The sequence below is a fragment of the Chiroxiphia lanceolata genome, chromosome 1 (assembly GCF_009829145.1).
Source record: "Chiroxiphia lanceolata isolate bChiLan1 chromosome 1, bChiLan1.pri, whole genome shotgun sequence".
Taxonomy (NCBI): Eukaryota; Metazoa; Chordata; class Aves; order Passeriformes; family Pipridae; genus Chiroxiphia; species Chiroxiphia lanceolata.
In genome coordinates this window covers 70329236-70401324 of record NC_045637.1, presented here as the reverse complement: position 1 = coordinate 70401324, position 72089 = coordinate 70329236, and the positions used below count along the sequence as shown (strand labels likewise).

Sequence of the window (72089 nt, the reverse complement as noted above, 5' to 3'; positions counted from 1 at the left end):
AGGGTGGATCAGGGCAATGATGCCATGGAATGTTGATGATAAAAAAATAATTCAGAAGCAGTTAATTAGGGGTGAGATAAGGAAAGGGTTTAATTGTGCCAAGGCAATAGGTGTTACGAGACGCGTGCCCAGCTGTGCCCAAGATGTTATATTTTATGATACTATCTATCCAATCCCAAGTGTGTTCTTTGCTCTGGACCGCCTCTGATCCACTCCCTTAATCTGGGGGCTTTTTGGGACCACCTCTTCATCATCTTCATCATCTTCAGAGCACAAAGGGTATATAGTCACCTAATTCTTGACTCCGTTTTGTTATTCAGGCCCTGATATGGCTGTTCTCTAAACAGCCTAGGCCTTGGCTTGACAAGAGACTAAACATTACCACTGAATTCAGGGGTAGATTTTATATGGGGAGCATAGAATGGTGTAAGAGGGTTAAGGAATGTGTAAACTACTTGTAATACAGGGTAAGGGAGTGAGGGATACTGCTTTTAAAATCTACTTCTACTACTTATAAAACTTATAGGGCTTATAAAAATTAGAAAACTAAAAACTATAATAGGAGCTTAAGGCATCAGCAAAAGCCACACAGTGGAAACATCTGGGATTGGACAGACAATATTATAAATTGTCACATCTGTAACAGAGGGGCACGTGTATGTCTAGTAATCTTATGCCTAGGCACAAATTAAAACCCTTTCCTTATCTTACCTTCAAAACTAAATTGCCTTGGAGTTTTTTTTCTCCCTGAATTTTGTTTTAGGCATCAGGATGATTTCTTATTTTATGTGTTAAATTCTGTTTTTACTAAATACCGAGCTCATTTAAATTAAGGTAAATGGATCTTTTGCATTTTAAAGGCATGTTTTACCAATGTATTAAACACTGGTTATATATATGGTGCTGTTAATTGGATTCAGTCAGTGAAGCAAGGAGAAAAATCGTGCACTGAAACTACTTCATCACCAGTTCACAAGTTCATAATCTGACATGACCATTCAGTGAAGTGCTCTGCCCATCTGTAAATTAATGGAATTTTAACCCGATCTAACAGATGTACCAACATGCCTGGGAGCAGCAGAACCATTTCATGCCCTTCTGTACTTTTAATTTTTCTCATTTGCCTTTATTTTGAAGAAAATTATTTCATCAATCTCAAATCAGCATGAGATTACAAGGTTTCTTCCTTACTAATAAAGTAATAATAAAGTTTTTTTAAATCATGTTTTTCATTGTCATAATGGCAAATCTGGGGTTTATGATTAATTTTATTCTGTATTAATCTACATTTAATAAAGGACACTTTGACCTATTTTTTCATAAAGCTTGTGTGAGATGAATAAAAGTTACCTTAAATGATATATTTGCCTATAAAGTGAAAAAGATAGCTTACAAATAAAACTGTGACAATAACAAGCTGGTGCCTCAAAAAGGTGATTCAAACTGGAATTTCTGCTAAGATAGGCGTTTAAGATATATCCAATTATATAAGCAAAATTTAAGATATATCTACTTTCTAACATTACCTTTTTCTCTCTCTTGGTTAAAAAGGGAGAGTTCAAACTACCTGAAACAGGTTCAAGAACATAAATTTAAGACTTCTCAGTTGAGCTAGATGAAACCTACTTACATGTCTGATATATTTCTTTACAAGGTGGTAATAGTTAAAATCCTTCTGTGTCTTTGTCTTGTCTTACGTAACAAAACTTTAAAATTCCAAGTCTCTCTTAGGGACTCAGTTTCTTTCCATTGACTTTCCTATGTAAAAATGCCAGTTGTTTGAGCTAGATTTACTCTGTGGAGCATAGATAGAAAGGAAACATTTGGTTCCTCAGTTCCACCTGCTGCTACTGCTGGCAGCCTGGGTATATAATCCATTTCCCAAAATGATCAAGTCTAAAACTAGTTCATTATTTTCCCCATACTATTTCTATTGGAAATCTGCTCTAACATATTGTTTTTCTGAGGGCTGAAATGTCCTAATTTTCACCATAAATACTTTCATGGCCTATTTATTACCATTGGTCATTTTGCCGACATTATCTTTTCTACAAATAACTGGTTTGTGTTAACACAGTTCATCCCCTTGTTTTACTCCATAGCTTAAAACTTTGCATCTTGTCTTCTTGAAATCCAACCTGTTTTTCTAATGACATTATTTTTCATAATTCTTTTCTTCATCTATGTTATTCCAGTCTCTTTTATCAAGCTCTTCAATATATTTGACTCTCCTCTTCACAGGTCATTAAACAGTAGCTAAAGAAATACAGAAATGTGTTCACTTTGTTACACTTTCTTTACCATCAGAAATATCCTAATGCTAATGCATCTTCAGGAAGAGCAGTAGAGTAGACGACCACCTGGAGTCTTTGCTGGACATACAGAAAATTCTTCAGTGGAGGTGCTTCACCAGTTTTCTGTTAAAAAAAAAAAGATGATAAACATTTCTTCTTCCTCAAAGCTCAGTTCTTTTAAAATTATTCATCTGATGAATGGTAGTTTATCCCAGTTGGGGATCACTTGTGGTAAATGGGAGAAATCTAGCTGGTATGGCCAGATTCAGAGGAGTTTTGCTGAGGATTGTCAGGAAAGGAACAAAGTTTTTAAAGATTTGGCTAAATCATCCATCTTCACACACCAAAGTGACCACATAGTTCCCACATATATGGTTAGTGTGATCATGAGTATTTTCTTTATCAAGATACTGGGGAAATATTTTGTCTTTGGTTGTCCCCTTCACACCCTCAGAAAAATTACAGGATTTAAGGCAGGGTCTACACACAGTGTACATTGGATTAATGCTTTCTTTTAATCCTATATATCAATAAAGACTGACCCTTGATTCCCATGCTGTTGCATACTCTTGTGATGTATTGAAGGAGTCAGTCTTACACAGATGATTTTCTAAACTGAATATAGCCTTGGATGAAACTTGAATAAGGAGTCAGCACTGGTATAATAGAAGTGTGAGTTGCCATTTGCTTTGGAAAAGGAGTGAGGGGAAACATACTGTTCAGGCTTCTTATAAGACCACCAGGAAGAAAGTGAAAGAAAAAGTTGGGAGCACAGGACAGTTCTACGATTTATGGATGTTTTGCATTTTTATGCAGAGCTTATAAAGAAGAAACGACAAAAAATGTTGAGCCTGCTAGTTTGAGCTGTGGTCTTGGTAATAAGATAAAGACAATTAATTTGAATACAATATTTTATATCATATGGTCAGCTTAGATTTCTGCAAACAGCCATTCTGTTTGGAGAATGCTACTATTTTCTGCCAAATTGGCACTAAATTTTATGGCCTATGAAAAATGCTGTAATTTCACCTTTTCCAAATGTTTTGAAGAAATTTAAACTTAATTTATCTTGTGATTTGGGGGATTGCTTGTTTGTTTGTTTCTGAGGGGACCTTTTTGTCTTCAGCCTCAGTATTTGACTCGCATTGTCAGAAACTGAAATCAGGGTGGTAACATTGACTCCATTGAGAAAATGGCAAATGCTTTAACTGCCTCTATTGATTAGGATTCTGAAAGGTTGATTAGGAAAATTGTGTATGTGTTAAAAAGACTGTTAGCTACAGGGAATTTTTTTGAGACAAAGACTTCTGCTAGCATAAAAGTTGATGATGGAAGCAAAAGATAGAGTTGTCATGCTGGATGTGAACAATATGGGTACCATGTCTCACATTATTATTTCAGTTCTACTTTTTTTTAAAGTTGTGATAAATCAGAAACTTAAATAATTTCTAAACAGTCATTTCATGGCAAACAAACAGATGACAATTTTTGCATCGCATTGGCAAACCCTCATCAGATCTTTCATCTTCTTTAAAAACATTTAGGTTCTACCAGATGATAATCCACCGAAACTAATTTCTGTTCATACCTATGTTGAAACTGATGATGTGCTGATAAATTACTTTTATTAGTTTGCTTTTGTGTGTATAACACTGTAAGAACACCTTGTTGCAGTTTAGAATTTGTGAATAATGTGAAAAGTACTAGAAATTTTTATCTAACAAATGCCTTTTTCCCCCGGTTAAATATTCCTCTGTTCCAAGTCAGGACAATAAAATGTATGGAGCCAAGATTGTTTGAAAAGATGCAAAAGAGACAATCTCAGGTAAATACTAGGTAATACAATAACTGATATTTCAGAACAGATGATAAGGATTTCACCCTTACTCCTCTCCTATTAATTTTATTCCACAGATGGCAAAATTGCCCAAGAAATGTCACTGACCAAAGCAAAGAGAAAAGGCCAAAACTGTGAGTAATTTTTTAAAAGTATTACTCAGCATTTGCCAAGAAGAGCATTAGTTAGGGTGAATGGTTCAAATCATCTGTAACTAAAGATCAGCCATACAACTGGAATAAGAGAAAAGAAGAAGAAAAGAAAAAAGGAAATATGTTTTTAACTGATCCCAACGTAACCTGGAATTGCAAAGCCATTGAATTAAATTCAGAGACTGAGACTGACTAGAATTTTAGAAGTTGAGACAGAGTGAAAGGAGTGAAGCAAAAAATAAGTGGTGTAATTCTTGCTTAGCCTTTCTGCATAAAGGGAGAACTCTTCTCAGTTGAAAATGGCCAAGTTCATAAAACTGAGTGCACAAAGCAGTCACAGGAATAAAAAATGAGTTACCATACAGCTCAGTACAGTAAACAATTGAGTGAATGATGAAAAATTGTCACTCTGAGAAAGCTTTGTTAGCTGCTGTAGTAGTTTAGTCTAGGCCTTCCTTGGTGACCAGTTTGTAACCAAGGAAGAGCCCAGATTTACCCGGTATTCCCTACTATTTTTACGTAAGCCAGGGTATAAGAAGAAAGGAGGAGAGGCCTTTGCCCTCTCTTTCCTTCCAGCGGCTTTGGAGGTGCGGGTTTCTCTGCTGTTGAGTCTGTCATGTTGGGGAGTGAGGCCTGGTAAGGCCTTGCTGACCTTGGCAGACGGAGGTTGCCGGTGATCGTTCCAGAGCAACTTTCTGTTGTCCCAAGGAGAGTAGTTAAGATATTCTTTTGCTAATTCTTTTAGTTGCTAGATCTTGGGCTACTGATCAGGATATATATATATTTTATTTTGGTTTTGTTCCTATTTTTCCCTTCTCCCTTCCCTTTCCCTTGTGAAAATTGTATATATATTTCAATTGCATATAACTGTAGTATGTGTAAATATATTTATATATATTGCTTTAACTGTCTCTCTCGTTTCAATTCTCTTGTTTTTTTTCCCTTCTCCCTTGGTTTGTGATGGGGGGACAGACTTCTTGTGGTGAGGTTTGGAGACTTGGCAGGGAGCCAGCTTCAAACTATATCAGCTGCTGTATGGGATTAGAAAATTTTAATTACATCTACATTGGGTAATGCTCTTGAGACTAACCATTATTCAACAGTGTTGGCAAAGTCCAATCAGATTTGGGAACTGTAAAGCTTTCAACATGAAAATTCCTGCCTGTATGTTAAATTTGGAGGCCAGTGATGCGAAGAATGAGGATGCCAAATGAGGATTGACAGAAATGCATCAATATTAGGAAATGCATGGTGTTGAAAGAGACAGTGGTACACGGAGCAAAGAAATTTTTTTTATTTTTTTTTTAGGGAATGCCATTCTCAGTGTCCTGTGACAATTCTGTGTATAATATTTCGCCGTTTTTTCAAAGAAGGTATATGATGTAAAGTTATTTGTACTTGAAGACGTAAATTTGTCTTTCATTTTGGTCACCAGAACATTGGACTATATTCATGTACCATGTGAAGGAGTTTAAAAAGTATAATCTGTGTTGTTAAATCAAGTCACTACTTGGGAAACCATACCAGGTATCTGGTAAACACAGTGAATAATAGCTAAATACCTCAAAGCAAAAGGCATATTACATATTATTGCTGGTCATTTGCTTAAAAAAAAGGTAAAAACTAAACTGAGAAAGCCTGCATGAATGTCAAAGAGATGAAAGATTTCATTTCAACCACTTGGTCTGCATCAAATGGGCATACTGAGCTCATTACAAGATAAAGAATGAGCTCCTTTTATCACATACTGAAATTTTGACCTTAAAGTAAGTTTTGAAAGCCACATTCTCCTTTGCCTACAGGGAAAAAACATTGGAAGGATATTCTATGCTTAGTATGACCAGACATCTCTACCACTACATGGTAAATTTTTAAGATCTCTCAGAGAGTCACATTTTTGTCAATTTTAATTTATACTGTTTGATGTAAAAGTACATCAGTGCTTGATAATGTAAAAGTTTCAGACTTTGTAAAAGAGTTATTCTTTTCAAGGGTCTGAAAGCCATCTACAGTCAAAATGATAACTAAGGAAAAATCTGGGGAAGACTAAACCATAAAAACCTAGATACATTACAGAGGATTAGTCATTAATGTGCCTTATAAAGGTATTTTCATTGACATACCAAAATAGAGTCATGGTTTGAATACAGAAGGTCAGTTAATTGTTTTCTCTATTTGTTTTACTATAGATTTTTTCTTTGTTTTCATAGACACTCTGTTCTTCTTACCCAGTACACAGGATCTTTGAAGTGATATATTTTTCAGTTTTTTTTACTCAGAACATTCTCTTTTTTACAAATTGGAACCAGAGCTGCTACATTGCTACTGTTAGTAATATTCAGTTTACTCAGTCAACATTTCTTTCACTATGAATCTGTTTGCTGCTGCATACCTATTCCAACACTAAATATTATCATAGAGATAAGTTATTTTAATATGTGTGGAACTGTCAAACTAGAGATATAGGGATAACCTTTACAAGTGATTTCTACTTCTTTAAGTGGCTGCAGATTGCCATTTTACTAATTGCTGACCATTCTGTAATGGGAATTTACGAATTATGCAATGCCCTCATTCCTCTGCCTGTCATAATTCTGATCTTATCATCATAATGGACATTTTATCTTTTTAAACTATGAAATAGGATTACCCAGAAATAGCCTGGACTACCCACTATATAACAATCCCCATTTGATCTTGTATTAGAATCATGTCCCTAAGATTACACACTTGCCTAAATTCACTTTTTACAAAAGTGTTTGTTTTCGTGGATATCTAAAGCAGGAAAATTTCTGATAGTAAAATTAGCCATCTGTTAACGAATTCATATCATAAGAAACCCTGTACATGAAGGTATTTCTGTGTAGAGGGCATGTTTTAGGGATGCTGGAAGGAGCATCCTGGGAAATGAAGTCCCAAATGTACTCCTGCACATGGGCACTGGGGTGCCCCATGGTAACTGGTTAAGAAAATCCCGTGTTGTTTTAAAGTGCATATAGAAGATGCTGTTTGCTTCCAATAAACAGATTTGGTTGTTTGGACCCCCAACCAACTGGGTCGTGTGACTTTATTACATTAATAAATGCCACCTTTCTACAGTAAAAGAGTTGTGCTGTTCCTAAAACTGTGCTGAATACAGGTAAATAATTTGAATGGTCACTGATAAGTAACATAGGTTTTGATCTGTGTTTTTAAGCAGTTTTTAAAGTTACTTTTGGTAAACCATCAGGAGCAATTAAAAGGCAAGGCACATCCATCTTTCCTAATTGTTGAGAGCCATTTGAATGGCTAAAAGACCTTAGTGCAGTATGGTGGTTTGACTCTTGCTGGCTTCCAGTTGCCCATCAAAGCTTTTTGACTCCCCTCCTCAGACAATCAGGGTAGGGAAAATATGATGAAAGGCTCAAGAGTCAAGATAAGGGCAAGGAGAGATCACTCACTGATTACTGTCACAGGCAAAACAGACTCAACTTGGGAAAAATAGTTTAATTTGTCACCAGTCAAGTCAGAGTAGGGTAATGGGAAATAAACCCAAATCTAAAAAACACTATCCCCATCCCCCATCCCTTCTCGGTCTCCACTTCTTATTTTCTCCTCCTGCTCCCTGCCCGTGGCTTAGTGTGATGGGGAATGAGGACTGTGGTCAGTTCATCACAATTTGCCTGTGCCACTCCTTTCTCATCAGGAGGAGGACTCCTCACACTCTTCCCCTCTTCCTGCACGGGGTCCGTCTTGCGGGATAGAAACCTCCAAGAACTTCTGCAGTGTGGGTCCTTCCTGTAGGTTGCAGTTCTTCATGAATTGCTCCAGCATGGGTCCCTTCCATGGGCTACAGTCCTTCAGGAACAGACTGCTCCAGTGTGGGTCCCTCATGGGATCACAAGCCTAATCAATAAACCCGCTCCTGTGGGCTGCTCTCTCCACAGGGCCACAGGGCCAAGACCCTGCTCCAGCATACACCTCCCATGGGGTCACAACCTTCTTCTCCTACCTGGGCTCCTCCAGGGGCTGCAGCTTGTCGGAGAACTCACCCCTGTAGTCCTACCCCTTGATACTGAAACACTGTCACACAAACCCAGTACAGTGCAGCTGTTGCATAGAACACTGATCACTTTTTCCAGCATGTCTCCTTAGCCTCATCTAAACTGAAGATGAGCATAGCAACGGACTAGAGACAGGTTACAAAAGGGTGCTCTGTCCATATAAGATATCCTATTTCAATCACAAAAGTAATGTCTGCACAGAGCACAATGTCCATACACCATAGTCTGCATGGTGTTAACTTATTTTGTGCTTGGCAGAGTTTTCTAGTGCAGATGCATAATGACTGTGGTTTATAGCATCTATTTTCTCCCAGTCTTGATTTTAGTTATACATCTGAGGCAGAGGGGGTATAAGGTTTTCAAAAGCTGTATCTTCCACTATATACTGCCATCGAGAGTACTATAACTATGACAACCCCCAATACAAAGTTTAGCTATACTTTAGTATTTTTAAATTGTTGCTTCTTTTTGATGAGCAAATCTTAAATCTGTTTGTTTCTTATAGTGACGTCCTGTGCTGCAAGCATACAAACTAAAAGTCTGACCTTTTGAGGTGCAGTTTCTTTGCGGTGTCAAACATCTCCAGTTTACATTTTCAGTAGTTATCTCTGTATCTCTCAGGCCAAAGAAACACAGTAGGTGGGATTTATTTGTTTGTGTGTGTTGTAGGGTTTTTTCCCCAAGGTCCTGAGCACATGCATCTTCCCTTTTCAGTTTCATTCAAATTCTGCATTTTATTAAAATTTTTCACCTCTTAAAACATTCAAATGGATTTGAATGTCATTGGCCATCAGAATTATCAGCACATAGAACGAGGTTAACTGCAGATCCCAGTGGCTGTCCCTATTTTCTTAACATGGATGACAAATGATGTGGAAACCGGAAGGAATTCCCTTACCCATAATGGTGCAGCAATAACAAGAGGGACTTCAAAACATTCAAAAGATCCACTGGAACACCCTTCAACAGTGCCCTCGGCAGTCACACATACTTAATATTGCAAATTACTCTGTGTATAATAATAAACATTTATATTCCAAATTGATACATAAAAAACTTTAATATTACAGTTACATTTTAAAGCAAAAACATCCATCCCTGTTTCTTCTTTGATAAACTCACCTTTCCAAAGTTCCTCTGGGTCCCAAGATTGAAGAGTTTGTTTTGATCAGAATTTGGAGAGGTTAGGTGGCATTCTGAGGTCTCCACTGGGAGGAAAGTGACATTAAGGTTGAGGCTTCTTTATCCTCTTTGCCAACACTTACGTGATTCCTCCTTGGCCTTGGATCTGCTTTGGTTGATTTTTATACATTCTGTTAGTTTGGTCTGTCTACATATCCTTTCTTTTCACTGGTTTTCAGTTGTTCAGTTTATTTATTGTCTTTTTTATCTCTAAAAACATGTTTTTACCTGAACAATTCCAAATTGTATTCCTGTAGTGACCTTTGACAATTGAGATTTGTGTTTCCAGTACAGAACCTTTAGTATCACTCTGTGTCTATGCTCTTCCATACCACATTTTATTCTAAAGTCAGTCAATGTACACAGAGTAAACACTTGTTACTGCTGTAAATTAAAGCTAAACTAAAATAAATTTGGACAGTAGTTATCTGATTGCCAGATAAATTGCTATTACAGCTGAACAAAAGAAGCCTAGGTAAGTCTAGAGAACTTGCACTTGTCAGACCAAAAAAAAACTTGTGGTCTCTAAGAAATAGTAGCAAAATTACATTTTCCTGGGCTACAGATTTCCTGTATCAGCTGTTTCTGGACCTTGTCATATCCTCTAAGGCTTTACAGCAAAATTACAACCTTCCTTTTTGTGTTGTGAGCCAATTGTACTGGGAGGCAGAGTGACTTCAGAGACAAATCTGGGTCGTAATACATACTGTATTTTTAAGACACTTGTTTATTCAGAAGGTCTGGAAATATAGGCAATCAATCATCTGTACTAATTACATTTGAAAAAATGAGAGAATTCCATCAACACATTGTCACCTTTTACAGCCCAAAACTATACCCACGTGGACGAATGTGCACATGTGTGATTTCATTGATGTGTCTAAAACTTGGTGCAGTCACAGCTGTCGTGGTCAGTGTCTTTTTGCTCATATTGAACCATAATTGATGGGTGAAATACAAGCATCTCCTCAGCATTTTCCATTAACTTACTTGGTATCTCCCTTTTCAACAGCAGAGCCCTAATGATTCCTATAGTTAAACTGCATAAAGATCACCTGGTATTTTTCACAGAACACAAGCGCAGCTCCTGAGGGCATGAATCCCAGAAAGAAACAAGGCATTGTGAAGCTGAGCCTAAGTTTCACATAGAAATGTAGCTCCATAGAAAGAGTTTTCTGGAACAGTAATTCAGATACAATGTAATAAGGATTAAACAAATCTTATTAACATGAAAAAAATAGAAGCTAAAGGTAACTTCTCCTATTAGATCATCAAATAAAACCTGTGTCCTGGTTCTGGCCAGGACAGGGTTAATTTTTGCTTAGCCAGGAGGGGGCATGGTTGGGACCAGGTGGTTATTCTATACCACCTCAAGACATTGCCACGGAGTGGGGAAAGGGTAGTGTCAGGTCAGGGTAGTGTGGTGGAGGGAAGTGATAGAGTGGCGCATGATTTGGAGTGTTGCACTGGGAACACCAAACTGGGGATTACCATTCCTAAACCACGACAATCTGGAAAAACATGCAAACTTTCAGAAGGTATAACCATATACTACTTATTCTAGTAATCCAGAGGAGGTCACTTAAGAGCATCCTATCTAAATAGTGCTATTGAACACCTCAGAAATTATCCATATAGAAGTTATCACTCAGAGGTGAAATCTGCAGGATTTACTCTGAAATATGACTGCATAAGCAATAATTAATAATTCTTGAACTGAGAGAACTCAGCATAACTAGTAAGATTTTAATTATTTTAATCACATTGTAAATATAATATTTTTATATAAGATATAATATTTTTTAAATAAAGAAAGAATTCGTGAACAGCAAAGTGCTGTATTTAGCTTCCTTTCAGGCACTCTTACCACGTGGAATAAGACAGTGACTTGTAAGAGTTACCAACATTAATATAACAAAGTGCAAATGACAATGCCATTAATAGTTTTATTAACTTATTTCTGTGTCTTTTTGAGTATTATAAACCTATTTATACTGAAACTTAATTACACTTATGACAATGTCATCACTAAAACTGTTTTCTGTGACACTTCTACTTGTAAATACAGGAAGTTTGAGAACAGTTTCCTTTCCCTGCCCTTTCTTGATCACAGATGTTGGATGAGGTTAAGTTTTCAACACTGAGTTGCAGCAAGTTTAACACAACAGTCTTAAGTAGAACATCCCTCAAGCCATACCCCATGCCCTGGGGACAGCAGTGGGTCTGCAATGCCCTTTATACGCCTAAGTGGACTAATTAAACCCCACAGGTTTAAGAGAAAGAAGGAAAGATCACAGCTAGAAAATAAGTGAAGAACTGCACAAAAAAAGAGGGGACCGTGTAGTGGAGAAGAGTGGGAAATCACAAAGAAGAGTAAGTAGAGATTAAAAATTAACATGAAGAGGCAATTGGAGGAGACTATGAGAGGAGTAGCATAACGCTGAGATAATAGACTAGATGTTCAGTAAATCCACTGACATTTTGAATTAAGATAAAATCAATTATTTTATATTTTTCTAAAATGTCAAGATGCACCCTAGTTGATAAAGTCGATTTGTAAAAAGAAAAAAAAAGACTCCAAGTACTTCTGTCTTTATTATGGACATATCTACTGTGCTACCCTTTTTCTAATTTCAAAGAGGAGATTGCTTAGTTCCTTACTTCAGTTTAGGGGTAAGATTTGACCTTGGGCGACAAAAAAAAAAAAAGTGTACATCATGGAAATCCTGCCTATGCTAAGGGACAACTCTACCCTACACTTTTTTCCTGAGAGCTTTCTTTAGTTTACACCTGCTTTTTCTATTATACACATAGAATCTGAGCCTCTGTTGTACCTGAATTTGGTCTTCTGCATCCTGACCTTTCAGAAAGGAGACATCTTCTGAGTCAGTGAACTGTGTAATGTCAAAGCTCATGTGTGGTCTCCATTGCCAGTCTTTCCACAGACTATGAATTCAAGGGCCGCTACCTTTTGCTATTCTGCAGTTTCAAATAAGTTTTTATTTTGAGAAAAAAAATAATATTAGTTACTGATTGTATCAACAGTATTACTGACAGAAAACCAAAACAAAATTCTGGGTATGGCCTTTACAAAATAGATTAACTGCAGAGGACAGCATAAGACAGGCAAATAGATTGTACCACTCTCAGAATAACCACTTTCTGGTCCATTGCTCAGAGTAAGACCACCTTTGCATTTGTTCCATTGGATTAAAAGGAGTGAATTGTGGAAATAAGTCCTTTGCTTCAAAACTAGAGATTTTTTATTCTTATTCTTGCTTAGAACAGGAGGCTGAATTGTACATCAGAATTCCAAGGTTCTGGTTTAAGATCTTCAAGAAGTCTTGAATATTGGCTCTAGATATAGTACCAAAATATGTAGAACTAAATGGACCATGAACGGTGTTTGCAAAATAGCCTCTGTGCTTTAGAATTTTATACATATTTTTATCCTGTGCAATACATAAACAAATATTTAGTGGCTTAAATATGTTCAGCCATGTGTTTCTTTAAAATGTACTGCCATAAATCTTCTGTATCTTTGCTGATATCCAGAGTATGTAATTTTAATTTTCATTTAAGTTGGAGACACCTCACAGCAACTGCTCAAATTATGAAAAATACTTTTTAAATGTTTCTCTGAATTGTTGCATGAGATCTTGGTTATTCCAACAAATGTAGTTGAGACAAGTCAGTAGATCTTGACTGTATTTGTGCTTATTGTCTATGTAGGACTGGAAACTGCGGGAATCTTCAAATTTAAAGAGACATTCTTTGCCTGAGCACACTTGAGTGATACTCGGTGTGAGACTGAGGTTGATTGAGTTATGTTCGTCTTGATGGGGCTCTAGTTCCACTAGAATAATGGTGGAAGAGGAATTTTAAATATGAAAAGGTAGAAGTTAACATCTGAGCTATGCAAAAATAAAGACATCTCATGTTAAATAAATAAAATACATCTCATGGAACAGTTGATCATACTGGTCTAATTAAATAAACATGGTGCCTCATTCTGCCTTGTGAATTTCTCCTGTTCTTCTTGTGAAAGGTCACTGTCCCTCTAATGTACTACTGAGAAATGCAAGGCAGGCATTATCAGGAGGGATCAATGAAGGAAAGAATATTCAAATAGGGAAATATCTACCTTGGATTATATCGTAATTGGATATTACATTAGTTTAAATTTATTTCACTCTCATAATACCTTATTTGAGCCGTTAGAGACTAATGAAAGCTAATATCAATTAGTTAAATTCTTGTTATGTTCAATCTAACAGTTGTCTGTGAACTGCACTGTATAATAAATAGGCACTAACTCATTCCCGAATTAATAAAATAATACTTTGGGAGGAGGGAGGGAAGGGAGATGCCTTTTCAGATTTCCTATAATTCTTTACAATTCAAAAAGTGTGGTTGTTTTCTTGTGAATTTGCAATTATCTTATGTGAAATTATATTCAGTATAGTGCATTCAAGATTCCTTTTTAAAAAAAAAAATAGTTAAGATTTTATTAATAAAAGTAAACAGTGGTAAAGATCTATTGAAACATATCCTCTTGTGAACTGCCAAAAGAGATTCTATCTATCAATCATACTCAGGACAATCCCCTGCTCTTCTTGAATCTAGACATTCAGGTCCTACACTTGCCCTTCCCAGACCATTTCTAAGTTTGTCTTTATTCTAAGTTTGAACTTGACTAAACTACAGTTGACCTGCATACATAGATTTTCTGCCTGTGAAATCTAATAAGTAATAGTACCTATATCAAAAGCATGCCTCTGAAGATATGGAAGAGGTGATAAAAAATAAAACACTTTTAAAATATTTAATATTACAAAAAGCATTCTCATTCTAAGATGCTCTGACGGTCAGTCAGTATGTGCTGAAAATCCAGTTCGCCTTTTAATGCAAGTATTACCACCAGACATTTCTGGCTGACCTTCATGTCCTCTGCAGAGAGGTATGTTGTGATGAATTGGGTTTTCCACCTCCAACAACAAAAGTTCAGGCATAAGTCCAACCCTTTACATGATGAGAGCAAAGGATTGTTCTCTATATATCCTTCTATCCTTAATGCTGGAAGTAGCTAACTGCAGACAAATTTGCTTAAATACACCTGATTAGGCCATAATTTAAATGCCTTTCAAGGATGCAACTGGAATCTGAACACGGCTCCCACTCTGAGGATGACTGCTTGGTGTCTGTGGGGCAGTAGAAAGGCAAACTGTAAACAACAAAGGAGTGTAGCAGGGTGCCTGTCTCAGCAACCTGCCAAGAAATTTTTGAAGGCATTAGGCAGCTGCTGAAATACTTTTAATGGCTGGTATTTTTAACTTTTATTGTTGAGAACTCATCTGTCCCACTGAGTTTCATTTCTTTTGTGACAGAGACTCTTTAAAACTGTAAACGATGAAAGCACAATTATCTTTGAGCTATGAAAGTACTCTTTTCTACAGAATATCAGATGTTCAAGAGCATAAATAATCTTTTCCATAAAATCTAGGTAGAAATATCTTTCTATTGAGTATTTTGTTTACAGTTGTGATAATGAGGAGTAAATTTTCAATGAACCACTTGAGATTTTGCAAGATTCAACTCTCCTTAACTTTGGAAAGGGTTTTATAACTTGTCACTGAGTTCCATACGAAAGCTGTCTTGCACGTGACCCCTGAGTATCTATGCTTTCATAATTTTACCAAAGTATCCAGTATTTGTATCATTATTGACAATACCATAATATTTCTTTTAAAAAAGTCATCAGCAGCATTGAAGAGTACAGCTGTGGATAAGAGAGTGTATGCTTTGTTGAAAACTGCCAGAACAATGCTAAAAAATGAGCTGTGTCCCACAGATATTGGCATTTCCATATGGAAAAGTATTTTTGCTCGAATTTAACAAAATGAAATATAGTCATTGTTCATCATCCTTTATTTAAAGCTCTTTATCCTCCTTGTTGTATATCGGTTCGTCAATGACCCCTTGTGTAAACTGCCACTGCTCTCCCCGTAAGGAATTTTGGGATCTGTTAGTAGGAGACTATGTATAATAGCTAGCATCATTAATAAGATTAACAGTATGATTGCATTGAACAAGATATAAGTTAAGGTAACGTAGCATTAGAGTTTGTTTGTGTCCATTCATTAACATCACTGGCAGCGCTGAGATGCATCATTACATAAAACAGAGGGCATGCTCACTCTGAGCCTTTTCAAGGTCCACCTTCTACACCTGAATTTATTCATATCAATGGAGTTACACTGATATTAAACATAAATTTATTCAGTGGTGGTAACTCAAGCTTAAATTGAGAAAATTGAGAAATTTGGTTGCTGTACAGAGTATTTGCTTTCAGTTCGGTTTTTGTGAGGATGATTCTCTTTCCTCTGAAAACGAAGGCGAAACACAGAGCTTCTGGACTGAACGGCATGCTTTGCTAAGACATAGTGGGTGTCAGAGGAGGGGCTGGGAGGAATCTGGAATATAAGTAAATTGTAACGTTTCCATATTTTGCATCCAACCGGCCTACTGGGAAATGGTTTCATATGCATAAACTAATTTCCAAAGGGCCTCCATGTTATGTTTTAGGGGATTTACAAAATAGAAAAATAGATAGAAAAATGCTCTAAAAATGAAAACTAAGGAAGAAACTTTGTATCTTTATTCAACAGTTGGAAAGAAGATTTGGCACCAAAATGATTAGATAGAAAATTCCGGTTTAGATATTTGCATCTGCAGTTTAAAACTGCAATACTGCCAAACAAACAGAGCTCACCAGGACAGTTGAATGATCAAGTAAAGATTTCCTTTGAAAAAAGCAAAATTTCCTTTTTTCCAAAAAAAAAAATTTCCTTTGAAAAAAAAATGAGCCTCCTTAAATTATGCAATGTTTTCTACTATCTTGTTAGTTTGCATACACAGGCTATAGGTTCATTTTGGGAGCCTTTGCAAGAAATAAGGAATAATCATAGAAATGGCAGCATACTTGTTTAATTAGATTTGAAAGATTTGATTATATAATGGAGTATGCATCACAACGGACTAAATGTTGGCTTTTGTGATTTAACTTCTATGTATACATATGAAGAGGGTATCACAATTGTTCTCTCTTCACCTCTTTCTCCACCTGGCTGTGTTTAAATTACAAGGTTATCACTGTAAAAATCTCTATCAAATATCTGAGAAAAACCTCAACATTTACATTTTTATTCATTTTAGATATTACTCAAGGGAAGCAAATTATAGCATTAAAGTAATTGAAGTGATTGAAAAGTCAAGATGTTATGGTGTAATATCAGCTATTGAACTGAATTAGCCTACCTTTCCCTCCGTTGTTTAAAAAAAACCCAAACAAAATAGGACTTAAAGGTGCTTAACAACAAATTTTAACTACTAAACAAAACCGGATTCTAATTTTGTGATTAATTCCCCGATATTTTTCCATTAATGTGCAAATGGCTCGGACTCCATACATCATATATCAGAAGCACCCATGTTAGAGCGTAGTTGCCTCCAGCCTCATGTAGGCTATAGAGAGTTAAGTATTATTGGAAATGAAGTCAGAGTTGCAGTAGCCTGTTTCCCCTGGAAGTGTCCCTGGTCTTTCCATGGTTCTCGTAGGGAACCTAGGGCTTTGGTGCCCTCAAGCTCAGCATCCGAAGTCAGAAGTGTTAACTGTAAATTATGTCTCTAGAAGTGGAATGACTGTTCACTAAGTGTAGAAAGGGAAGATCAGTTTGCAAATGCCCAGGAGGGAGAAAAGTCCCTTTCACCATTATTTGCTGTTGATTATGTAGAAAAGCTACCTCTTCTTCTCAGAGCAGCACAGGTTGGAGTATGGAACAATCTCATGCTTCATGTAACAACTTCCTTTGCCCACCTGGAGGCAAAGTTAGTGTTGATTAGTCATTTTGTAGAAGTGCTTCTTTAGAGTCTACTGGTAATAGCAACAAGCCTATATCACTCCGAGGTGCGTCTGGTGGTGACAGTAACCCAGGTATGTTACAAGGGGCACCTCGTGAAGAGAGAAACAAACACTATAAGACTCTAAGGGAGTCATCCCTTCAGCACTGTAGGGTTGTGCTGTCATGCAGGAGACACTCAATGTGTTATTCACAATGATGTGCGCCCCAAGTGTCTCTGTCCTGCTCACAGGAATAAGGAACCCCCACAGCCAATTAGCAAACGGTGGTCATATATAAATCTATTTTTGGAGTAGAGTGAGAGGGGAAGAATATGGCTACACTTGAAATTACATCACTGATGACAAAACTCAATTTGATTTTGTGACCATTAAAATCAATTCAAATTGCTAGATTGTCAGACTGAAGTTTCCTTCAAGAGACAATAAAGCAGAGACAATACTACTACAGCTCTTCTCTGACACAGAAAAGTTGTTTTTACATATGCAGGCACCCACATGCTCACTTAAGCACTGTGTGTTGTGGAGGGACTGATTTTTCTAGTTTGTCTTTCTGCTAAATTATGTCTCATGCTGAGACAATCAGAAGTGAAATTGTTACCAACTTAGAACGTAGGGATGGTGATAAAGGTTATGACCCCCTTACATTATAACCACAGACTTGTATGGTATATTCCTCAGATAAATGAAATGAATGGAGACAATGAAGAATATATCTTCAACTCTCAGCAACTTTAAGCCAAGAGTTCCCCTGATTTTTATTTTTTTTAATGTATTTTTGGTCACAGTTTCATATAGATTTGCATAATTACAAAATAAACAACTTTTTTTTTTCAGTTGTTTGGATAGTCCAATGACTTCACTTACACTTGTCTCATTCCAGGAAGTGTTATTCCTGATTTACACTAAATATTTGTGAAACCATGATTGCAACATTCAGTTCTAAATTTCAATTCTTACATTTCTGTTAATCCTATTATGTTGTATTCCCTTTTGCTTCTCCTTCTTTGCTTCTCTTATCAAGCCCCTTGGCTGCTTCTAGTTTCTATTTTTACCAGTTTTGCTGTATTCATAATATACTTTTGACTTTGATATCTGTTTGCTTTTGAGATTAAGATCCAGAAAGACAAAGAGTGTTCAAAAAGTATTCTTGTTCACTAATTTTTTTATGCTTGTCTATACACTGAACAGAGGGAATAAAAGTAAAAATAACACGTACTTTGAGTGAGAGATCACCAAGTAGTACTTCAGGTTTTCTAAAAGGAGTTACACAGCTTTCTGTGTCCATCCTGCAGTAGCATTTGTTGCTTTTTTTTATCCAAACTGAGGCTATTGTATTAGCCACACCATCTAATTGTAGAGTTTCAGATATCCAGTGTCTAAATTTTGGGGCCTGGTTAGGAAGGTAATATTACTGTACTTTCTATATAATAAGTTGCTGACAAGAAGGACAAAATACTAAAAAAGTTAAATATGTTCCAACTGAAGTAAATTCGAAGGTGCAGAGCTCATCCAGAGAATCTTAGTTTAGTATTACTAAGCAATGAATGTTTGGTTACTTGGATATTTCAGCATTTGTCTTTTATACTAACTCGGGACAAAAAAAAACCAAACTATAAATACATCTATCATATCATTGAAAAAGCAATGGCTACAATGAAAAAAAAAAATCAGAAAAAATAATTCAAGAGTATCACAAGTTTTATATATTTTCTTTTTTTTTTAATAACGTGAACTATTTAATTTTGTGTCAATATTAATTTTAGTATATCATTAACCTCTGAGGTATGTAATGACCTCTGCAGTTCTGGCTTTTTCATGTCCTATTTTTCCTTACATATGCATGCTGGATGTGTCTCTGGATGGCCCTAATACAATCTCCCATGATGCACTATGGTCTTTCTGGTTACCATCACTATACAATTCATCGTATCCTCTGTACCCATTGTACCACTTTAGGAACAGGTCCAAAGCTCTGGAGTTTCCTTGGGACTAGTATGAGCGTATATTTTGACATCATTAGGACAAGATCTTTCTGCACTCTCCAAATCTTTATTTATGTAACATAAAACACATTTAATGAAGTTACTAGATTTTTTCCTAAAATAGAGATTTTATATGCTTTCTTAAGCATATGAAAGATCACAGAAGAAAATATAAATATAGAAAACAAAACTTCAATAGTTTTTAATGTTCATTCATAACAACAGGAATTTTCTGGACTATGCTTTCTCGTGCTTTTATCCCAAAAACCTGAGGTCATACATACTTTAAAGAAAGATCTTATTGAACGCACATAACCATGCCAGGGTCAGTTCCCTCCATTTTTTGTAATACAACAAAATAAATGTTACCCAGTTTTAGGCATGACAATTAAAGGTTATTCTTGTACCCTGGGGAAAATAATTTCACTCCCCCAAAATTTTTGATTTGTTGGATACATACCAGGACAGAGTTAAAATTAAGACTCTCAGATTAAATATTTTTTTTTAAAGAGAGGTCTTTTCCCATTAATATGCATTGTAGAATTCCTACCAGTTCAGTGGAAGTGGAGATAAACTAATGCTGAAAATATTTAACCTGAATTCTCTACACACTAAACTTTTGAGAAGAGCCGAGATGGCAGAAGCAAATGAGGATTTTGTGAGAATTTCAACTTGAAATAAAACTTCTAATCCAGTTTCAAGCTACTTCAATGTTGCTTGAAAATTTTAAAAGAGTTTGTTTACTTTTTATTTAAAAATTAATTTTAACAGTTTAAGCAAGACTGTTGGAGATTTAAAGGGCTTTTATTGAAAACAAACAATGAATCAGGTACAATTAGTTTCAGTGGGACTGAGTATCATTTGCTTTAAAAAAAATTGAGGAAAGTGAATTTTGTCAGATTTTAAAAAAGGGTCTTCAGCCTATAATATAATTATTTTAAAATACAAATCAACAAAATAGTAGAACTTCAAACTCATTCTCTTAGGAAAAACAGATATATAATTTATTTAAAAATAGATGTGCTTTCTCTAACAAAAAAAGGGAAAAAAAGTTGTTTGTTCATCAATTTTGTATGTTTTACAACTTTTATTAACAGAGGCTACCTTTACTATATAGTTGAAAATGTGCAAGAGGCATCTTTCATAGTCTCTGAACTCAATGATCTATTACGTAAATGCTTTTACTCTCTGGACAGAGGGAGAGAATATAAATTTTGACAATGTGTTTCAGTCCCAAACCCAGCATATTGCTGACCTACTTCAGATACACAGGAGCGCTCACCCAGAAAGTTCCATCTCCCAAAATGTCAGCCTTGGGGCAAGCTGCTCTCCCACTCACCACAGCTACTTGCTAAGAAGAGAGCAGCAGCTCTGCACCCACCTGTCATCCCAACAAGCAGCTTGTATGAAAATGCAAGGGAAGCTGGAGCAGTTCTTCATTCCTGAATGCAACTATCATAATCCAAGTGCAATCTGATGCAGTGAGAATGTAGGTATGAGGTGGGAAATATTCCAATTCTCTGTGCTAATTTCTGTTTTATTTTGATGAAATTCAGAACACATGTAACAAAAAAATGTCTGTTTCTCATCAAAAAGCTGCTTTTAGGAGGAGCAATTCTCAGTGGGAAAAGGTCCAGTCTTTGTTTCTGTGACAGCTTGACAGGAAGCACTCATAGCTTTTCAAGTCTGCTAAAAGCCACTTGGTAGAATATTAATCTGTTTCAAAAAGTGGAATGTTATACTAAATCAACCAGAAAATTATTCTGGTTCAGATGGTATTTCTATAAAATGCCTGTCCTTTCAGCTCACCTCAAGCTTAAGTTTCATGGAACTTAAGCAACTCCTTACCAGTAGGAACACCATTGGACACATTGCTGAGAAATTGTTTAATTTTAAACATACAGTTTTATGCTTCAGATATTAGTCATAAAGATTACTCTTGTCTCCTCCTTCCCCTGCTTAGCCACAGTCAGGGCAAGAGATTAGCAGGAGATTAGCAGCCAGACAGACCCAGAAGACTTTCTCTCAGTATCATCCTGTCTATTTTGAAGGACTCTCCTGCAGCTCTCCACTGTCTCACGCTGCAGAGGGAACAGGAGTGAAGAATAAATGCTGGTAAAAGAAAGAAAAACTGGAAGAAACAAGTTGGGATCTTCCCACCACTTTCTGTATATTGCAGCTGTATGTCTTTGATCCCTTTCTGAGAGAAGTGCTGGTGGTTCCTCTGAAAATGCTGGCTGGCATGTGAACACTTGAGTGAGAGGGAAGTACAAGGACAGAATGAGCAAGCCCTGCAAGCCAGCCAGCCACAGATGCTTTCCTTTAGTGCATAGTTCCCACTCAACACTCAACATCCATCTTATTAGATGGAAATCTTCTTAGGAGAAAAAAGTTCCTGTGAAACTCTGCTCCAAAGAGCAAAGTCATAAACTTCTGAAAAGTATAGTTGGACAATTATTAGAAAAAAAAAAAGAAAAAAGAAAGGGTTAAAGGGAACAAAAATGGACAGTCAGGTCTGAAAAGGTATGATATAGGGATATACAGGAGTAGAAGGAGAACAAGACAGGACTTGAGCTGTGAAGGAAAAGGAGACGAAAATAAAAAGGTAGTTGTAGAAAATAATAAAGAAGTTTATATAATTACTGCAGTACTTTCCTTTTCTGAACATTAGAGTGAATGCTTGGATCTGTTTTCCTTTACTGTCATAAGCCGCTGTGAAATGCACTAGGAAGGTATAATTTGCATCACGTATAGCAAAATATAGGAATTGTGTGCCTACGGGTAAAAACAAGTGCAGACAGCTGTTTGTTGTCTGTGTTTTTGTATGAAACCAGGTTTAATACAGAAGCTGTAAAGTCAAAGGATATATTACCTATAGGACAACCTTGTACATAGGACAACTTGGCTTCTAGGCTGGGTCAGGCTGATGTGCAGAGGCTGGGAACACAACTGTCCGTCTTATTTATCTAGGTAACATGTCAGTGAGAGAGAGACACAGTGGTCTAGCACAGGACTACATTACCTCTCTCTCCACTGTCTTTTTTATAGGGAGCTATAGCAAAGGGATGACTTGCAAGTACTTTAGTTTAAGTTGCAGAGGCCTGTGTATGTCACTTGGAAAATCAAAAGGGTCACAGGAAATGTTTCTTTGTATTGGAAAAAAAAAAAATCCATCAGGGAGTCTAATGAAAAAATTCATATTTTCTGTGCAGAAAAAAAACAGTTTTCTGACTTGTTCTGGGATCTTGTTGTTAATCAATATGGAAGACAATATACATCCACATACTTTAGTATATTTTTAGGTATTATTTTGATCGCTTGAAAAAAAAAGAAAAAAAAAGAAAAGAACAACCCTAGGCAATTGTATTAAACCAGCAACACTGCTTTGCTATATGAAAGGTAAAATTGTAAAGCCAGCTGCTCAGAGTAAGGAAAAGCTGCAATGAAGATTACCAGTGCTCCTTTTGTACATCTGCATTGGAATTAATTACATAATCATACAGCATTTTTTCACAAAACTCCTGCCTTGTTCAGTGCAGAGCATGAAGGGAGCTCACTGAATGGGTAACTTCAATATTTCAAATACAGGGAGCTTTCAATATTCAAGTGATTGATTCCAAATACTTAAAAATTGATTTGGTTTGCATACAAATTGATCCTGAATTAGGCAATGGTCGTGTCCATGATGAAAACACTTCAGTTAAATGACACATAGAGAAAGCTTAATTGATACTTTATGGTTTCTCAGCAGATGTCTACATTCAAATGGAATTACTGTAAAAGAATTTTCTAGAAAGATGTAGGTACTGTATCTGAATAAATCATTTGCATTTGCTCAAATGAAGTTATATGCAGTAGGAGGTGCTGGTTATACCAGCAAGTCATAAACATACTTTTATTCTTGTCTCTCTTTTTTCAAATTGTGCATTAAAATGAATCCAGAACGGGACTGATTTCCTGTGTATTATGTCAGCTTCATGCTGATGCAACTCTCTTAATTGCACTCTTTTACCACCTAACTGCCAGTTATATCAGTAAAACCCAGTCTGCACACATATATACTGTATTTATTGTCCCATCATTTCTCTTTATAGAAAAAATAAAATCGTATGAAAATTCTGTAGGGCTAAGAATTTGAATTCCAAATAAAAAGTGGGGCACAGTTGAAACCAGTGGCAAAGACCATAAGAGTGAAAATTCGTATGTAGCTTCTAATAAGACTGTGAGCTCCGGTTCATTTTCCCCCTCTGACGGTCCCAGCGTAAGTGAGTCTGCTTTTACTGTGTATCTTTGTAACCCTATTGTCTCCACGTACTAAAGCTCTCACAATGCTATGAAGAACATGATGCAGAAAAAGAAATGCAGATCAGTTATCAGTACGTGAAATAAAATACTGACAGTTCTTTTAAATACTTTCTGCAGTTTGATCCAAATGCTGTGACTAGGTTGCTGTGGTCAAGATTATTAGGTAAAATATTTTCCCACAAGAAACCACTACTTTTCTCCACTTAATTACCAGATGTTAAAAAAACCCAAGTAGTTATTCTTCTGGAAACTCATCTGTGCCTTTTAGCTAATTACAGGAAACTTCTAAGTGATTTCATGCAGCTTTTGCTGTGATGTTGCAGCATTCTTAATGTTAACAATGGTCGGTATCTATAACATAGTCTAGCATGATACCATAACCGATAGTCATTAAGTTAGCCCCCTTCAAACACGAGCTTTGTCAAACAGGTAGAATCTGTATTGTTTCAGAGTCTCTTGATCCCTACTTCTTTCCCATGGCTGGGAACAGGAGACCCAAAGTCCCATATTGTACAACTCAGACCCCTCTCAAACTATGAGGGCAAGTTCATAATTTTAAAGGTTTTAAAAAGTTAAACGTTCTATAAGACAGAACAGTAAACTTTCAAATGCATGGATTAGGGAACACCAAAACTTCTATATTTTACTGGAAAATGGGGAATCTTTTATGGCATTTCTGCACAGCTAGGGCAGCACAAATGAGTCATGCATGGCTAAAATGTCTGTTCATTTTGTGGAGATATAAAGGATTCACAAAACTGAAGACAGTGGAGAGTTGGACTACTGATATTTTAAAGGGAGATGAGTTTCATCCATTGAGATATAGAAAGAGGAGTCTCAAAGATGCTCAATTGATTAATTTCTTGAGGGTAAGAGCAAACTTTCAGTTTCAGTTTGTGACTTATCCTACAGTTTCTACTATTTGAACAATGTGTTTGAAGTTAGTTTTTCATGTTTGATAGATTTCCATCTCCAGTCTGACAGAGGTTAAAGTTGTACAATTGAATTAGCCAGCTAAGCCATTAATTTGCAGCAGAACACACTCCTAATTTATTATTCATCTTACCTGTTGTGAATCCAATCCCGAAATTACAATTTCTTAAAGGACTGTGAATAACTAGAACTACAATTCTTTTATAAACTACTTCTAGGTTTAGCAGATGGAAACAAACTGTGATAGACACTCCAGGTAAGCCACTACAGTTTCAATTCAATCTGTTTTTATGGAAATGTCACAGAAAGTGTTAAAATCCATGCAGGTATTAGTAATTTTAATTTTAATTTTACTTTATTATTTAGTGTTATGATTACAAATATTTTGTTGAAGTTAATACTGTAAGCATGTTATTGCAGTTGTAGCACTATCGGAGTTCTGATTAGCACTACATATGGTAGTAGGTCCTCATGTTTCATAGTCTTCTCCAGCAGCCTTCCTACAGTTATTTATAACTCTGTCAACAATATTAAAATCTTATGGCTTGGGGTTATTGACTTGTAATGATCATCTCTACTTATGTTTACAGTGACAAGTCATGTTATCTACTAAGATCAGAAAAAAGTCAGTGCTGAGAATATAACACCCATACCATGTGTGCTTTGGCTCTTAGTTTTGGACTAGCTCTAGCCTGATTCCACGGGTAGGATTATTAGTAGAAGTGAACATACTCCAAGGGCACATCTTCAGATATAGTTTCATAAAAATTTAATCCAACGTCTTTCCGTGATATGAACCAAAATGGAATTAGTTGGGATGGTCAAAGGAAAACTACAAACACAGTTAATTTTAAAACAGAAAGTGAAGTCAACAAAAATTGTCACTGCCACTACTTTACAAAGTATGCAAAAATGTGTAAACCAGTATGATTTTCATGAAAATAGCAGAAATCATCCAACTGCAAGTCTTTCATCTGCAAATAAAATTGATCACAAATTCAAAGATTCTCTCTGAAATTTTTTTTACTTTTGTATATGTTAGAAAAAATTAGGGAAAATTTTATTCTTGGGGATTTCCTAGTTTCCTTGTTGAGAAACAGTAACAAAAATAAAGAAATAAAAATGGATAGCTTGTCCATTTGAAAATCAACCAATTTTGAATGATATATTGATAAGCAACACTTTTTTTTTATCCAAGAAAATACCTTTTCATTTTATTCTTGTCCTTTTTAAATAAGAGCACATATATAAATTTACAAGCATTATTCCTAACTCCCTTACAGGAGTTATTTCCTGTTACTTCTTGCAAGACTAGGGTTGTGGTTGCTATAAATTCAGTCTGGAAATGTATATATTGGAATTGGGGCCTCCCATATCCATTGTGAATTCAAAAGCTAAGGAAAAGGATTAATTTCCCCTTGGCCTGTGAATGACATGCAAATTTCCCTGACAGTTTTCCAGAAAATTAAATGTTCCCAGTATTTAAAAATTTCAGTATAGTTTCTTGTTTTCAATAATTGGCTGGTGCTATCTCCTAAATTTGATCCAAATTCTCTAACTGGTTTACCTGATGTAAAATGCCTTTCTTGCAAACAAACCATTCAAGAAACTGTTCACAGTCTATCAGGTAAGTTTTTCCCTTTGCTTCTTCAACTTTTTTTTATTGAATCACTGGCATTTTTATTCCAGTAATACGTCTTTCCTCCCACAGAGACAGGTTCCCCTCATAGTAGGCACACAGAATGAGAGACAGTCCTTGGCCCGTATGGTTTATTAATTGGCTGGATAAATGATGGGAGGTGGAGCCCTGCCTAAGGTGATAACAGAGGTCACTCATCAAGCCAGCACTGGAAGCTATTACTTATTACACTGAAATCCAGTGTCACGCTGAAGGACCTCCTAACAGTGTTTAAAATGCGCAGTCATTCAGGCTGGGGAAATATAAATTAAGCATGTTATTTAAACACATCTCCCGCTGCCAATCTTTCTCTATATTTTTTTTTCTTTTTAATCAGAAAAAAATACCCTTTAAGACTTACATAGCAGATATTTCTTTCTGCTCCTTCAACTAATTTCTTTATATTTGTCCTGTTCTGGAAAAACACAGAGAAACCAGGTAAATCATTCTTCCAGCCTGTTATAGACACGCACTTTGAAATGCCAGATAAAATTAAAGAACTAAGAAACAATTCCAGCATCTTCTTAACAAGACTAGAATTACTGGCAGGCCATAAGGCCCTATTACTTGTATTTAATAGGAATTAACCTGTTCTTGTTTGTAGCATGTCACTACTACACAGACCTCCTAAGCTTTGTCACACCTCCTCCTCTAATGCTTAATGAGGTGTTCTCTTTTCTTTTCACAATTTTTTCCCTCACTCTAAAAAAACAGTGTAATCATTACTAACTGTTAACTGACATGCCTGTCAGCAAAGGTGTTCTTGATGTCTCACATACATGCTTACCTAGGCTTTGAATATTGAATTTATCTAACTGAATTTCTCAGACTAGGCATAAGAAACATAGACATATTTCCCCTCTTGCTTAATTATTATTTTGTTTAAAAATCATCAAATATGCTTCTTTACGTCACTCTATATGGAAACAATGGAAGGAGATTAAAAAATTAAGACCTTCTATTCATACTGTTCCTTGTGAAAAAGGAAGCTTTCATTGACTGTATTCTGTGGCAAAATGGATTATCATAAAACATGGCATCATGCTTTGCTGGGAAAATGTGTCATCTGTTTTGCTTTAATCTCATTGTGGAGCAACTGTCACAAGCGTCTTCTGTATGAAATTTTTCTTTATCCCATTTGACTAACTAAGAGTAAATGTCAATGCAAGGGCACCTAAATAAAGCAGAATAGCAGATATTTCTGTAGCTATTACTATTGCTGTCAATGGAGTTTAACATCAGATCAATACAGAGAGGAAAGTGATAAGCATATTGCTTTCCAGGGACTGTAAAATGTCTTTAAAGCAAAGCCAAATATGTTAAACTCTTAAACATCTTACTTGCTGGATAAATGTTGCTCTCTGTGAACTTTTCCTAAAATACCAAAAAGATGGATAAAATAGATCAGTTTTGCAATCTTTGGGCAACATTCTTAGCACTGTGAAGAATCCTGTTCTTCAACTAGCAGAGAACAATTCTGCTTAATATAACAGCATCTTTACAGTGAGTGTTATATTCTGCTCCCCTTCATCTTAGGTGAGCAAGGAGAGCAGAAAGTTATGATGAGATTGCAAATAATAAAATTAATAAAGCTTCATTTTTTAGCTTGTAAAATGGGATTGAACTCACTCATTCCCAAAATTACAAAAAAGGTAGAAGGAAAATACTATTGACCAAGACAATAGCTATGCCCTGAGATTTATCATATTTCTACTTACTTTCTATTCATGATGCACATTTGGATTCTTGTAAATCACTACTAAGTATAAACACATTTCTGTCAGGTTACTGAAATTAAGTTGTCTGGTTTGGAGAAAAATGATTTCTTAGTTTACAGGTCGCCTCGTTCTGTCTGTCTAAATGAGACAGAGATCCAGATATACTGCCTAACACAGAGAGTGACATTTACTCCACATCTAAACTTGTTAAATGAGTTTATAAAAGCATGAATTAAGTTGTTTGTGGGTTGCAGAATATGCTTCCATCTTCTACTGTTTTTACATTCTTAAATTCTGGATTTTCTGTTTAGTTCTGGTGGTCAGTCTGTGGATTTCAAAATAAAGGGTGAATAGGATCTGCTACATGGATGAAAAAAAGGTCTACTCCTTTCCTTTCCTTTCCTTTCCTTTCCTTTCCTTTCCTTTCCTTTCCTTTCCTTTCCTTTCCTTTCCTTTCCTTTCCTTTCCTTTCCTTTCCTTTCCTTTCCTTTCCTTTCCTTTCCTTTCCTTTCCTTTCCTTTCCTTTCCTTTCCTTTCCTTTCCTTTCCTTTCCTTTCCTTTCCTTTCCTTTCCTTCTTTCCTTTCCTTTCCTTTCCTTTCCTTTCCTTTCCTTTCCTTTCCTTTCCTTTCCTTTCCTTTCCTTTCCTTTCCTTTCCTTTCCTTTCCTTTCCTTTCCTTTCCTTTCCTTTCCTTTCCTTTCCTTTCCTTTCCTTTCCTTTCCTTTCCTTTCCTTTCCTTTCCTTTCCTTTCCTTTCCTTTCCTTTCCTTTCCTTTCCTTTCCTTTCCTTTCCTTTCCTTTCCTTTCCTTTCCTTTCCTTTCCTTTCCTTTCCTTTCCTTTCCTTTCCTTTCCTTTCCTTTCCTTTCCTTTCCTTTCCTTTCCTTTCCTTTCCTTTCCTTTCCTTTCCTTTCCTTTCCTTTCCTTTCCTTTCCCAAACCCTCCCTTCACAAACCTTCCCAAACCTTCCCTTCCCAAACCTTCTCTTCCCTTCCCTTTTCTTTTTCCTTTTTTTTTTCTTGACAGTTATAAACTGAAGTAATTATAGTTCACTATTGAGATATAAAACATGGTTTCATTTCTAGTCTTAAATAGTATTTGGACTGCAAGATTCCCTTATGTGTAGGCACTGAGTGACTCATTCAAAACTGAATAGATTTTAAAATAAAACTAAAAATCCATTCTGTGAGAATGTCTTAATAGAAAACCAGTCTGAAAAATAATTTGTTACATAGAAAGAATTCTACATATCCAAAAAAGATAGTTCATTTCCTTAGTGATGTCAAATGTCACTAAAGGTTGGATTCAGTTTTAAAAGTTGTTAAATGACTCAGAGATTTTTATAAAAATTTCAATTTTTTAATTTCTGCACTGATTTTCCCAAAGAATTCACCATAATTTTTAAAAAATTGTATTGATTTTATAGGCAGTGTTATTTTTCTCGATTTCCACTTACTCTACCATGGGATCCAAGTCCTTGTGACTCCAGAACTAGTGTCCAGGTGAAAAATTTAGCTCTAAAGTCACTTATGACAACAAGAGGTGACTAATCAGTAGAAATGGATTATCTCCCTAGCAACAGCACTTCGACTTTTATAGAAGTATCCAAGGAGCTAGCAATAAAGAAACAGGCAAAATGGAATTACCTTTGAATTAATGGCATTTGAGCAGGTAGCAGTGGAAAAGAGAATGACTTTGGTACACCAACCCAGGAAGCCCAGAGCATAGGAAACATAGCTCCTCTCAGCAGCTCAGACACAAAGGTTTTGGCTTCTACCTTCCGTGACAGCATCCTACCAAGCACCAGGTTATGTCTGGCTCTTCACTCATCCAAAACACTCAAAACCTTATGCTCGGATTGCCTAACTGAAGAACTAAGGCACCCAAATATTTAACCAGGTTACTCAATCACAACCACAGATTTCTTTCCCCTAGGAGAAAAGTTTTCTAGAGTAGGGATTTTTCCTTTGTAGGAGGCTGAAAAGGTCTTCTGTAAGAAATAACGACTTTTGCAGCTTCTGTCTTAAGTGCAAGGCACATTTCTTTGATTTTATCTGCTCTGATATCATATACATGGGTAGATGTAGGTGTGTGTATACATCACGTTCGAAGAAAAATCCAGCTTGCTCTAGACACTGGATAGGAGTGAAAAAAGGAGTTCAGTGCCTCTCTTCATACAGTACTGAGGACCATTCAGCTACTACAACGAAAAATGCAGTAAATCAATCAGAGGAGGACGTGAAAGGTTCTCAGACAACCTTCCCACCTGACAAGTTTGCTTGCTCTGAATGACCCCAGAATACAATATATTCTGAAGCGTGTGGGAAAAGAGCAGTGAAATGTATTGACACATAGGTGGGAGAAGGCTGTGTCACGCAAGGTGTTACACAGCCTGCAATTTCTTTCTTTTTATAGAGCAAGAACAAAGAAAAATGGGTCTAGCTTATACATCTTAATAGACTGTAGCTCATGGGCTTCCTGCCAAAGGGTTAAGTGCTGCTGTTTGGCCCTTGGTTTCAAAGACAGAAATGGCCATCTTTCAATAGTAGATGTTCCTATGCTAAAGAAGGAGCAGGTGGCTGAAGGGAGAAAAACAATTGTGAACAAAACAGGGAAATAACAGCTGTGATACAATCTTTCTTCTTAGCTGAACATTTAGTTTGAGGTGGGGTTTCTTTTTTTTTTTTTTCAGTTTTAGTTCTGAGAGGGATTTCTATGGAAGATTGGTTTCAGAGGAATATATTATTCCACTATGATACACATTTAGATGCATTTATCACCAAGCTTTTGAAGGATTCTAGCAGCATTTTATGAAAAAAAAGTTAGCAATTGCTCATGGAAAATATCTGACAGCAAGGTCAAATGAGCCACGAAGGAGGTGACATTTGTCCATTAAGCTCTTGCTACAGCATGAAACTAGTTGACCAAGAAAAGCATATAGCATTTAAGGATTTAGTCATATTTTCTATGGCAATAGTGTACTTTTTTGTGTGCTAAAGAATGGAAATGAATTTTAATGCTTATCAGGCACTTAGTCTATCTTATATGAAACCAGATTTGGCAACTCCTCCTGCAGCTGTTGCAAACAAGTCCAGCCAATCATCAGTACTTGTGTGTTTCATTCATCCCTCTGTAAGAGAAACAGAGAAGCAATAGATTCAGAACATTTTGAAATTCAGTTTTAACAAAGTGGATGATTTTCTTTGCAGAGCCAAGTCTTTTAGTTTGTTGTTGTTGGGTTTTTATAATAATTTCACCAGCGGAATTGGATTGAGATTGCTGCCTTCACAACTACAAAAAGCAAAACAAAACTGTTTTCCAAGCTTCTAACAACTCTGGTCTTCACCAATGTCTTCTAATGGAGAAAAAGTGTGTGTATAGCCCATTTTGAGTTCTGCAACCAAAGCTATCAAAACCACACCTGTATGTTTTTGTCCCATGTGATCTGGTAGTATGTTCTTAACTCCAAGTGCCACATCAAGTAACAGGAGAATTATCTGGTATATAACTACTTATTTGTACCAACATGCGAGCAATTCATGGGGTACTCTAAAACATCGTAATGTAGTGAACAATATTTGTATTAGTTAAAATAATCATGATAATGGATTCTTTATCAGTTTTTTCCAACTTTTGGTAAAATACATTTGGTAAAATCCAGCATTTTGCATCTGCTTCTACTTCATTGAATTGTCAGCTGGATCTATATGAGGCATGTACAGGAAACTTCTATTCTGATAGGCAGTTATTGACATGTTCTTTAGTTGCCACTGATGATGGCACAAGTTTCAGGAGACGTTAATTTTGGGTACTCATTGACCCTTACCACTTTGAAAAAGTGACAAGTGTCTATGTCAAAGTCTACAATCTGATTAACTAGTAGCAATTAAATTGTCAACTGCATGATAGGCCTGTCTAGTCATCTGCACAGCACTTTCAAGTGCATGCTCTCCTGATAATTCCTCTCTTTGTGGTTATTCAGGTACAGACATTCAGATGCTTAAATACTTCCAAAGCTAACCTATAGTCTCTCACTATAACACATTGAGTGTAAACTGAAGTATGAAATAAATTCTTTAAAACCACCAGAATGTCAACTTGATCTATTTTAATTTTTGATGTTTTGATTATTTTACCAAAAATCTGTCTCGCTTGCTGCTGTTGTTTTTGCAGCATTGTTTGCTCATCTTAGTTTGGCTTGGTTTGGTTTGGTTTTCTGGGGAATTGGGCTGAAGACCATATACATGTTTATCAGGTCCTGGGTGTTAGATTGAACAAATCTAGATAATGATACACACATCCCAAAAGCGTGTGCAAAATGTTCACGTTTCTTTTTCTCTGGGAAAACACTGTCCAGGCTTGAATGACCGGATGGCTTCAATGTTTCCTTTATACTATATTCTGGTTTGTGGTCATGTTTTCAAAACAAGATAGAATAGAATAGACTGCAACTTTTTTGCAATAAATTTTTAGTAGCCTTTAGTTCACTTTCCCTTGTTTTTTTTTTTGTTTTGACTTAAGAAATGTAGCAGTTGGGTTTTAGGAAGGATGCTGGATGAAGTATCCTGGGAAATGAAGTCCTGAAGTACTCCCACACGTGGGCAGTGAAGTACCCATGGTGATTGGCTGTTAAGGTCACATGGTGTGATCTGTTAACCCATATATAAGCTGTTGTCTCATTTGAATAAAAAGGATTTGGCCTTGGAACCCCCAAGTTAGCTGGGTCTGTATAATTTATTTTCTTATTATATTAATAAAGTCATAAAGAAAAGGCAAAATATTTGCTGTAAAAGAAAGGGAGCAGACAGAGGTGTGCTTTAGCGTTTTGTTAAAAAAACAAACAAACAAACCAAAGCCTTAATTATCCACTTAAAAAGAGGTTGTCTGCAAAGAAAGCAGTATTCTTTTTCATTTTTACCCAAGTGTTAGGTCTAATTGGGATACTTCAGAGCTGGAGACTAATAAGAACCACTAAGGGCTATATTGTTTAAAAGCATAGGCCAAGAAAACATGCCTGTCTTGGTAAGACATTAAAGATCTTTCAAAATTAGAATTTTATTTAACCTTGGAGTCAAATTTCTCATGGAAAGAGTGAAGTCTTTAAGAGGCTTCTTTGAAAATGGAATTGTTTTCCCCTTCTTTTCCTTTTTATTAATATTAAGGTGTTTTAAATGTGAAAAACCTCTCTTGCATCACTTCCCAACAAAAGGTTGAATCCTTTTCCTGTCTCCAGCCTGGTAAGCACCATCCAGAGAAAATCCCATGCATTGAGGACTGGAAAATTGCTCAGCACTCCTGAGATTTCCTGGTGACATCAGTAGCCACCATCAGCCATGCTGAAAGTGACCCACGTTCCCATTAAGTTGCTTCTGAAAGGCTTCTGGCATCTCTAGAGGTAAGCTTTCAACAAGGGCTACAGGAAGAGCAGGTTGCTGGATTAGTGTGCAGAAAGTGTCAGAATATACCAAGTTTTCTAAATGAGTTTAAATGTGAAAGATAAGTTGGTACAATAAAAGGTTTAATTCAAGGCTAACTTTACAGACAGCAATGATTTGAATTTGTTTTGTCTAGATTTGTCTAATCTTCAGCTGTGAATATTTCTTCTTTCTTCATTTTCAGATAGTCACGTAGTTCTTGCCATATATTTCATTATGCATTCATCAACTTCACTTTTTTTTCCCTGTAGGCAACTTGGTTTGGTTTCAGTTGGTTTGGTTGCTTCACTGACAGGAGCAGCAGCAGTGCTTTCAGGAGTTTCTAGGTATCCCTTGAACAAAACCTGTCACTATACAAAACAAAGAACTAAGATCCTTTCCGTATCTCACATTTAGTTCCCATCCCTTTTTAACGTTGCTAAACAGTCTCTTCCAGTGATGCTGTATCTTTGAAATTCATTAAAATGCTTCTGCAGTGTAAATTTGTTCTTATTGGGAAAGCTAGAGAGTATATCAAATGAAAAAGCCTCTGAAAAGCCTCAGGAAATCTCTACCTACAAAGTATTCATACCATTTCTCTCATTGTGAAATACCCTACTCTGAGTTGATGACTATAGTATTAGTATTAGTACCAGGAAATACCACACAAATACTTCTGACAAAATTGATAGTTTTTCCTTTTTTTTTTTCCTTTTTTATTTGAGAAGGGGGTTAGATTTTCAGAATTTAATTTTCAGATTTTCAGAATTTATTTTTGCCTTACTTCTATGCCTTCCAGCTTGCATGGAAGAGAAATTAAGACACGAGAAAAGATATTAAGGTATTTAGGATAAGAACTGTGTTTTACAGTGAATTCATACAGTGAATAACAAAATAGAGATAATTAATTGAGACCTCCAGGTGCTACTGTGTTATAAACACTCATTTACTGAGCATACTAATTTAGTCTCTTCAGTGGACTGTGAATGTCTCTTGTACAGACATGTGGAACATAGTGAGAACATTGATGCATCACTCCCTAAATGTTACACTATGCTATAGTTTTGGGGAAAGGTGTATAGGGATTTTTAGTGCATTTCTAGTGCAGAGGGAGATTTCCTTCCTTATCAATGTCTGCCTCTCTTCTACAGTACTGACTAGGAAATGTCATTTAAGTTGTATTACGGATTCCCTAGTACCTCCATTTCCTGACCTGCAATGCGTATCTGGTGGACACAAGTGTGACAATGACGTGTAATACACAAAGGAGAAGCGTCCCCTTTAAATTTCCTGCAGTGTGACTCTTGAGTAAATTTGGAGGCTGTTCTGTTTGTATAGGTGAGAGAGGGAAAAAACTACCTGAAAATACTGTGATAATGGACAGCTAACACCAAAAAGAAGTAGTTAGAAATAATTTTTTAAAAAATATTACATTTAGCACACAAAATTTGCTATACTTACATTGCCAAATACTGTAGGCTAGTAAGAGCAGATGTGGATGGCAAGAGAGTTGGAGCTGGGGATCTGATTCCTGGACTATATATATTTTAGGATGTTTTTTCTTCTGACCAGCCCTGGACTGTTTGCACAGACTGAATTCCCTCTCACATCTGGAGTGTATTTGTTTTGCTGCTAAAGTTTCTTGCTCAATTCAAGTATTCCAGTTCAATCTCATCCCAAAAGAATCTAGTTCATGTTCTTTGAGACCAGTATGTGATGCAAACCAAAGATAGCACAGGGACCAAATGAAAACCCTAGGTAGGTATATCAGACCTGATTGCATTCACCTTAATGTGCAAGTTGCAGTGTTAATTATTATTTTAGTATTGTTTAATGGGGTTTATGTGGCAAGGTTTTGACACCAGAGGGACTGCAAGGATGACCTCTGTGGGAGGAGGTTATGGGCTGCCCTGTGGCAAACACAGCCAGTTACATCTGGCTCCACAATAGACAAAATGGAAATTGGTAACAAATAGATTAATTAATGAGTCTGTTTTGCCCATGAAGATAATTGGTAAGTGATATTCCTATCTTTATCTGACCCATGAGCTTTCTTATCCTTTTTTCTCCTCCTACCCCCCTGAGGAGTGAGTGAGCAGCTGGGTGTGCAATTTGGCAGTTTGCAAAAGCTAGCCTACCATAATTACATATAATTATTCTGTCTCATCTGCAGTGAGCAAAATACAGAGAAAAACAATAGGGAAGAAGAAATGAAAGGTAGGTAGTTCTCTGCTTAGAAAGATAGATATGTTTTAAAAGCCTTTACATTTTAATATGTAAGCTAAAGACATGACATCCAAAAGAATGATCATCTTAGTCAATAGACAGTCACAATGCAAGAGTGTTTTACTCCGACATTTAAAGCAAAGTTTCAAATAGGCCTCTGGGAGCGGCAGCCAGGAAAGAAACTTATTGGCGTAACTATGTAATGACATTATCTTAGATATGAAGTCATGTGTTGTGTTACCTTTTGCTCTAGCATGGAGCAACTGCCTCCCTTGGTAGTACTTTAGATTTCTGAGTCTTCTCCTTTTCAGTAGTACAGGGGTGACTGCTACCTTATCAGCTTCTTTCTCCTCCAAACAAATCACTGCAGTGTTGCAGTCTTACTAAATGCCACTGTCTTTGCATCTCCCACTCCACTGCTCGGGTAATTCAGCCTCTACCACCTTTGGGGGCCAGGTCTTTCATCTGTCAGAAACCATTCTAGCTTTATAGGAGCTGGACAGCTGTGTTGGACACTAAAGACTCCATAGTTATTAAAGACCTTGAGGATAAGAAAGAAGCATTCTGGGACTTAGTCAAGAATCAGATGGGGAGGACACAGGTGTTCCACAGTTAGAGACTCAGGAGACGTACCTTAGAGCCAGACCTTTCTCACACCAGATGTGATCCATCAGTCTTTAGTTAGTCAGACATTAAGGAAGACCTCGATCCCCAAAGGATGTCATTAGGAGTGAGTGAAACATAGATGGGTGTTAGAGCCTGAGAGTCAGGTCCAGAAGAAAGCATCTACTTTGTGCCCCAAGGATGGTGCAGGAGGACTGGCTAGGAAATCCATGCTGGAATATTATTGTGAAGATGGTATTAAAAACCTGCGTCCTTGCAGGCCTACAAGCCAGACTTTTTCCATGGATCAAGAACAGAGATCAGGAGATTTCACTGAGTCTGTTAGTGAGAGAAGATTTCTAGTGAAGGTCCACAAAGCTGCCAGATGGTCAGCATCACTTTGAATTACTTCAACACGCTCTTCCCTTCTCCAAGAAGCTCTGTCAGAGATGCAGCCACCCTCAGGCCAAGTGCACTGAGCAAATGACAATACATTTGACACTCACTATGTAGGAAGAACATATGACTGATTGCCTCCTTCTGTTACTCTGACATTGACAGTGGCTTTCTTCTTTCAAAGCTGCTACCTTGCCAGTGCTGGAACTGGGCTTCTAAGAGAAGACTCCAGCTATAATCTGGTCATATGGGGCAATTTCCTAAAGGCCTGTCACTGGTTTAAGCAGGATGTTTCCCACTCAGGGACACTACAGTGATTGTTGATGGCAAAACAGAGAAAGAACCAAGAGACCTCCAACTCCCAGCGTGTCATCCAAAGCACAGAAACAATCAAGTGCTTAAAATGACTGTCATGGACCTGCTCCACATTTCTACAAATAGCAGGCTCCTTAGCACCATATTTTGTATACATGCTAATAGGCTGAGGCAGACAAGGCTCCTGGGACAAGTCAGGTTAGAACATATATCTGCTAGGAGAGCCTATCAGACAGATAGAGGACACGGACTGTAGGATAGCTGGAGAGGTCAAGTTGCCTCAAGTGAAGCACAGAGGGGGCACAGCTAATGAGAGCCAGAGATGGGTTAAGGCAATGCAGATGTAACTGTCTCAAGCTGCTTAGCTGGCAAAGCTGGATATGAACTTGGCACTGCTGCTGAAGTAGCAGTATAGAATTGGCCTACAGTGCTCTAGGGAACTTCTGCAATTGAACTGAAAGGGAATGGTGAGAGGGATTTGAGCAGATTTTTCTGTTTTATGCCTTCTCTAGAGAATGCTCCATCATCCCTGCCAGAGCTGGTTTATACCTGTGTTTCATAGCAATATACGAGGAAAGAAAATGCTGCTGATTGCAGCACTTGGCAAGTAAGTTCTAAATACTTCCCAGAGAAGAAAATCCCCAGGTCCTTTTAGGATGTCTTCCCTTACATTTAAGGGTACCCTAAGATGAATACAGTGCAAAGATAGTTACAAGAACTGTTGACAGTTTCAGAGAATGCATCTAATCTAAGTTTGTTTAGCAAGTGAAATGTCCTCACCCTTGGTTACAAATGTAAGAAACACGTGTTTTAAACAGGCACAAAATCAAATAGATTCTACAGTCTCTGAGACCTTTGTCTGAGATATAGATCTTATTTAATGGATCAAGGGCAAATTTTTTGTAGGAACCTCTCTTTCAAAGATGGTTTGCAGCAAGCTGGCAACAGTCTGGGCCCTAGACACGACCCATCGCCAGGAATTCCAGGCATCCCTATAGAAAATCTGACTTCCAACACAGTCCCTCTCTTCTTGCCCCCTTAAAATAGGAGGCAGTCCGCAGTTAATTTCTCTGGTTTTCACTTGGTCCCCTGAAGAAGATTTTGTTCCAATCCCTTGCCTAACCTTTCCCTCTTGCTCCTGTTTGTGTATTTGCTGTCAGGTGCATGTTGCTCCTCTGTGTCTTCCAGTCCAACGTCTGGTCATCTACGGTGGGGTGGGGGAGATATTCAAGGATTTTCACTTAAGGCACCTTAATGATCCAGAGAAGTTGAGTGGGAAATGGCCTGAACTCCCTCTGTAGTTAGAGAGAGATGCTCCCGTGGAGAGCAATTCAGGTCACCTTGGTTGGGCTCTTGCTCTGAATTACCCTTTGGAGGAGTCTATCTATCTTCATTAATTACACAGGGAATCTAGGAAGCCAATCATGCTAATGTAAGTGCTAAAGTTTGGTGCTTGAAGTGAGGCACTATGAAAACCTCCCTTCTATGAGCTCCTGAAATCTCATGTGCCACTGCTGAAAATATATGTCTTCTCTTGTTAGGGGAGAAAATTCAGGGTGAATTTTCAACCTTTTTTATTGCACTTGACTTTAAAAAAAAATACCAACAAAAACCACAAAAAAACACTGTCACCTTTTTCAAAATGCTCTCCTGAAAGAAAAAGAGTATATAGCTTTCCCACACATTCATGGTAATATGCAAAATCACTGCTAATAATGAGGACATCACAGCTTCATTCCTGTCATTGCCTTTCATTATCCTATGTGTCTTTCATAGTTACTCTACTTGTCATATATATTTTTTATTAACACAGAAAGGCATTAAAATGCAATTACCTCATCTATTTGTTTCTTTCCTAATTGCACACTACTTAATACTCAAAGAAATTCAGCAGTGGCTGACTTGATTTTCCTCAGTTGCATAGATGCAGGAGTTTAGTTATTTTGTTGGTTTTATTTATGTGAACTTTGTGCAGTCTTTCTTTCCACTTTTTATCTATTAGCTGTTTATACCTTCTCTTTCTTTAGCATGCATTTAATCTTGGGATAGATTTTTAGTTTCAATATTTTGAAAAGAGTTTTTTCTCTGAAAGGCGATGTATTATGTATGGCCTTTCTTAAACTATTTACAGACACTCTGATTTAAGTGTATTTAAAATAATTCTGCTTTCTTCATGAATTTGCTGTTAGAAACAATTGCCTTCAAGGTCTCTGTATAATTAACAGAATTTTATCCAGTATGGAAGGCTAATGCACTAATATATAAATAGAAAAACATTAGTTTCATCCCTCTCCCTGATCTTTGGTCTAAAAGGTAAGGGACCTCTTTTGCTCTTCTTTGTCTGAACTGGCTCTTAAGGCTGAAAATGGATCATTTAACAACCACTTTCATGACTTTACAGATACATTTATAATAAGGTTGGCACATCACCTTGGTGCCTCATCCATCTTGACATTTTTCCTCCAAAGATGGTAAATGAGCCAGAAGCATTTAGGGAACATTTTCCTAGACAGTCTAAGAAAGCTTTGTACAGTATTCCTAGTACTCAGTGAGATTTGTGACCTTGATTTCAGTGGCCTTTTGGGCCAAAATGGATCTCTTAGCTTTAGAGTTAGCAGAGTAATATATTTGGGAAACATGACCTCATCTAGCTCATGGGTTGTTTTGGGATTTTTAGGAAGGAAAATTTAATACAAGATATGTTGTAGTTTGATATCAGAATAATAATAAAGAATTAGTAAATGAGAGATGTTTGAGCAAAGGCAGGACTGACAGGCCTTTACAGTCCTTCCTGTGATATAGTAGAAACCTAGTGTCATGCACAGGCCTAAGTGTCAGGCATTTTTTGATACAAAAACTGGATTCTAAGATGCTAATGCTGGTTGACCTTACTAGGACTAGTGTAATCATCCTGGGTCATCACCCCACAACTACTGATTTGCATGAAGGTTGTCTTTAGGTATTGTTCCATTTGACTAGTTGGATTTATACGATGCTCCTATACAAGTGCACTGCTGTGTTAATAGAAAAATTCAGACTATTGTAAAGTTAGACCTAGATTTAAAAAAAGATGACTGTTGCAATGGTGTGAGAAGTGCAAAAGCGGCAAATCTGTTACCATAAATACAAAATAAAAATAGAGTTTATAAGTGTAGTGTCTCCTTACAAAAGACTGTCGGGTAAACATATCAGAGTTATTTCGTGTTCTTATTTCCACCCTCAGAAAGTCTCATGCCCTCAGAAATTCCTCTGCCCTCAGTTTTATGGAACTGAAAAATGGAGACTTTACATAAGGATCTGAAAATTTAGTTTAGACTCTTATCTTTTAAAAGTTTTATTTCATAAAGCAAACCACCCTTTTTTAAGTACAACACATAGATAAAATTCTATCAGTTAGTGGGAAATTATATTTTTGTTTAATATTTTAGCAAAAATACAGCATAAATTGGAATTTGTGATAAGCTAAAAAACTTACGTTTTGCTAGATAATAGTGTTTATAGCAAATTTATTTGTACAAAATTTGTTTTAAAGAGGGTAAAGAAAACCTATGGATTTTCTGTGATAGAAAGTTAAAAATGTCAGCAGTAACTAAATATCTGATCCTTCAGGAATCCTCGCAGGAAAATTAATTACAGGAAATTAGGTAGATGACAGAAAATGTAATTGTGATTGACTTTTATCTGGTTATTGTTTAAAGAAAATAAACATAAATTATTGATCAATTTTAGCTTTTTCTGTCATATTTGTTGCTCTGAGTCTTAGATAAAAAAAGGGTCTCATTACATTAAAAAGTCATCCCATTGGAGGATCAGTTGAAGAACATAGGCATAGCACTCATATGTAATGCAGTCAACAAGACCAAATATATTTAAATGAACTGAAGATATGGTCATGACCTCTGTTGTGCATTATCATATAACCCATAAAATGAGGCAGCCAGAATACATTTCAATTCACGTCTCAATTGTTTTATAATAGAAAATTTTGTGGCAGCATAATTAATATTTTAAGACACTGAGTAGGAAAACATTATCTCATTTCTATCCAGGGAACGTAACTGAAATAGGTAAAATGCAGATACATAACACTAAGAATCCTTTACCTATATGGTTACTTTCTTCAGTCCATGAAAACAAATTTGCTTTGCCTAGAAATAGTCAGTGGAGAATAACATAACAAAATTGAAATTTCCTGGAAGGTGGTAGAACCTTCTCCAGCAGTAGCTATCTTCTGCACCTCTGATATTGGGGCATGGCTAGGAAAGGGTTGAGAACACTGAGAACGTGGAAGGCCCAAGGGATGGCTTAGGATTTGCTTCTTAATTAAGAATTCTGATGGAGTCTAAAAACCTGCATTAATGAAGACCACAAAGAAATAGATATGCAGAAATACATCCAAGTCTTGCAGGATCTGTCTTCTTTGTAACTCAGACTTCAGCAGTGTACAAGTTTTCATTAGCTGTGTAACTAATAGTGACAAAATAACTCAATATCGTGAACTTTTCTAAAGGCTGTGGTGGGATTCATTAAAGCCAGGGGAATGTCTTTTACCCATTACGTCTCTGTGATTTGTTGGCTGTGTCTATTTCAGGCGGTGTTGAAATGTCTAACAATACATATAAACCAGAACTAATATTGTTTTGGCATTAAAGTTACTGCACGAAGAGTGATCATAATATTTGACATGTAATTTAGCTTTGGCTATTCTTCTACCAGGATTTCTTTAGCCCTTGGAGGTTCATAATGCTCTAGGAAATGTGAATTTTCATTTTCTTAAGAAAATATACTGATTTCTCTCCGACAGAAAGATGTGTGCCTTGTGTATTGTTAGCCCCAGGATGTCCTGAAGCAGATATTTGTCTCAATGGGCCTCTTCCTGGGAGACAGATATAATTAACAACTGAATATATAAATCAACCAATAAACTCACTACTGTAAGGAAAAGCTAAATTGTTTCTGTTGGGTTTTGAGCTTCGTTTTTAAAATGCTAATTTTTACAATAACTTTGAATGAAAATTTCAGGTATCATTTGCAAAAAAATCTTTTTTTTTTAATGAGGTTATGGACCCAGTCCAAGTCATTGTCATCATCTTCTTCTCACCTTCTTTGCAGCCATATTCTCTCAATTTTTCTTCTTAATTCCTTTGCAGATGCATATGAACTTAATCTACCCGTACTCAGAACTGGATAGATACAGATTTGAGCTGAAATGAAAAACCCCTTTATAAAGCTCAAGTGCCAGTCAGAGGTTATTCACATTCGATCAGGCAGCTGCCTGCTCACATCCCTGTGCAGAAGGAATCTGAACCTCAAATTCATAAGCACACCTTTCTTTTTCATTGATATTATATATTTAAAGCTTTTAAAATTTCCTCTTGCCTTACAGCTGTATCTGTATATCTGGCCATGTAACACTGAAAATACTTCAAGAGAAGCTTGAAGAATGGTGTCACCTGGAGTAATTGCAGAGTCAGGTATCTGGCATCAGTGTACAACTTGTGTGAGGAAAATGGAACCCTATTTTCAAAGATTATAATAGTATCTTGCAGTTTACCTGTGAAATTTTGGCCTAGATAAGTAAGTAATTCTGATAAAGATTAAAATCAGGTGTTTTCCATCTAAAATTGGATATTTCTCCAGCAATCTAGTGAGCTTTCTATCGCTTATGGTTCTAATCTCAAACCTAGACTGGGACTTCCGGCAGGTCTGTGTGTCATAATTTTTGAACACTTTTTCCATGAGACGTTCCAGGTGATTTATAAATGCCTTCTGCAATACCCAAAGAAACCTATTTCTTTGTTACTGCTAAGATTTTCATGCAAAGACCTAGAGAAAAGAATTCAGAATTATAATTTAGATAGCTCAGGGTCATAGAAGTTTTTGTAATCTCATTTAATGTAGTTCTCACATCTCATTAGAATATGGAAAAAAATAGTATTTGATGAAGCATTCAAAGTCCAGAAAAAATAATTATGGTGTCTGGAACATTTAGATCATGAAATAATGTATAATGAACTTATTTGGAAATAAGTTACTTTTATTTATTTGTTATATTGCTGCTGTTGCTGTTAGGCCCAAATGTAAATAAAGTGTTCATCCAGCAGTAGGGTAAAAGTGACAATTTGTTAAAAAATGTTATGTTGCTTTTTCTGTATATATACACACAAAATATATACACACATATATATACATATAAAATCACTGATGTGATTATTGATTTGTACCATTAAAATAACAAAATATGACACTCTTAAGTTTTAGAAGTATCTCATCAGTGACAAAATCTGTGGGAGCAAAAAGTAAAATTGCAGGATTGAATGAATGCAACAAAAATATCACAGGATACATGAATATTATATACCTATATTATATATATACATGAATATTATCCTCAAGTCAGTTTAGTCACAGTATCTTTTAAAAAATTTTAACTAGCTAACTTCCTGTAAGTAACTGAATTAGCTGAATGTCAATAAGTAAACATAGAGAAGACTCAGATGAACTGCCATCTTGTTGTGTTAAGAAAACTTGGCATGGCCAAATAAACACTTGACGCAGAAGGAGCCTCACTTGATCTCTCCCTTCCTTTCAGAGAAGATAGGAGGAAGATTTGGCCATGATCTTATCACACTAGAAACGTATTTTTTGATTTTTAAAGAAAAAAATTGGATCTTTTAACAGCTGAGTCAAATGAAAAATAAGCCATGTATGCTTAGTAATGAGCATGTTTCAAATTACTTCAACGGACTTCATATGCTTTCTCATACAAAAGACAATTTGAGATCCTCAGATGAGAAAATGAATCCTATCTACAGTTTGTCCAGAGAATTATTGTTATTGAGGAAACAATTTTTGTTTAGTAAATACATATTTATAGGATAATTGATGTCTCTGGTAAATAATATATGATATGTTAATATGATTAATTTCCACCATTCATTTCTAAATTAGCTAAATATGTATTTAACAAACTTACTTCTTAGAAGAGCTTAATCACCCATGGGCAAAAGGAAGATTAAAATTGAAACAACAGGATACATTTTGTTTTGTTGTCAAAACAAACCAAAACAAAATCCAATTCATAATTTTCCTTGCTAAAGGAACTGTCATTTTATGCCTGCACAGAAACAATGAAAAAATCCTTGGGCTCATCAAATGACAAAAGCTAAGAATCTGAACTATTATTTTCAAGGAAAATATAAAGATATAAGGAAGAATATGTCTCCTGGAATCAAACCATGAAGTATCTGAGAAAAGTCTAAAGCAGGGCCACCTGCCATTAACCCTTTTTTGTTACAGGGTATCCAAACAACTCTGTGAGTAGAACAATGTAGTTATCAGACCGAAATACTAATTACTATATTAATGTTTTATCATTGATTCATAAATTTAACTTGTAAAACAAAGCATTGATTGTTATACAGAAAGTGATTCAAGCTGCTTTCTCATAAAGCAAGAAACAGGTAATTTTTTTCTTTTGGAAGGAGGAAGTCAGTTCAATAGAAGCAAGGGTAAATTTCAGTGGCAGGAATAATGTCTTCTGGGAATATCATTTACACTTACGAAATTTGCTAGAAGATATACTAAGTCATCCTACAAAAATTATACTCCTCCTTAAATGTGATTTTAGGATGGAGCTGTTTGGAATGCAAAATTTATTTCATAAGAAAAATTAAGACCAGGAAAGAGTAAAGTCTGTGATTTTAAAACATTTACATTTTATTATACCATCAAATATTACCTGCCTCTTGGGTCACAGAAAATATGCCTGTATTTAATCACTAATATGCTTTGGATTACTTTCTGCCCTATTTAGTGATTATTGTGTTTACTTTGCATAATACAAAAGTAGTGTATTACATGATAGAGCCAGGCACCTCAGTGAAGAGAGTTAGAAATGAGAAACAACAAGCCAGTAAGCATGGTTTCTCAGAAAAGCAAAGGATTGAAATTTCTAAAGGTATGTGGATGGATAAGAAGAAGATGGACACTAGCTCTAGATAAATGTACACACTGCTTGAGCCTTACAAGTCTTAGACAGATTTCTAAGATCAGTGATGGACAAGTAAGTTGGACAACTAAAAATCAACAGAGTCCAGACAGGGAGAAATGCATTAAAAAACCTTTAAAGAAAGAAATGAAAAACTCTCCCTTGGAAAAGAATTTCTGAATCATCTAAAGGTGTTTTAGCCTTTATAGTTTTTAATTTTTTCTACTGTCCTTTCATGGAGTCATAATACATTTGAAATGCCTTCAGACAACCTCCCCCAAAAAGTTACTGTCAATATTGTGAACCAACAGCTCATGTGTTGGCCAAAATAGCAGCTACCCTGTAGTAACTTCCAGCACCCAGTAAACCCAGTTTAATCTAGCTTATGTAAAATGCAATATGCAATGAACTCACACATAAACCAGATCTGAATGTCTTCCTCTCTTGCTACCTGCAATCCTAATAAATTGATATTCCTTTTTGTAGAGGCTAGCCATGTTAGCCTATATATTAGCATTCAGGATGCCATTCCCCTCAGGGCAAAATATGGTGTGTGCAGATGGCATTCAAAAATGGTGTGTGTGGTTTCAGCTCTAGGTTGGGGATGGTGGTCATCACTCCCCCAGAAGTCGACTAGATCGTCCAGATGAAACAGACACCACTGTGGAGTAAAACCCCCTACATTTTAAAACTACTCTGTGGACTTCAGACTTGGAGTAGAATTTAATCTTGTGCTGCCACTCTCCAGGGTGGGGTTCATTTTTCCCTAAATTGCTTGTCAGATTTCAGATGTGGTCAGAGGAAAGTCACTGAGCAAATGATAAATCAAAGATTAGTCTTGTTACTGACCTGTTTCCTAACAACCTGGGAGAAGGTTGGACTTGATAATCTTAGAGGTCTTTTCCAACCTTAATGATTCTATGATTCTGTTCTATGATTCTATGAAGCATATGTGCATGCTGCCCACTTTAAAGAGTGTCAAGTGACTGATTTCCACTCCTGCAATTCAGGATCTGTGACCACCTCTGTTATTGACTGAGGTTTGGTAAACCCATGGGAAGATTTGCGACAATGTTGCATTGAGTGATTTTCTACATTCCTGTGATATACTTAGGGAAAAGAAAAATACTTTATACTCTTTCTTCAAATTCTTCCCTAAAATTCTCCCTGAATGTCATCTGGATGCCTGAGAAACACACAGTACCAGCTGGGTGTATTTGTTGTTATGCACTGGATCTGCCTGGCTATAGTGCAAACACGTGAACACCACTGCTCATATCTGTAATTCAAGTGCTCTGTTACCCATGTCCACCATGTCTCCACAATGTCTAGTTGGCATTAAATGGCAGCAATGGGTGTCAGCAAGACTTTGTGGTGACTGAAGTAACCTCACGCCATCCCAGTGCTGCCTCGGCTGCACTGAGTGCACAGGGGACTTTGGGCTGCAAAAGGGAACGAATTGTACTCTGTGCATTTCAGAGATATCTTGGCCCATCGATATCTATGCCACAGGGGATAAGCACGTTATGGACAGACTTTGAGAAATGGATGTGTTTTCAACAAACAGTGAAGTTGAAATGGGTTGTATTATGCCCATCACAGCTTTGCTGTGTTTACACAGTGGCAAGAGAAACTGAGATTTCAGTCTTCAGCTGGGGCTTTTCAGATTGAGAGAAACAGTAAAACCCAGATAAGATAATAAAATTGCAATTTATAGTCTCTGGTTTCAAATTACAAATTCCCTAAAATGAAGATTGCACTTTCTATGCTTCCTGACACACTGGCCTAACTCAAGGGTGAGTGGGTGAATTCTTTTTTTTTAACACAGTCCCTCCTAAAGCTCAGCATCAATGTCTCAAAGATTTTTCTTTGGTTTAGGTTTGTTTGAAATGTCTGTCGAATTATCAGGTTTTTTCTGCAACTGAAGAGTAAGAGAAAACAAAAAAAGCAACTTTAGAAAATGAAAAGCTTTCAATTTTTTCCTTGTATCTCAAACCCACCTCTACCTTTCCTTCAGATAAAATAAAACAAACTCTATTTTTCAGTTGCACCATATTGCCAGAAGTAACTAGTTCTGCAAACATTTTTGTAGTTGACCAAAGAAATACGTACTGACAAACTGCATTCCTAAGAGATTGCCTCAATATCACAGGAAGGTCTGTAGCAGAGTTGAAACAGAAGTGTAAAGTGCTGCCTGCAATTCCCACATTCCTGTTTTTATCAAAAAAAGGGAAAAAAACCCCAAACCACCAAGCTCTCATTCTCCTGGATATGAATAATTTGCTTGTTATTTTTGAAGCTCTTCTTATTTCAGCTGTTTTGGAGGCTTGAATGACTTTTTGTTAAATGAACTTTGCAGATTCAGGTCTGGGTTCTTTTTCCAAAGTACAGTTTCCTATTCTCTCAAGTAATACATTCAGATAAGATACAGCCTCTGAAAACTTTCACAATGTGATTGAAATATTTTTACTTATTAAAATTTTTGGCCTTGTGAGTTAAGGAAATGTTTGGTACAATTTTGTGTTATATATTTTACTTGATTTTAATTCTTGGAATACACAGCATTTTCTGCTTTGTTTTCTAGTTTTTCCAATAAATAGTAAAATATAAAGTTTAAATTTGCTTCAGCTTACTGCAGTACATCCCTCCCTCTTAAAAAAAAAAAAAGTCCAGCTATCAATAGCCAACACAATCAATCAGACTACTTGTGGTGTAAAGTATTACAATGACAGAATATAGTTCTTGGCAATTAAGTTGTGCCCATCTTCTGTGATTCTGAGTAAACTAAAAGGATCTGCTTTTATAATAGAGATAACATGAGCAGGCGATCTTCATGGATATGCATTTTTATATGTTTTCTGAAATTATTAATTTATTTCTATAGGCTTTCAGTCAATCTGGATACCCTGGAGTTTGGTTTGGTTTGGTTTTGATTTACTTTGATTAGTTTGTCATCACTAATTGAAAGTAGAAAGTTAGAAACAGGTTTCAGGGTGTTACAATCACATCCATGTTTTCTCCCTTTCATTGTGTTAATAAATGTGAATATGACTTATCCTTATGATTACAGACAGCAAAGACTGAACATCCCCTGGTTGCAGCCAAGGGAGGGACCATAAGCAGGGACTGGTTGCCCAATTGCTTCAGTAGAAAAGCCCAGGGAATGTGAACTCTTGAAGTGTCAGGAGGGCAGATAGGTGGAAGGTGCAATATTGGGTACCTGGCAGAGGAAAAATCACTGAGGTCATGATGGAAATGTTATCCTGAAACATCATGGGAAAACACTGTACTCTGTTGCTCAGGAATTTTGATTGTATCACTTGAGAATAATTAAACATGTTTGTGTTTAATTATAAACAAAACATAATAAAATAAAATCATAATTAAAAATAAATAAAATAAAATTATAAAATAAAGTAAAACAAAATAAAACAAAATATACTCAAAAACATTGTACTGGACAGAATATTATGACCATGAACAATTCTACAAGGAGCCTGCAAAGATGTGTTATGAGCCAATTACTTAAATAAACTTTTGCCAGTATGAGTTCGGAGAGAGGTTGTATGGGGCAACTTCATCCAACCTTTTGTCTATCCCCCAGCCCAACTCTGCTACCTAAAGGTATTCCCTGAGCTTGGGCCTCTGAGTGCTCATATTCCAGGACGGTCACAAGACAATATTTAGGTTATTTCTGATCTCATCACCAAGGGGACTTCACTGATTTGTAAGGAATCTGTTCTGTCTCTGGCATTTCAGCTTCCAGGTAATTTAACCCTTTCAGCAGGTGGGTTTTCTTGCCCTCCATGTCAGATCATTCCTCGGTCACACTCCTGAGCAGGTACAAATTTAAATTCCCCTTCGCCATGTAAATGCAACTGTAGGGTTTCCAGGCCACTGACAGAGGGAAACAAAGCTGTTTATGCTTTCTCATGTATTGAACACAAACTTCAGATGAGCCAGAATCTTAGGAGCTTCTACCCTTGCCAGAGAGCAGTGCAGAGACACTGGAAGTATTGCTGCATGTGTGGTCTCTCTTCACTGTCTACTGCATAAAAGCAAGAGTTACACCATGGCTCACCAAAGGGAGAAGGAAGAAGTATCCACTTCTCCAGGGGAGCACTCAAGGAGTGATGGCAGGGCTCTCTTCAGACGGACACGTATGGCCTGTTCATACCACTGTACAGACACACCAGGTAAAATATCTGATTCTCACTGGCAATGACTACAAAAACAGCTAAGTAGCCTTGCTTAGCCTCAAATATAGCAACAAAACCCCTGTTCAGACTCCAGAAAAAGAGCATTTTTTGAGCAGGGATTTGAGACATATTTCCACCTCAAAAAAAGGGATATAATGTTGGTAGAAACCTTTTTTTTACCTCATAAATGTGAGTATGGGTTCACTCATAAATGTGTGTGTGGGTTCACTCACAAACATGTGCCCACTCCAGAGAGCATTTTCACTTGCAACTCACCCCTGAACTTCCTCCTCCAATCAATCTGATGGAAAGCAGAGAAAGTGTATGGGTATGCCCAAATGACTCTCCTGTCAGATTAAAATGACAGGAACAGTTTAGTTTGATCCCAGGTGCTGAGCAGGTGGATCACAAATGAATCACTGCATTCATCTCCTTCACAGCTCAATAGCTCACTATGACTCCATACAAAGAGAAAATATCCCACAATTTCATGATGCTGTTTGAAATAGAAACATAATAGAAACCCTGTGGTCATGAGAAAAAATACTTGATGCCAATAATTAACTGGAACAGTACAAATCCCATAAACTAGGGATTCAATTATGATATCTAATGCCTTCCAATGTGACCCAGATTTGCTCTATACTCTTGAGGTATGGGAATAAGGGGCTTGATTGTCAGACTTGCTGACCATCTATTAAGAAGTGCTGAGTATTTGGTGTTTACTGACTACTGTGGGAATATATGTTAATACAGAAATCTATAGAATAGATTTCTGATGATGCCATATAATTTAACATAAGGTGGTTTCTATATCATACAGAACTTTAAGGATATCTCTTGAGTTCTGTCTCATTTTGTACTAAACAAAATAAAGTACTAGCACAAAGTTGGTTTGTGTGTGTGTGTGTGTGTGAGTGTGTGACAAGGATAAATGGAATAAAAACATTGTTAAAAACAATGAACACATTTAACTTCATTGAACTTCAGCATGTTTAGGCATTTGACTTCAGATCTCTCAGTCAATAATTTTTGTCAAAAGATGTAATTCCCTCTCTTTAAATTTAACTTTGTGTTTTGTAATTCCTGTATTAATTTTTTCTTAGCTATTCTTAAAAGAGAATTCCCGAATTGGTTGCTGGCTTTTGTTGTTTCTTTTAAAGTGTGTGGTTTTTATATATATTTGCTTTGCATGTGTTGCTACAAGTCCCTCCTAATGCCCTGCTTCCTTTCTTCTCTATGACTATTTTTAACTGCTCATGCTCTGAACTAGATTTTTATAAGTATAAAATAGTGATGTCCGTCTCTTTTTCTGGACTGAAAGCAGAGAGTTCTTTAGATTGATAAGTCAGTGAAACCGCTGAAACTTAGCTTGCTTGAAGCAGGAAGAAAACTTACTTTGGGTTGACCTTTGATTGACACAGGGGAAGGATCAAGTAGTTTTCAATACGATCATAATAAGACTTTTACAAGTGAAGAAATGGCTCAGACTGACATTTTGAAATATTTGTTGCTTCTTTGTCCTCTAGAGACAAGCCAGGATCTATGCTTATCCTATATAAATTCTGAGTGCTTTGCCTTTGACATCTGAGTGCTACTCTCATCTGAGTGATGAGGTTTTTTCAGATTTCTTTTTACTTTGCCTGTAAGTTAAGAAAAAACAGAACTTTTCAGCTGACTGCATTCGTTATATCAGCAAATATCAAAACACTAGGGCTTTTTTACTGCAACCTGTTAACCAATCTTTAAACACAAAATGGAACTGTGGCAGAATTAATTCTAGTTTTATGTTATATTGCACAGCAGCTATAAACAGGACTGTGTTAATGTTTATAGTCTGTTTTGTGGTGTATTTAAGTCCTTGTTAACATTACAGAATTTGTTATAGATGTGCACAGGAACTGCTGATTTAGTTATATAATAAAGTATAGGTTGTTGGAGGGCTGTTTTTGCTTTTTTTCACTGTTTTCTTCACCCTGCTAATAGTTTATAAGGTTGCCCCACAGGCTGAAATCTTCATGCAGCTGACCTACAGTCCTTTTTGTGAGCTGAGAGAAGTGAGAACTACAGGAACGTTTCACCAGTGGACAGCGACCAGGGCTCCCAGAGGCTCAATTTTGGGATGGCATTCAAACCAGCAAGCCGTCAGCTATGACTTGGTGATGTCAAACTTATGGAGCACCTCATTGCATCCTCTAAAGCTAACAGGGCTCTGGCATGACTCAGCTGCCTTGTTCCTGGCACCACTGGTGTGGGTGACAGCCACAGGAGCTGTCACTGAGTGACTGCTTCATCATGCACGCAGGAGTGCCAGCATTGCTCCTGTGGAGTGAGCAGAGGCATTGCAGGGAAAATATCCATGTCTGCCAGGAATGATCGTTTCAGTGATGACATGAGGAAGACCTCCTCTAGAAAGCATAATCTGCAGCCTAGTCTGGCAGCTGGGAGACGTGAAATTTACTCTGGTGCAGAGTAAACAGGTATTTCCCCAAGCTGAAAGAAAGATGCTATAATCCCTGCTTACCCTCTGTTCCTCACCAGTATTCACCCTGCTCATAAAATATTAGCCTCTTCTTACTCAATAGAAAATTATTACTCACTTCCAAGCATGTGTCTTGTCTGCTTCCTCCCTTTCCCCCCATATCTTCATTGCTGCCTTCTTAGAGAGATACACTTAGAGCAGTGTGGCCTGACAGTCATCTCTGAGTGAGCGGTAACCAGTTTAGAGCTCATCTATGAAAGGAAGTTACCACTTACAGTCATAAGGGCAGTTTTTATGAAGGCTGAAAGTTTTCTGCATTTCAGAAAGAATTCTAATGTTATTTAAAAGTTTTCAGTTTTTCTTCTAGTTATCTGATAGGTAAACCCCGAAGGAAAAAAAAAAACAAAACTAAACTATGGTTTTTCATGATATTTAATTTAAAATATGATTTTAGATTAAAATAGTTTTGTTGTTCTTTGTTATAGTATTTTTATGAAAAAAAGGTGGAAAGAGAAGGGTGAAGGAGTCAGGCAAAAATGGAAGGAAATGCAGCTGTATTTATATACCAAAAGATGTGGAGACTTCAGGTCATAAGAAGTGTTTTTCACGTTGTTTCAAGAAATTGCAATTTTGAAAATAGATGTTCAGTGGAGAAAATAAACAGGTATTCATTGTTATACCAAGAACTTTGATGAACTTCTATATTAACTATTATCTTAAAGCTTTCTCTGATCTACAATAACAAATAGGTGTAACATCTTTTTAAGCTAGATATGTAGGCCCAGTTCCCAAATTAGAAGAAAGACTGTAGGCAGATGACTAGTTTGAATGACTTCAAATTTCAAAATTATTTATCTGAATTATTCACTGCAGACTCAATGACTAGAGAGGCAAATTGATATCAACTTCTCTAGAAAAGAAAAGGTGACAAACTCATAATAGCTTTCAGTCAGAGATAATAGTTTTGCTGTGTTTTTCATAGCCTTCAAACACAGTTCACAATTCTTACTTTACTCATTTCTCGTAAGGCTATATCCCTCAGACAACATAATTCAAGTAGAAGTAGGTCTGAGACCAGAAAGGGAAAAAGAAACTAAGAGAAGGGAAAGCAAGGAAACCTAGCACTTACCAGATTCAATAAAATGTTGACAGATAAGTAGTTCCAGGTCTTGTGGGGTTGGGTATTAACTGGTATGGTATAGTTTTGTTTGGTTTTTTTACTTTATCTGATGGACTGCTCCAATAAGACAAAAAAACCCCCAGCCAACTAAACAAAACACACTGTTATAAAAGGAAAAAAGTTTAAATTAATTAAAAGAAAGATAAAGAGTCTGGTTTGCAGACAAAACAATGGAGAGTTTGCATCTTTCTGAGCAATACAATAGGCACAAAGGTGAAATTTATCCATGACCAAGTTCAAGCAATACTTTTAACCCTGTATTCATATCAGCTGGTTTCAAGAACCACTCTTTTCCTAGCTAATAGAGGACAGCAAAAGATTAGAAAGAAAGGACATAGTCCACACCTTCCAAGATGCCTTGTTTCTTGCCCTTAATGGCATATTGAATTGAACATGAGGATGACTTCTTTGGCACAACTCATTAATAGCTGAATACATTAATTTTGCCTCCAAAAGACTGTTCCCTTTATCATTCAATCTTTCATGGATAGACTTCCTATCTGTGAGTTAGAACATTCATTCAAGTCACCATTTCTTTTTGTAGGTGGTGGCTTACAGTCAACGAGAACAGAGCTTAACTGCTAAGTGAGAAATTTTTGTAAATCTTAATTATTTTTTTTTTCTGGAAGACAGAGGTTGGAAGTGTGAGTTTATTCTGAATACCTAATCATAACTACTAGTGTAACTTGCATGTTATGGGTCAACATATTATTGTAGAAATGGATTTTTACTCCACAGTCATATTAGGTCTGTGCTATGGGCTGGTGAACAACAGAATTATAACTGAGGGTAGAATGTAATAAGCTGGAAATAGGGCCCTGGGAGGCAGAAGAAGCTGAAAGACAAGCATAGTACAACGAGAGCAAAGCAAAGGCCCACAGCCTTGCACACTCAGTGAACAAAAGTGGGCCAAGTTAATCTTCCCTAGGGAGCAAAAGGACAGGGCTATTGCAGAAAGCAACCCAATACAACTGTAGAAAGATCTTGGAATATATCAGAAACTGCTCCACTGCCCCCCCCCCTTTCCTTTCACCTATATGATTGCGAACTCCCAGTACCTAAAGGGGGCTACAAGAAAGCTGGAGAGGGAATTTTTAAAAGGGCATGTAGTGACAGGACAGAGAGGAATGGCTTCAAACTGAAAGAGAGTAGCTTTAGATTAGATATCAGGAAGAAATTCTTTACTGTGAGGGTGGTGAGGCACTGAAACCAGTTTCCCAGAGAAGCTGTGGATGCCACATGTGTTCAAGGCTAGTTTGGGTGGAGCTCTGAACAACCTGGACTAGTGAAAGGTGTCTCTGCCCATGGCAGGGGGGTTGACGCTAGATCATCTTTAAGGTCCCTTCCAACCCAAGCCTTTCTATGATTCTATACTGAGAATGCTACTTGACTTATTGAATGAAGATATCTGAATTGCAGTTCTCTGCATATTATCAAGTCACCTGTGGCCCCTTTGCAGGTCTCAGATTCAGTCAGCAGAGTCTAGAGTAGACTTCATTTCAGCCAAATGCAGAGATCCCTACTGTTCAAATAAACAGCTCAGAGTGGGCTTTGCTCACTCTATAAATAGTGTAATGAGTCTCAGCAGATTTATACCTGAAAGTTAGCCAATTAAAATTAAGTGAAGCCACTGTTACCCAAAATGACCAACTGGGAATGTGTCACAAAATGTTGTATTCTGCGTAATATCATTCTACATGTTGCAAAACCAAACCTGGATGCTCTTCCATTGCTTTTTAACCCTTTGTTTAGATTGAAGGTGAAGTAAGCACAATTACTTTCTATAGCCAGCTCCAGCTTTGAGGAGAACATCCTTAAACCTCTTTTTTTAAAAAAACCTCAGGACTCCTTTGAATTTTTATGACTTATAATAGATTTCTTTGGGCACTAATTTTGCCACAGAAGAGGTTGGTATATTGTGTGCTTCTGTCTCTGGAAACTTTCTCTCAGCTGTTGCCAATAACAAAATGCCTCCTATGGCAGGGCCAGGGCCAGGGCCAGTATCAGGGCAGGAAACACAAAGCTATGCAAACTCCACATCAGAACTTCATACAGACATCTTACTGGAATAATTATTGTCTAATTTCCACCACTAGAGTGACAGAAAGAATTGTGTCATCTACATTACAAAGCAGTACAGTGTCAATTTTCCTACCTTATTCCTATGGGAAAAGTGATAAACAAAGCCTGCTTAGCTTTGTTCACTTCATGACACACTGCCTGCAGTGGTATTAAACCTATTCTCTGGTGATATTTAAATGCTATCTAGTTTTGATTTTACTTAGATTTTACTATTTTTACTTATTTTACAGTTGAATTTTTTGGATCTGAGACAGCATCTCTATTTAAAATGTCATACCCCTAGTAATTACCTGTGTTTTATGTTACCTCAAGGATAAAGAATACTTTCTTTTAAGCAATACATAATTATATATTACTTACAATGATTGACAGTTTGTTGAGTGGAAGATCATGAAACAGTACCCTGAATATAATAACAAAGCAAGTCCCACCAAATCTCACGGTGTCAGGAGCTGTCACACAGATTAGTAAATTTGTATTATAATCATAAAGGCCTACCAAAATGATTTAAGCAATAGTAGAAGAAAACACACTCTTCACTTGCAGTGTAGAAACAACTTGATCATCATAATTGTGGAAAAGGCAGTAAGATATCACAAGGGAAAATAATCTGAAGACACTTCAGAATTCTTCTACTCATTTGTTGGACTTTTAATGTTATTTGATATGATCTCTAAGTCAGAGCAGTTCTATAAAATGAAATAAAACTGTGCATACATCAAACCTTTAAGGAAGACAACTTTTTTCAGAACTTCTTCAAAGAGGACAACTTTGACCGCACAGCAGCTACAGATGTATGACTGCACCTTTTCTCCTCAGGAGTGTGCACACAGGGAATAGGATGGCCTACTGAGCTAGCAGCCGTGATCAGATTAGGTGACTGAGATCCCTTTTCTCTATTAAGTGCAAAGGTCCTCCCAAACTGTCTAGCTTTGGGATAGTTTGTTGTGGTGAAGAACTCCTCTCATCCCAACCCCACCCCCCTTCCTCCCCACCTCATATTCACAACGATAGACTGCTGAAGGGAAAAAAATATTCTGGCCAATAATATTCTGTGATAATATTGAAAGGTTGGATGCCAAGAAAGGATGCCAAGATGAGAGTAATTTAAAGATCTTAGGGGTTTAGCTCACATATACCAGGTTGGAATTATTTTTATTATTCCTGTACAAAAACAATCAGAGAGTGATAGACATGTTGTAATTTGACCAAAATAACAGATAAGATTAGATATCACTTCATAAAAACATGTAACAAAAGACATGCAAAATGGACATTTTCAATCCTTTGTTAAGGAAGCTTCCCGGTCTGACCATTCACGAGACTCTCTCTGGCAGTCACATCCCAAATGCCAGAGACTTTTAACTGCTGAGACCAAAGCCCCTTCAGAGTGGGAGGCTCCAGTGGGTGATCACAGAATTTTCTGACTTGGATGGGACCCACAAGGATCAAGTCCAACTCATAAGTGAATGACCCCTACAGGGATCAAACCGACAGCACTGCCATTATTACCACCATGCTGGAACCAACTGAGCCAGCCTGACTCCCCACACACTCTCTCACACAGTCAGACCAAGTTTCCTTATAGATTCAACCCTGGGTTTCCTGTAGCAGAGTCTTAGGTGCCTAGTTCCATAAATCAATTTATTCACGGCACACTAACACAGAAACAGCTCAAGCTGGTGCCTCCTAGGAGGACCCCAAAAAGGGAACCTCTGAACTTTTATATCCTCACAGTCTATCTGTGCACAGGTCTCATTTTTCCTCCTGGCCCTCTGCTTCTGCTGAGTCTCCCAGTGTCCATCCACCTGGCTGATGCCCCTAGTCTTTGCGGCCTTTGTTACCCAAAAGGTTGGCAGTTCACTGTGTCTTGTCCCAGGCTCCCACCTGGAGCATAATTTACGTCTCAGTCTGTAGCTTGCAAAACGAGCTACCTGCACCAATTTATTCCTCCACACCTTGCACAACAATAGTGTTCAGCAAGCATGGTTGTGTCTTCAAATTAAGAGAACAGTCCACCAAAATTAACAGATCTCTTTTGTCTGATTTGCATGCAGAACAGCTATTCCATTTAATGCAACTCACTCACACAGAACTGTAGAAAATGAAAAATTAAATCAACCCCCTTGACAAGCCTAGAGAATTAAAACTAAAAGCTGGTAATATAAAAACAATACTATCATAAACTTTAAATTAATATTTTATAGACAAAAATATAGTACTGGAAACCAAAGCTAGAAAAACATCCAGTGAAAATGCTTTTGACTTTTCTGAATTTTGAATTTAGAATGAATTTTTTTTACCCATTGGAACCTGACAGTTTTGATAGCACTAGCACGTGGTAGAAAAGAAATTCAACCATGCTTTTGGCAACGATTCAGTTTGCCAGACAAAGAAAGTGTTTTGGCCGTGGTCAGCCTTAGAGCTGACCTCCTGCAAAAACCCTCCTTCATACTTTCATATATTTGAAACATTTGGAAGGGAATAAACGCTCTTGTTAGTCAGTTCCGTACTCTTTTTTTTTCATTTTTATGATTATTACATAGTACAGTGATTGAAAAACATTTTTTTCATGTGTGATTGTGTTACCCATAATCAGCTAAACTATAAGCAGTGAACAATAGCATCTATCTCTTATAGTCTCCAAGAGCTTTAACTAATGCGAAGGATACCAGTGTGAGAGGGAAACCTGTTCTCTAAAGAGCTGGAGGGGGGAATCCTTTGCAATGGAAATCTTTGCTGATATGAGGGCTCAGCTATCTATACACAGACGTAGTGGAGCACCAGGGAGTAGTTGCACACTACACAGATCACGGCAGTAAAACACCTCCACCTCTCCTCCACACTGTTGGTAGACACACTGGAGAAAAGATCTAACACATAATCCACTTTCTGGAACTGCTCTACTGTGGCTTGGGGCTGGTGAGAGTGGCCAACAGCAGAGGTAGGTCACTGCATGAGGGTGTCATGTTGAAATCACTACAGAAAAATGGAAAGGTAAAATATCAATTGCAGTATTCCTCTTCAGCTAGTAATGAACAATACCGACTGAGGACATATTGTCTGTGATCATTTGCACAAATGTACTTCCTACCAAGCACATGTACACTACTGCTTGAGTGAAATAATTTTTATCACTTATAAAAGATGAACTAATTGTTGCTATGGTAGTATGTAGAATCGGAAAACACTAGAGGCTGAAGCTATTAGAATTGAGATTAGTGTACCGGTTTCGGCTGGGGTAGAGTTAATTTTCTTCACAGTATATGGCATGGGCCTGTGTTTTGGATTTGTGCTGGGAACATTGTTGGTAATTCCTGGATTTCTTCATTAATGCTGAGCAGCGCTTATGAAGAGTCAAGACCTTTTCTGCTTCTCACCCCACCCCTCCAGCGAGGGAGTTGGGAGGGGACACAGCTGGGACAGCTGACCCCCACTGACCAGAGGGAAATTCCATACTGTATGGCATCATGCTCAGTGTGTAAAATGTGAGAAGAAGAAGGAAGGGATGGGATATTTGGAGTGATGGCATTTGTCTTCCCAAATCACTGTTACACATGAGGGAGCTGCTTTCCTGGGGATGGGTGAACATCCACCTGCCCATGGGAAGTAGTGAATTAATTCCATGTTTTTCTTTGCTTTCATGTGTAGCTTTTGCTTTAGAGTGTCTTTATCTGAACATGCCTTCCCTCTTATGATTCTCTCCCCATCCCACTGTGAATGAGTGGCTTGCAGGACTTAGTTGCTAGCTGGGATTAAACCACAACAATCAGTCTGAGTTCTTTAAATTTAAGTCAATTTTTTTAACCATGATATGGGAAAAGAGAAAGATTAGTGTGTACTGTAAAAATCTCCACAGAGGCTGAAGCCATCAAAAACTTTTTTAATATCTAGTTTGTGAACAGCGTTGTATCACAGTATCACAGTCCTTTCAACGTAGATATTTCAGGTAAAATATTACTGCAGATTTTTAATGATTTTCCTGTAAGGAGTGAAAGGCCTGATTTTTTTAATCACGGTGGAATTTCCATTTGAAACAAGAGCATCTGTGTACATAGGAAAAATCTTACTTTACCTTGCAACTGAATACAAAATAAACCATTTAAAAATAATATAATACAGCTGATTGTGAGTCTTTATTTATTGCAAATTATAGATCTTTCAAATATGGATAGGCCTTACCCTGATACAAAACAAATGGAAAAGCAAGATTAGGGCAATAGCGATAGTCTTCCGGTCACACCAGTCATATGGATCATTTGACTGTGCTCAGCCCTCTAATATTTCTAAGTCAGCTACATATGTTTTAAATCTACCATTGCAATTATTTTTAAATCAATTACATCAGTTTTAAATCTACTGTCACAAATCACATGATTTCTTGGGAGCTTCGCAAATCACCTTGATCTGGCTGCCTAGCATTTGTCACATTTTCAGCTCATGATTTTAACCAAATAAAAAGTTTTGCATGCCTTTCCTACTTTTCATCAATCCTCCATCATCATTAGAGGCAATTCAAATGAAAATACCATCCTATTTTTCAGGACATTTGATAGTTATATACTTCTCTTCATCTTTCTCCCCATGAAGGTTGCCTTACAAGTGAATAGGATGTTATTGTTTCCTATCGCTTTACTGAAATAGCACTTGGTAGTTATCATTTCCACAAGATGACTTTCCTGATAATCTGCAAATATTAGTATTCAAAGCATCTTTCACTTTTGTCCTCACTGAATATCCATGTACACAGGCCAAAAGCCAGTGAGTAATGCTCAAATTGCATGGTGGATCAGTTATGTTCTGCACTTCTTGTGATATTTCTCAAAATGGTTTCATGGGCCTAAAAGATCCTGGAGACAGGATATGTGATTTCCAATAGTGTTAGAATATGTTACAAAAACATTTTGAAATCCATTAATTTTTTCTTTGACATGAAAAAAGCTACATAGCTGACTTTTGGGTTAAAAACATCTAATGATGTTCTACAAATTCTAACCATTACTAACCCAAATTATTAGTATTTCAGATTTACAGTGTATGCCCCAATTCAACAAGATAATTAAACATATGAATAGTTTTAAACATTTAAGCAGTTTATGCTGAACAGATTAAAATCACTTGGTGGTATTGGAATGCTTAAATATCTTTATGAATTGGAATCTAAATTTACTGCTTAAGTATATATGTCTTTTTGTAGAAATGCCCATCTTTTAAAACTGAATTTTTGAATGTTAAATACTGGTTTGTGACTGATTTGGTACTTGTGTTTGGAAAAAATACTCAAGCTCATGCTTCTCACACAGTGCAATTGTGTTCAAAATACTGCAGTTATTTTATTTTAAAATTGCATCAGTGATATAAATACTAAGATTTTAAATTGCTAAAGATAGTCTTCACAGGTAAAACTGAATAGATTAGACCATTTATTTGAATACATAGTTTGCTTTTTACTTCCTGATCACATGCTCTGCCATGATATCTTTTAATCAGCAAATGTAAAGAATAATCAAGGAAATATGTATGTGATGGAGCAAGCAAAAAAGCAACAGGATATTTTTCACACTGGAGTGTGGTGCAAGACCAAAAAAGATGTTTAGTAGGAATGTGCTCTGGTGGTTTCTCCTCATTGCCTACTAGCAATAAAACTCAAGAATCTGGAATAATATATGAAGCAAATTTTGTCTTCTGCTGAAACATTCAGAATTATAAATATTCTGTGTTTTTGTTCACTCATGACCAACTGAAGAAAAAACTAATGTGAGTAAATGTGCATGTTAATTATTTAGGGTTGTGGTTTATATAAAAGTGATACCAATAGTACAATCATATTTGGTCAGGATACTAAGGAATATCAGTGCCCATTGTTACATTTCCGTATGAATTGTCTTAAGTGCAATAAGTTGAATGGCTAAGTTTTCTTGTCTTTTTAAACAAAAATATTTACTGTAATCCAACTTTAGATGTAATAATAATTTGATATCCATTAATTTAACTAATTCTACTATAATTCATTTTGTATGAAAATTTTGGAGAAAAAGTTTCTCTTATCCCCGTGCTTTGTGTCATTCTTTACAACACCTTGACACAACAATAACCAATTCTGCAATTGGAATTTAGTAACTTCCTAAGAATTAATTTTTTATATCCCATGAAACATAGGAGAATATTGGCAATTCTAGTTCACAATGGGATTAGATAATTTTTGTATATTTTTTAATAATTTTAATTTTTCAGTGACCCATTCCTTAAAATAAACAAAAATCTACCAACAAAACAAACCAAGAGAAGAAAGAAAAATAAAAAAAAAAGAAAAAGAGGAATGAAGAACCCCCATTCTCATGGAATATATCTTTTTAGAGATACAAACAGAAATTTCAGCTTAGTATTGAAAACTATTTCCCAGTGACATTTCTTGTCAAAACTGATGTTTTTCTACAAACAGAGAAACTAAACAGAAGTTTTGATTGATAGGAAATTGCCAACTACATGTAACTACAGTACTTCTACTGAAGCAGTAAACATAAAGGAATTACATACCTCATTTTGAGATCAAAAGTGTTTCATACTCAAATACATCATATACCATTGTCAAATGGTGCTTTGGAAATAAACATTTGACTGGCAAACTGAAAATTTATGGTGCTTTTTTTTCCCTCTCATCTGCACTACTTCTCATGTATGAATTTGGCTATTGTATGGTCAGAAATACATGCTTTCCTTTGGTGCTGTCCTTGAGCTGTGAAATTATGGATGGCTGGAGAAGAACAGCAAAATTGAGCTAGAAGTAATGCAAAAGACACAAAAAACCCTCATAGGTGTTTGGAAAATAGGAGTTCTGTGATGCTCATGAAAAGATAACGCACAAGAGGATAGTAAATAGTAAAGCACTTTTCAAGTGCATTAGAGGTATCAAACTTCATTTTAACAGGTATAAGCTGAAGTAGAACAGTGGCAAGACAGGCTCATAGTTCATGTATTTGAAGAGAACAAATGTCAGGCTATCAAAACACAACGCAAGCAAGGTGAAAATGGTAACTGCTTGCAGTATCATTGACTATGAAAACTTGCATAAACTGCCAAATCCTGAGGCAAATTGTAGCGAACTAAACTGTAGATTTAATGTTCAGTTGTCTGTCACCTAGTAAAAATCACAGAATCTTAAGTAGTTATTTCTGGATAAATCAAGTCCTTGAAAATAAGACCTAAGTCTACAAACCCTTCATATTTGCATTAGGAACATTTTTTCTGCTAAGAAAACAGGGATTTTTCTGCATGTCACTGGGTGAGTTTCTACCTGTTCAGGCTGCAGAGATAACTCACCCAATTTGTTTTCTTATATAGACTAAAATGAGAAGTGAGGATGTGGAGAGCTGCGGAGAGGGGTGGGAGAGATGGTGTGTTCTGAATATGCAGGAATTAAAAAAAATTAAGAATGGCTATGCTAAATCAGACCTAAAATCCATTTAGACCAGTATCTCCAACTGTTATCTAAGGAAAAACAGAATAGGACAAGCTTATATCAATATTCCTCTATTCTGTTGTCCCAGTCCCCAAGGGTTCGTAGCTCAAACACAGATTACGTAATTTGCAGTGAAGAAAGTAGAAGAAAAAATTGAAATATCATTTTAGTTTTATGAGAAAAATGACAGTAACAATTATTTTTTACAGCCAAAAACTGGTTTTCTGAGTGTTTTTCTGCTGAAGAAACAATTCTTTTCAAAGTTCTTCTCAGGACAATATTTTGTGCTGTCTTTAATGTCAGTATTTGCTTAAATGATGAATAAATAGAGAAAACTATTTTTTATTTACAGAGAATATGTAAGACACATATTCACATAAGTAACTCAAGAATTTTCACCTCAAGAAAAAGGAAAATATTAAAAAGACAAAAAAAAAAGAAAAATAAGTAAATTATCATCAATATTTTGCTAGACTTGGGATATAACATACAACAGTTTTGTATCTACTGCTTTTTTGAATTCATACCTGTGTCACTGAAGTGGTTACACTTTTTTTCTCTTGTATGAAACAGTCCCTCATGATATATATAAGAATGAGAAAAAGGTACTGCTTGTATTTTTTATTTATTTATTAGAATCATGAAATCATAAACACCCCCCTGTCATGGCTCAAAGCACAATCCGACCTGTCCTGGAAGACTTCCAGGGATGGAACATCCACAACTTCTCTGGGCAACCTGTTCCAGTGCCTCACCACCCTTACAATAATTTCTTCCTGCTATCTAACCTAAAACTACACTCATTCAGTTCAAAGCCTTTACCCCTGTCCTATCGCTACAGGCACTTGTAAAAAGTCCCTCTCTAGCTTGACCTGCTGGACACACTTCTTTTTATACAGCCCAGGACACAGTTGGCTTTCTGGGCTGCAGATTACAATCCTGTTATTTCTCTATTATACCCAAGAGCCAGCAGATATATGGCACATTGCTTTCTATGGTTTGTTTTCTGAAAGAACCTTGATGCTCTTCTATTGTATTTCCTTTCCTTCTTGTAAATGATTCAGTAAAATTATTAAGTATTTCTTTTCTAAAAGAGGATGTACTGGTCAGGATTTTTTTAAATAAAAATGTCTGGTATGTAGATATCATTGATTTTAGCATGTTCTGAAGATTCTAAGGCAAGAGTATATAGAGAGAGGTTAATGTAATTTCCTTGCTTTTCTTTACTCTTAGCTAATCTAAGTTGTAGAAATGCAAGCTGATTAACCAAATTATTCATTGGGACAATACTTTTTTTGCCTTCAATAGTGTGCATAGGAAGCAGTAAAGCAAGCAAACACTTGTATAATTTTATATAGCCTGATAGACTAAAAGAAAACTCTCTTGGCAGCAGGTGGTGGATGCAACGAGGATATAGCAATGAACATAAAGAGAATTGGTGAGCAACAATTAGTAAGAAAAGTACATTGTTTCCCCATTTGGTACTTTGTAACTTATACAACCACATCTAGGGAAGTCATTATCATACCAACCATCACATGCTTCTTTCCTGAAAATGAAAGAAAGATATCTGAAATCTTGCACAAAAAGATTTTTTTCCCCCCCACCAGAATGTAGATATTAAAAAACAAATATGTGTATGTATATTCTGGGATGAAGTTATATTGCACAGATGATGAAATGTTGAGGAAAATATATTTTCATTTTCCTGTTTAGGAGCATGATTCTGTGATATACGTATGTAAAACAGTCTCATTAAGTAATTAAATAGACAGAATATTTGATGAGAAAACCTAGTTAGTTGTGGTCTAGATCCAGAAACTGAGAGTTGGGCATAATTGTGCTAAATTTTGCAGTATAATGGACAGAGTACCTTCAGTACAATATAATATTTCCAGGTTGTGTTATCAGACTCTGATCCTAGCAAGAGCCCTGAATCTTCCAGTTTTCCAGGTTTTAGCTCTCCTGGTGTTTGCAAAGACATGATCATTGTCTGTGCACCTCTGTTTATAAGGATTTTCCGTGCTATGCATAAACATGGTGGGATTGTCTTAACTTACAAGTACCTTCAATATAAAATAAGCAAGACAAGACAATACAACTGATCCTTGGTTTACTTTATGGAGTAATTAGGTAAGGCATACTCCACAGTCACATGTTAAAGTTAGCATGATACTTGAACATAAGCCACCCCCATCCATATTAATTGCAAAGCTGAGATCAGTTTTGTATCAGTCTTCAGCCTCTGCCTTGTCTCACTTTTTTAATGATCCTGATTTCTTATGGTGACATGCCTAGTTACATTTAGACACAGGACACCTATAACCACTCATCTGAAGTTTAAATGGGTGAAAAATGCACATAGAGGAACTGTAAGGTGTAAATTAGTTATGGTACAATGCCTTAACTTATATCCCTGAATTTCCACAACACGTAGTTCCTAGACATAAGGAATGGGTGTAAGAAACTTTAAAGCTTAATTAAGCTCAAGTAAGTACATAATTGTCTGTTTTATCCATAAGCAACAAATTGTCCCTGATGGCCAAAAGTCAGTTTGCTACATTACTGTATTTGACAAACCAGTATAAAGGACAACAAGTGAGTGAGGGAGTGAGTGTGTGGCGTAATCAAGTAGGGTAGAAACACTGAACTTGTTAATTCTTAAATAGAATCCAGTATCCAGATCTGCTACAGGTTGTCATTTATCCATTCTCATCTATGACAGCTACTCGAATATTTTAGCAAGTAATTTCTATTTATCACAAGTTCCTACCCTAGACAGAAACATGCACTTTTCTTCAAAAGACAGTAAGAAGCACAAAAGTAATCCAGACATTTTGCCTGTATATACTGATCTCATGACTTCTATGTCATACTCCTTGTCAGCTAATGCAGAAGAGCAATGTGATTCTGCTTACAGGTTCCTATTTAATAACACCTCATTTAAGAAAAGAAAAGAAATGGCTATGTAGGAGGACTAGTAAAATTGCTAGTGAAATTGTTTTGCTGTAAAAGAAGACTAGTAAAACAGTGAAGTAAGAAAATATGTGTAATATTCCATCTACTCTTTTACTATTTCGTTGTAGTCTTGTATATGAGTAGAAGCATTAGAAGGAAACTAGAAGCAGGGCCTGAGGTACCTGAAGTGCATGTCCATTTCCTCTACAACAGAACACATTTGTATTCCACAGAATTTTTCAGTAGACTCCTTTCCCAACACAACCTTAATTGTATTTTCACTCTGACATTAACCATAGCAGAGACTGTTCCTGTTTTCGATGTCAATGGACTCTTCATAGATTTTGATAGTTGTGTGCATGATGGTGTAGAACTCATTCCATCATTTGTCAGTTCATCTCTTTTCTTGGGCATGGGTTATGCACTCCAGGATATTAAGCCAGGGTGCTTCACCTGTACTCAATATTTATTGGACAAGTATTCCCACTAAAATCTAGTGATCAAGTCTTCTGTTCAGTTTAAGACAGTTAACCTGTTATCTAGATGTGAAGGAAAATAAGGTTGCTTGCTTTGCCTTTCTTGGTCCACTGTCATGGTACCTCCTTATAGGTCTGTAAGAAATTCTTGTGCTCTTGTAAATGCATGTTTTCCTTAAAGGTTAAATGCCCCTTTTCCTGACAGATTTTCTATAAGTCTAGTGTTACAGTGGCTTAATAGTTCTAGTTCAGCTTTGCAACAAGGAAAGCTTAGACAGGTGTCTCAAGAGAAAAAATCCTCTAAAAATACGCTTGCAGAAATGTTGTACTAAGTGTTGAAAATTGGTTAAATTACTTGCAGTAGGTGGGGGTACATAATTCTGTTTTCTTCTTTTCCAAATCCTATGACTCATGTCACCTTCATAAAAGTTATTTTTGCTTTGGGAACCACTACAGTTCATCTTTACTTCTTCCAGCACTTCATAAGCACTTAGTAGTAAATCATCTGGACCCAACTCCCTGATCTCATGTATTGGTTCATCAACCTCTTTCTTTGCCATGTTAAATCATTTGTAAAGTTAAATAAAGAAAATGAGGGAAATTATTGTGAATTCATGAACACATGAATTAACTCCAAGAATATAATTCAGCTGGCAAAGGTGAGTGATATATATTTATTTTAAATTGTTTTTGTCAGAATATTCTATTAAATTAAATACAAAAGTTACAATTTAATGACATTATTTAATTCTGTCTATTTAAATGGCTTGATTCATTACTTATTTAAAGCAGAGATTATCTAGCTTGAAATGAATGTGCAATTAAATCTATCTCTAAGTTGATTTGTATTATGCACTGCAAAATTCATGGCTTACTAGATACCTCGTTTGTTATTTTCAATGGGCTGCAACCAGGTGTGTCAGGAAATTGTAACAAACTCATACAATGAGGTTGCTCCCTCACCTTCCAAAACCTCACTGGATGCAATACTTACCCTCTGGCATAGCATTTTCCAGATTTGGAGCCATTCCTATCAAGAAACTGGGGAACCTGCTGGCAGAGTTTGGCCCATTGTCTTTGCACTTCCTACTTGTTACCTCTTAAGTATGTAAGAGGTAAATATGTTGCCTCTTAAGTAAGTTGCCTGTGGCTTTTGTTTCACAAATATGCATTCATCCAATATGTGAAGGGTGAGGGGAACACTCAGACCATCATTTTTAGTCTTCAATTTTCCCATTAGGATGTATACTCAGAAAGAAAATTAAATTGGTGCTGCGCTGATGATTTATTGCAGGAAGGAACACAATTTACACAGAGAAAAGTGAGATTTTAATTTCACACAGTTCACTAGCAGCATATTCATATGTTCTGCCTATAGGTATGGCAGTAAAGATGACAGTGTGGTTTTGTTTTCTAATAAGAGGAAAACATAAAGGTTATTCTCACTTTTAATATATTACTCTAATGTATTTTCTGTACAATAAAAAGGAGTTTTCTAATCAATTTGTATTATTATATTAAAGAAATTTACACTTTTAAAATATTTGAAGCTGCTTGCATATGACACTGACATATATCTAACCATATCTTAAAATATCCTGGCATACAATGGTGCATTTACAGTAATAGTTAAAAATGTTTATTTTGCATTTCTAAATAACATAAATAATTTTCCAAAGTCAACTAAATGCTGTTGCTTGCAACCAACCCTTTGACCTGTCAAGTTAAGAACTCCTGCTGTTCGTACTAATGTGTTTTGCATTATTATCTCGGTTCAGATGATGTTGATTTGTGAGTCAAAATGTTAATTAATTAAATAAACAATATACATCGTTGACTTGTATTAGACTTGTGTTATTTCTGTGTCATGCTGCCACACATTTATTTAATCTCTGGGTTAAAAATACAGTCTTCTCTTTAGGATGGGACAGAAACATGTTGATGGACGGAACTATCTAGGAGATATGGAATGTCTAAATGCACTGTTACAGTTTAAATGCAACCAAATTATGGTTGATATTTACTTTTTTTGTGTTCTATACTTAGCAATTTGGAGTTAATTTTACCAGATAGAACATGATAGCATATGCTATTTCATGTGGGATACTGTGTTTTTTTCCAGAGTCTATTTTACTTCCGATTCCAGGCACTTAGATTTATCCCCTATACAAAGGGAAGAGAAGAGTACTTGCATAGTTAGTAAGCCTTTGTTAGTTCACATTTTCAGGAAAGAAAGCATCTGGAATTACATATAATGATTTCTGGAAGAACAGGATGCAATTATTCCTTCACTCCAAAAGACATTGTGAGGGCTTAAATCAGTATCATCTAAACCATTTTTTCTGATGAGCTAATCTATCTGCTACCAGGTTGGTCACATTTAGTGTTGTAATGGAAGTAAAGATCATCAAAAGAACAAAATTCCACAAATGCAAACTTAAAAGTTTACTATTACATGAAAAGAATCCTATGGCACAATAACTTTAGTGAATAGTAATTATTACATACTTTCCATAAAAATTAAAAAAAAACAACAACAACTGACTGGAATTCTTATGTAGACAATAATTTGGCAAGGTAAAGGTATATTAGAGCTGGTTATCCAGATCTTCGATTTTAAATTTTGCTTGCCAAAAAATCTTTTGCAATAGTGTTTTTATTTTCTTTCCTGCAAGTAACATGAGATAATGGAAAAAAAGCACCTATTGGCTTTGGAGGTGTTTTTTCAGTAATTTTTTTTCATTATCGATTATTTATTCTTGATGAGAAAATGGTAAAAGGAAGAAAAAAAAACCACTAAAAAAGGAAGTGGAGAAGGAAAGCAAAGTCCTTTTCCTCCCAAAGAAATTAATGCCCAAACTTGTCCAAACCAGTGTGACATTTTTAAAATCCCTGCAATTGAATCACTTAAACATTTTTTCTCCTATTTCCTTTGGATTTTCTCTTTATGTCACCATTCTGTACAAAAGTGAGCAAAACGCCTTATGAATGGACAGGTAGAAGAGTGATTTCTAATAAAGATGGATGTGTTGTTACTGCTGTGTAGCAGAGCATTAAACTTTCTGACACAGGCTGAAGTCACCACATTATAACAGCCTAAAAAGACGTGCAGTGATGGGTAAAAGAAGGTAAGTAAAAGAAGATCTAGTTAAACACTGAAAAACGCCATTCTGACACATACATTTTAATACTGAATGAAGCAGTACAGCCTTAGAATATTATCTTTAATTTTGGTCTACTCTACCTGTTATGGTTTATATTGGTCATCCAGGTGTGATATTCTTCTGATACTCTGTAATATTACTCAATTTCTTTTGGTATTTTTCCCATTTGCTATTATTTATAACAGCATAAATAAAGAATAAGGCTGAAATATTGGGTCTTTTAATAAATACAGATTTTATTTTAATAGTGATTTTACTGAGCCAGCTAGTCTTTACTTACCTAGTGTTTTTGTTTAGGTCAAAAAAATCCTCCATGCATTTAAGCAACTGAGGCTTTGCAATATATTCAGGAAGATCTGCCTTAAAGTGGTACTGAATCATTGTTATTCCTAGTTTAAATAGATTGCTCAAAATTGGCAAAATTACTTTAAGAGTTTCCTTTGCTGGATAGGTCTTCCTGTACAGACTCCACAGGAAGAGTAGGAGACCTTCAAAGAGGAGAGATTCTGTCTACTATAGCCACATCAGCAGCAAAACATTAACAGTTGGGAATCTGGAGAAGATGAGGAAAACAACATTAGGAAGCAAGACTGAGAATCAATGAAAAATAAGGAAAAAAGACTTTGAAGTTAATAAATAAGCAATTAAATATGATAAAAATGGGAACTACCTTCTAGTTTTATGTTGATTTTTAATATCAGCTATTGTAGAACAAGGATGCAGCACATACTCACACTCTTAATGGATCTGCCTGAGACGAGACAGCTGCCCAAATCTTTATCTGTTTGTCAACAAGATAAAAAATAAAGTTCCAAAGCCACTAAAGTAACAGTGTGTTTTATTGGATTTCACAGAAAAAACGTTTTGTCATACATGCCTTCACACTGTTGATACTTTCAGTGTTTTGCTTAAAAAATATTAAAATAAAGTCACTTTCTCTCTAAATAGCTATTACAGACTGCTTTGTGGAACTAACATTTTTCAAAGTCATGAAGAAAGCTGAAAAAGTTGTTAATATTCATATTGAGAAACCACATTTTTTTCCAACACTATTCATTCTTTTATCCTTTTTTTTCTGTGAACTTACATACTTTCTCCTTTACTCTCTCTGAAGCACTTGTGAAAGTTTAATAATGGCTATCACATGGTGTTCCAGAATCTTTTACAGAGACCCAAAGACAACACTATGTTATGCAAATATCCAGGCATTTCAGGTATGATGATTAATTTCCTCCTAAAGCTGAGGAGATAAGAGATGTGTGAGTGGCATGTGCATAGCTGTAGATGCAATCCTAGTTAGGGGGTACCTTACTCATTATTGCACATTATGATTGTCATTATATGTCTCCACATCCCACATTGAAACTGGGTTAATGTTCTCCCATAGCAATCAGGTCTTATGTTTTCTCCCTTTTTATTGTGTATCAACAAACTCAGGGATTTTTGCTTTAAGTCTTTCATGAGTGTTGAGAGATTCTAATGTCTGTTTTGACTCAAATAAGCAGCAAATTTAACCTGGTATTTACAGAGGTAAACATTTTATCCAATACTCAAGGAAAAACTTCCAGCCCAGAGACCAAGTCTGATTTTTCCATACTCCTCCTTCTCACTAAAAGCTGGATTCCTACATGCATGGCTATCATTACAATACATGAACATCTCCTCCAATTATTTCTGTCCTTGCAAGACCTTTTTTGGGTGTTGTTGGGGAGCTATTGCACCATTTGCACAGGTACATGGAAAGTTATGTCAGTATTTTCTACGGAGTTAATGACATAGATGTTACATAATAGACCACTGGTCACCAAAGACTATTGAATCTTCATTCATCAGGTTATGTGGAAGTCCATCCTTTACAAGCAACTGATGTGTACTCAGGCACCTATTTCAGATCTTTGTGCAGATTCTCTGTGGCTCAAAAACTCCTTGTGATTTTTTAAGTGTACTCTTGGTATCCCCTAGAAACTGCCAGAGAATTCCAGATTTTTTTTCATGTTACTGTTTGGAAATTTGCAGTAATTTTGAGCAGCAAATAATTTCTGTAGTGACAGATATTTCTGCTTGGTTAAGGTGTATCTACATGACCAAACTCTGTCTTTGCTGTGTTTTCGAACTACAAGAGCCAAGTTCATCAGACAGTGGATAGCCATGCCAGCACAGAGTTTTGCTTATAGGAATTAAGTCCTTCTGAGATGGTAAATGGTTCCTATTGCAACACTTTTGCATTTTCAGTAAGCATTTTGGTGTCCAAGGGATCTTACTCGTCTCAGCCTACTCAGGGCAATGTTAACAGCAGTCTGGAATTTATCTGTTAATCTGTTTTCCTTCATCTTTAGCGTACTGCTACCTGGGCAGGAGGTGACAAATAATGAAGGATAAAATGTGTGGATGGCTTATTCTGTGGCTGTGCACAGTCCTCCACAAAGGCATTAGCTGGCATGGTGCTTGTTCAACATCCTATTTTTCTTATATTTTCAAATGTATCAAAACAACCTCCTGATTTATTTAGAAGGTCTGGAGGTTACTTAGGTAGTGAGGTTTATTCTACCTTCATTGCACATGACAGGTCTACTTAACACTGGTCTCTTTGTTCAAAGTAAGAGAAGAAAAAAGAAGTAGTTCTGCAGCACAGTTTACTCTATCATAATGTTGCTATCTAAATAGGCCAGGTGAGCCTAGAAGAACTGTTTCTTCCATTTATTAAACACAGATTTTGAGCAGCTGACTGAGAGACAAATCTATTCTGCAGATACCTAAAATGAGCTAAACCAAACTTCCCTGGGCTGGGATTGTTAGTTAGATTTATTATGTTTTTGGCAAGGTACTCTTTTGTGTATCTGACAAGTGCTATTGGGTAAACAAATGTTCTGTTATCTGATACTCTTTTTAAATTTTTCTTTTCCTTTAGAGATTGATCTTGACTTACTGAGCCTAATTTTTTTTTTTTCCCTTTCTTATTTTCCCTTTTTTTGGTATTACTTTTTGCTCACTGTGTTGGTCTGTTTCTATTACAGTAGATATAAACCATACATCGAAATTGTAAAAGTAGTCCATTATCATTGTATGGTTCGGCCATGCCTTAGGACACTTCCTTTTTGTGACTT

General features: G+C 36.4%; 1 long non-coding RNA gene across 1 annotated transcript; it reads left to right on the top strand.

Annotated features, from left to right (window-relative positions):
- The first annotated feature begins 21380 nt into the window (after window positions 1-21380).
- Window positions 21381-42555, top strand: LOC116793559. The gene is made up of 3 exons (XR_004359530.1): window positions 21381-21555; window positions 33275-33436; window positions 42382-42555. It is a non-coding gene; the product is annotated as an uncharacterized LOC116793559 (long non-coding RNA).
- Window positions 42556-72089: the final 29534 nt, after the last annotated feature.